We start from the raw sequence: 72,089 nt of genomic DNA on the forward strand, positions 1-72,089 counted from the left end.
TGAGCAAAGACGAAACGAGTAAATTTCTAATATAAATTGATCTTGTAAGTACTTGCGGGGGTGGGGGTAGTGTCTATCCAATGTATGCAAATGGAGTGGGACATGATTTAATATGAAATTCTGACTGACAGACTTTATACTTGGGATAAGACAAAGGTTATTCAGCTCGAAATAATATAATATTTTCTCAGTAGACGCAAACCTCAATAATATTTGTCATGAATGAGAGGGTCGTTTCTAATGTCTAGACGATAACTTTTCTAAGGCTTTTGATAAGGTTAAACACGTAACTTTCTTCCCAAAGCTAGCCATTGAAGGCGTACATGAGAAATTTTAACATTGTAAGGCAATGTAAACTAAGCTGTAATCGTGTGTACGAACAGGGAAGGGATTGGCCGATGGGTATAGGAGTCACAGTACTCATTCAGCTCTCATAATAAACTCATGGAAGCACCATGAAGTTAAAAATCCACTACCTTTAAACTTTGCATGCTTAAAATCAAATCTATATTTCTCAATATAAACGCACCATTGATGCAAGTTTCCGTGTAGAGTAAAACATGAGTCAATGTATGTTAAATCTCATCCTGTCACACACCTGAAGAACTTATGGGATGGTCTGTCTTCATCTCGTCCTTTAGGACCAGTCTATTATATTTACTACTCTAAAGTTACTTGGAGGTTTGTTATTCAACTTTACACGCATATTTATCTCATGGTCTATTTGGTCCTTAGTCAAACTAACTAGGGCTAATCGGACATCCAATATGGCCAGCACATCGACCATCTTCTCATCAATGGACGGTCATGTCAGCATGAGAGTTTCATTGAAACATTTCTTATTGTGTCTAGTTGGTCCTAAATGAACCTTGTGCCGATATAATCTCAATATGTCCGCCAAAGCAGCCATCCTGAAAATCTTGTCATCGCTACTTCTTCTGAATGGATGATCATGTCAGCATGTGGTTTTCATTCAAAGACTTTTATTATGTTTGGTCGGTCCTAAATGAAATGGTGCCAATGTGAGGTCCAATATGTCCGTCAGAGCAACCATGTTAAAAGAAAGAAATATTCGTAAATATTCGGAGGTTACTTTCCGCCCAGGAAAGCATACGTTCCTTTGCGGGACTCTTGTTTTGATCTACACGTTTATCAAACAAGTTTTTAAATCCGCACATAAAAAATTAAATGCAAATATACGGCGCTACTGTTCCTAAGTTAATCCTGCAAAAGGACTTAAATTCCATCAATAATATTAATATTGATCGTTTCTGCGTGGATTGAACTTAGGCCGTTCTATATAATTCGGGGGAGGGGGTGCGTCAAGCGTACGTCTGCAGGTGTGTGTGTGTGTGTGTGTGTAAAAAGTACGCATTTATACGGGGGGGGGGGGACGGATAAAGCTTTGCCAGATTTTGCGTACGTACTAAATCGATGACCCGTACCCGAGAAAATATTTTGCTGAATGCTTTCTCTTTAATTCGTTATTTCATGAAACATGTTAGAAGTGTTGGCAAATATTCACGTGATTTGAAGAAAAGGTCGAATAATTTTTATGTGATTAATGTATTTTTAATTTTATGGGCACATATGAGATTAGGCAAGAATTTAAGAGATTTTCATAGTAATACTAAGGAGTTAATGTATCTGCCAAATGTAAATTTAGACTGCGCGTGTGATCACATAATAAGTATTCACTTTCTAATGTCTTGCACTAACAATAAATGGTACTAGCAGCCACCTCGCTTGGCGCTCAACATTAAGAGGTTAGTGTTAGGACTGGTCGGCGTAGTGTCAGGATAATGTGACTGGGTGGGACATTATGCTACATGTCTACGGCATGATGCCCCGCTGCTAGACAGCAATATAAACTGCCACACTAAAGACATCGTAGCGAGATGACTGAAAAATTGTTGAAAGCTACGTTAAAAATCCAAATCACAGAGAGAGAGAGAGAGAGAGAGACGTGCACACAAATGTTTTGCATGACTTAACTAAGCATATAAAGGGATTTGTACATAATTTATAAGGCTTGAAACACACAGTAACCACGAAATAATTATCGGTTAGTCATTTTAATCCAATTTATCTCACTATGTTACCAACAGGATATTATAGCATTATTAAATATGTGACTGCTTTTTTATGAGATAATCATAGTTACTGCTTTCACTGGTTATTTATAATGCTTTGTTTAAATACAAGTCAAATTTCTCTATTGAAATGTTCTCCGTGTTTTCAGTTACTGTGTTTGGCTATTAGACATATGGTTCCTGCAATCGGAAGACATCGTAGCTTTCCCCGTGTTCATATTGGTTCTGGGAGGTGAAAGGTTCTGTGTGAGACCTGGTTCTCAGTCTCATCAAGACAGCGGCTCACTGGGCCTGCTCGAAATTTATGATATATTGAGAAAGGGGACTAGTACAGTATCAATCTTTCAAATCCCTGTGTTTTTCAAAACCGGTCATTTCCCTTTAGGCATTATTGTACTGTGGTCTTCTTTTAAGATTTACTAACCTCCGAAATTAAAGAGCATAACGTCCAAAAATACACCCCTCCGAAACTGAAGATGTTACGCTTTGGAAAATTACATTAACACATTTAATTTTTACGAAGAAATGTGCTTAGTTTAAATTACAATCAAAAGATATATTTGACTGACCAGGCTAGTTTCGAAAATTAGCAAAGTAATGTTGATACGGGTTTGGAACTAAATGTGTTACTCTAAACATTCGGTCTTGACAGCTTAACCTCCGAGTTTGTCGGCGTAGGGATATTATCTAAATATGGGCATTCAATTGCATATGTGGCGCCCTATAGTTTCGGTTATGGAATTTACTGCTTGGCCTTCAGATGTTCATCTCTCAAAAATCTGCTAGCTCCATTTGGTCATTTTTATTTCCTGGGCTTCAGAGGTAAATTGTAAAAAATGAAAGAACCGGTAACTGTTTTTAAAATATTTTACTTATTTGGTAATTCATTAAATTCATGAAAGCAACATAAAGGCATGTTGCATATGTAAACAACTTCACATTACTCCCATCACTGTCTCAGAAGTTCATAATATCTGCAGAGTGCCCACGTAAAGAACGCATAGTTATTACTGTATGATTTAATTTTGGTTTTATGCCTGAAATATTTCAGTTGCAAGCATCAGAACAGTCCTTTTGAATAATTCTCCTGTATTCACACCACCACCACCACCACCACGGAATATTGTTTATTAGTGTCAGAGTCCTAAATAAGGGACAGCATGAATGAATTAGAATAGAATGAATTGCAATAAAAAAATTAATGTAAATGAAAATGAACTGAAGCAATCAATTAGAAGTTTAATGAGGTATAAGTCAATAATAGGTTTATTCTTAAAAGAATTGGGTCAGTCAGTTAAAAATACATTTGTTGCTATAATAATTTCTCAGTTTACCAAATGTGAACCCCATATGATGAAAATTAGGTTGTTTGTAAAAATGCACATTACATTTTGTCAACATCGCTGCCAATGTTATACTGGAAGACAGACACATGAAACTTGCCATTATTGTTCCTCATATGTCGCCGATACGTATATACGTATGTCTGCTACGAAGGTAAATATCTAATAATCGAAATGGTTGAGGGGTGATGAAAAGTATGATAATTTATTATAGTACTAGTGAACTTTATTCATGCATAAGGCTCGTACTGACTTTTAGCTGCCTTCTCACAGGAAAATATTCAAAATAGCTCTTTGCTGTCAAAAATGAATGTATAAAAGAGGGGTTGGTGGCAGTGCTGGTTCAGTATAAAAGCCACCAGTTGTATTAGGAATTAACCTGGTTGCCGCAGTCAAAATCATACATGCACACTTTCTACAAAAAATCATTAGTTTTTTATTTGTATCTTCAGTGTAAAGTTATTATCATTTTTCTGAAATGTGTCATTGTCGGATGAAACTTCACCAGAGAAACTTTCCAGTGAGACCTCCTGCTTTCTACGGTGTCAAAATACGAAACTATCTGGTGTAACTTTACAGTGCCGATAACATTGGAGACATAATTTGACTTGAAGAAATAGCCGAAAGGCTCCGATTATTCTGTTTTGAAAATGGCCGCCTTGGCGAGACCGTTGGGGGAAGAAAAGATATATCATTTTAATGTTATATACAATCATGCTCGATCGAGGTATTCAGCAACACCTGATACGGAATTATCCCTTAGATTTGTGGAGTTTTTGGTCGGCAAACTTAATGAGTGGGGATACACTAAATTTTATTATTATGACGAACATGCTCTTCCTGGCAGAAATGTTTTCGAAGAATTGTTTCGCGTAGTGAATGGATCCGAATGGTCATTTGTCATACTAACCAAAGAATTCAGCAGCAACTGCTGGGTGAAATATTGTCAGATGGCAGCATTCAAGAATCTAATAGACAAAACAAAAAGAGATAAACTGATTCCCATAACCGTTGGTGATGTGAAACTACCTGTCGAATTGGAGGTCAATGATGTGCTTTCTTTCGACGATGATCGAACTACGTGGAATCAAGGCCATACAAGGCAGTTAAACCGATTATACAAGGTAATATATCTAATAGTTTTATAGATAGCAAACTTAACAAATTCAGCTAAAACTGGCAGTTGAAGCCATGATAAATATCTGCATTTTATATCACCTCTTCACCCTCTCACCTCCACTCAATTATTTACGACCTTCCAGTGTTGATGTGGTTTTTTTTTTAGACGGTTTTGTGGTTCCACATTAAGCTACTTTGAACAGTTAAAAAATAAATTATTTCTCAAATGTTTATCATTTTTTTAAAATCTATTTTCACTGGCAGAAAATGCATCTGTATACTTGTCGCTTTTGTCTTGCATCATATGAGATCAAAATTGGATTTTGATTGCTGCTGTGACTTGTTTGTGTGAGATTTTCATCAGTCTGAATCTGGTCCATTATGATACCCAAGGATCCATCCAAATTAATTCGGTGTGAATTTTAAACAAATGCTTTTTAATTTGATAAAAACAGTCATAATTAAGTATCCTTTAAAATGTTAAGCGAACCAAGGCCCAGCTAACCATGATGTACAAGATTGCGAACAACCTAGTGGACATACCACTGAACAAATACCTGACCTTGGCATATAGCCAAACTAGGGCAAACCACAGGAAAAAGTTCCAACTAAAGTCAGCATCGACAAATTGTTTCAAGTTCAGCTTCTTCCCATGTACAATAGGGACTTGGAACAAATTACCATCAATAATTGCAGAAGCTACTGACTTGGTATCTCAGAAGCAGGAGCTTTCCAAAATCACATTCTAATGAACTAGTCAGCTACAAGTAAGACCTAGTGATTCTCAGGGCTATGCTGGTTGAGGTTCCATATCTCATTGCCGCTACGGTAGCCTGATTGATCTGAGTATGAAGGGACGAAAACGTACACTGACACACTTTTACTTATTTCTGCCTTTCCTATCATTACTCTTCTGACTGTCCTATCACTTTCATCTTTAGTTTATCTTTGACCACGTACCACCCATTGCTTAATAGTCAAGTGTGACTGCGTCAACATATTTATAGATAGATTGATAACGGTTAGTGTTGATAACAATTATCATTGTTTTAAAATTAAGAAATTAATCAGATTTTAAAATAAAGACATAATTTTAAGAATAATAATTTATGTGTATCAGACATTGACATTTATCATATATTTAGTAATTATTTTGTATTGTTTTTAAGCATGGTGCTAGCTTAAAAAAGCTGTTACCAAAGAAATCGCCAACCTCAATATTTTGTTGCCAATTAAAAACAAAATGTAACCATTTTCATAATACAGTACAACCTGTTAATCTCAGCATACTCAGGACCAAGGTAATATTGTCCACTTAATAAAATCTTGAGATAAGTTTGAAGGGTGGATCTAAAAATATTCAGATTTCGTAGTGAGTAGGATTTACATGAGAGAAAAATAACAGTGGAAGAAGAAACAATAATGTCATAAGTACTGTACTTCATGTATATGACAAATCCATGAATCTGAGTATAGATCATGTTAGAAAATTTATATATCATTCACATCCTGTTAGAAAACACAAACAACACTCAGACAAGTTAGTCCTTGTTTGATCTGTATCCCTATGTCAACAAATACCTATCACTAAACAATTTACTTTGATATTATTATTGCAAGTGGCATGTGGCTGTACAGATAATACCTTGAACATTTGCGAGGTTAGGTTCCAGAACCAGTCGCGGATCAGGAGGAATCGCGAATGTTTGGTACGAGTCACTAAAAATACTAATAAATGCTTATTTCTAGGGTTTAAACCCTAAATATGACCCAAATCTTGCTCCCAAAGCACTTTAATTTCATTTAAAAGTTAGCTTAATACATTACCCTTAAAAAGAGAAATAAATGGTTGAAATAAAAATAGAGTACAGTATTGCCTAATGGGTATTTGCCACACTAGCGCATTTACAGTACGGTACATTTATACTAATATTACCCCTATACTAATTCATTGGCTGCCGTTTTCTTTTGCACTCACAGTAAGGTAAAACCAAGTAACGAATGGGACTGTAAACTTAATGACTGACGTTTTCTTTGTCATTGTCAGGAAGGTAAACTAGGTAAACTTCATATGTCACAGAAGTCATATAACGAAGGTACAATTGAATAAAATAAAGAAAACATGTACGTAGAGGGTACCAATAAAAATTTCGCGAATCCGTGAATTCACGAATCCAGAAACGCGAATGCATGAGGTATTACTATATAGTGGTTTAAATGCTACATGTACATGTACTTATATTGGCCTAGAATTTGGTCAGCTGGAGACAGCTATCATCTGGCTGAGGCTACGATGGAGATGAGACTATTCATAGCAAAATGAAAACATGAAAAAATTAAACAATTAACAAATATCATTGTGTGATGTCCCACTGTCAGTTAACCTGAAAACCAGATATCAATGGTTGAAACTTAATTTGTGTGTTATGTCACAATTGATAATGATCATAAACACAAACAATTTTCCTGCAGAAACAAAACTTTCAAAATGGTGTTCCTATTACATTGGAAAATGCAACAATTGATCTTTCCATTGCTTTTATTTAAATTTGGTACTGACATCCTTTGATGACAGGTGCTTTGTTTTAATTGAAGATTGTAGTCGGCTTGCTTTGATCAAAGGTATATTTGTTATTAAAGTCACAGCTAAATGCCAACCTTGGAGGTCCAAACAAATGCCAGTTTGTTATTGTGTCAGTAACATCAAATAATTGTAGAACATTGATTGAGATCAACATTTTTTTTCTTCATTTGCTTAGTATTTATACAGATCAATTGGTGCTTCAAAAGTGTTAAGTTTTCATGAAATTTCACTAAAATGTTTATCTGGGTACATTTGGTGTAAAGTAAAGCGTCCTTTGGTCAATTGTAGCCATTCCTGTTTGATCCCTGGCCGAGTCATACCAAAGACTTACAAAAATGATACTAACAGCTGCCTCGCTTGGCACTCAGCATTAAGAAGTTAGTGTTAGGACTGGTTGGCCTGGTGTGAGGATAATGTGACTGGTTGGGACATCATGCTACGTGTCTGTGGCATGATGCCCCAGTGTTAGACATCACTATAAACTGCCACACTGCAGACATTGTAGCGATATGACTGAAAAATTGTTAAAGCTATGTTAAAAATCCAAATCACACACACATACATTTGTCAGTCACTCAGTTGATGTTTAACTAGTACTGCACTTCATCTGCAAATAAAGATTCAAAAGGGGTGGATAATGAGAAAGTTGAGACATGTCAAGGGGATGTACAGATAATAATAATTGTGTGTCCCCTGAAATTTTCTACTTATTTGATGGGACACCTGGGGTCTTTGAAAAACCTGACAGAATCTTCTTTCCCACTCTACCATTGACCTAGCCTAGTACTTTTGAAGTTGATACTGCTACTTCAAAAAAATTAAAATATTGGATGGAGCTAGTTATTTTTGTAACATGAATGTATTGTTCCTAAAATTAAACATTTAATTTACCCAGCCTTATACATTCCTGTCTTCACCTCTAACTGTAATAGGTTATGAGAAAACGTAGGATCATTACAACTTTGGTCGAATCAGTGACCTGTTTATGATGTTTTTTGTCTGATATTTTGCAGGTTCTAGACGAAAAAATATCAGTTGCTGCTACAGCTGAAGTTGTGCCAGTACAAGGTGAATTCATTTCAAATTTTTACAAAAATACCTTTACATCGACATATTGATACAAGTCAAAATGTTTGCTTGATAATCTATGTATTTCTTATTTCCATGAACCATTTTTTAATCATCTATGTAATGTTTCTCATTTTCCTGATTTTTAAAAAAAAAATCCGTATTGTTTCTCATTTCATGAAGTGTTTTTTCGTAATTTGTAATATTTCTCATTTTCATGAATTTTTATAAAAAAATGTGTATTGTTCAGGGATGGTGCTGTGCTTTGCCAATGCTGCAATTTGTGATTTTTTTATACGTATTGGCGACAAAATTCCATCTGGTGATTTTTTGGGCAACAACATTTTTGGGCTGTTTAAACATGTATATATAATTTGGGTTTGGGGTGGAGATATTCAAAGGCACCATGAAAGGAAGTGGCAGACTTTGATACAAAATGCACTAGGAGCTGTCTGTTGTTGAAAAATGGCAATAATCTAAAGGCAAAAAAAAGTCACATAAAATGACACAATTACCTCATATTACCCTCATGACCCAGAATGGTACCCTGTCTATCATACTGTAAAACATACAAGGTAAGTAACTTTCAAAAACTTTGTTCCACACTTTTCCCTTGATTTCCTTATGCTATTTAAGTCTTTGAAGGCACATGACCATAATCTATGGATTGTTTTACTACTGAGATATTTTTCTGTTGATCTCTTTTATAATATGACAGACAGAATGTCTAACACAGATCGTAAGCCTAAATAGTTTGCCTGCAAAGCAGAAACTTTCACAGCACAATAAAAGTGTTCCAATCAGTTTGGAAAATGCTACAATCAGTCAGCTTCCACTGCTTTTATTTAAGTTTGGAGCTAACTTCCTTTGAGGAAAGGTGCATTGTTTTAATTGAAGAATGTGGTTGGCTTGCTTTGATGAAGGGTGTGTGTGCTATTGAAGTCACAGGTGCTCGATGAAAGCCTGATGTTGAAATAAAAGCAATCATCTGATGGAAAAACTGATACTGAAAAAAATTACCTCAGATTACCCCCTATGACCAGTTCTCACATAGTACCCTGTCTATCATACTATACAACAGACAAGGTAAGTAACTTTCAAAAACTTTGTTCCACACTTGACCCTTGATTTCCTTATGCTATTTAATTCTTTGAAGGCACATACCATAATCTGTGGCTTGTTTTACTCCTGAGATATTTTTCTATTTGTCTATCATACTATAAAAGAGATAAATAGAAAAATATCTCAGGAGTAAAACAAGCCATAGATTATGGTCATGTGCCTTCAATAAGATCTTGCAAAATAATGCGTTATACCCATATTTATTAATGAGTTTATCTTGCATCTGACTGGCCACTAAGATCATGGAAAGTTCCAGCTGCAAAGAGCTCTTTGAGATTACTAACAAGCTAATGTCAATGAACAGATCAACACCGCTTCCAGCTACTTTCTGTCCAGGCGTCCTTCCGGACATGTTTGCGAATTTATTCCGTGACAAAGTACAAACCATTAGAGATAAGCTTGACACCACAATTTCAATTGACTCATCGTCACCATACAGTTGGGATACAGAATTTGAGCGGCAACCATTAGCAGCATTTGAACCTGTTTCTATGGATTTTGTACGTACAATCGTGATGAAGAGTGCACCAAAGTCATGTGAACTTGATCCAATTCCAACATCACTGCTGCTTGAGTGCTTAGATACAGTATTGCCTTCACTAACTGATGTTATTAATACCTCTCTCTCATCAGGGTAATTGCCATCATTTTTCAAAACTGCCACTGTAAAGCCTCTGCTGAAGAAACCAACACTAGACCATAATGATTTAAAGAACTACCGCCCAGTTTCTAATCTCCCATTCATATCAAAAATCTTATAAAAGGTTGTTCTATCCCAGCTTGTATCTCATCTAAATTCAAACAGTCTTTTTAGCAATGTACAATCTGCATATCGCCCTTGCCACAGTACTGAAACTACTCTTCTAAAAGTAGTTAATGACATTCTCTCTGCGTTGGATAGCAAAAAGATTACAGTCCTCACCCTCCTTGATTTGTCTGCAGCATTTGACACAATAGACCATGATATATTACTTCACCGTCTCCAGCGTGTATTTGGCATTCATGGTACAGCCTTACTGTGGTTCAAGTCCTACTTGGTCAACAGGACAAATATTGTATCTGCAAACGGAATACACTCCAGCCCAGTTGATCTATGTTGTGGTGTGCCACAGGGCTCTGTTCTTGGACCTGTTCTCTTCATTCTGTACACTCAGCCGCTCTCAAGTGTCATAGATCATCATCCAGTGTCTCACCAATTGCACGCTGATGAGCTGATAGCACCCAAATATACAAATCTAGCCACCCAACTGAAGTTGGTGCTACCATCCAAGGTGTAGAGAGGTGCATTTCTGATGTGAAATTATGGATGACATGTAACAAGCTACAGATGAATGATGATAAAACTGAGGCCATTCTGATCACAACACAAAGACTTTCACATTCACATCCTTTACCTCAAACAATAAATATCAGCAACGCCAACATTAAATTCACACAATCAGTACGAAACCTAGGTGTTACTCTGGACAGTACTCTCACATTACACCAACATGTCATGAACATATGCAAGGCTGCATATCTTGAGCTGAGATGCATCAGCTCAGTTCACAAATATCTTTCAGTTGATGCCACTAAAACACTTGTGTGTTCATTAGTACTTTCAAGACTGAACTATTGTAACTCAGTTCTGTCTGGTTCATCTCAATATCTGCTCCAGAAACTTCAAAAAGTTCAAAACACAGCTGCTCGGATCATACTTAGAGTACCACGATCTGAGCACACCTCCCTGCTGCTCTGTACCCTACACTGGCTATCCATTCGATCCAGAGTCAAACACAAAATTTGTTCTCTGTGCTTCATGTCACTGTCGGACTCTAGTCCAACATACCTATCTGATCTCACCCATGTGTACACACCAGCAATATACTTAATGCTCCTCTTCTGACAATCGTATACTCATTATTCCCACTATGAAAACAAAGTCATATGGACAGCGTTCTTTTGCATACCAGGGCCCAAAAACGTGGAATGAATTGCCCACTGAACTTAGACACAAAGACACAGTGATCACATTCAAGAGGGCTCTCAAAACTCACTTATTTCGACTGCAAGAACAAACTTAAAGACTTGGTAATGTTTCCTACCTGAAATATTCTCAGCATGTTTTTTATTTTTTAATGTTTTTCTAATTTCATGGTGTTTGTTTTTGTAATAATATTATTATATGTTTTTTTTATCTTATCGGTGTTGTCTAATGTTGTAAATTGCTTAGAGCTTCTAAAGATTAGGTGCTATACAAAGTCCTCATTATTATTATTATTATTATTATTACCACTCTAGAGGCAATTATTCTGATCCAGATTCAGTCAAAACTGGAATAGTGTTTATATGATCAAGATTTTTGGACAATATCAAAAGTGAATTGAGATCCCTGTGTATGAATAAGATGATCTTGTGTCTGATGGGATGTGCTTCTTGCCACTCTTGCAACAAGATCTTTTTCATTTGATTTTTATCAGACTTCACATATGCAGCAGGCTATATTAATCAGTTTACATGTATTTAAAACTTGGTAAATGGGTTTATATCGTCAAGATTTTGTATGACTTCAGTTTTGAGTAAGAGACTTCATTTTAATTCTGCCATTATCTTGAGTCTTGTCAAGATATATAATAAAATAGATAAAATAAACATGATATATGTAAAGTGCAGGAGATAGTTTACCAAGGTTGTGTTTTTACTGTCCCATAAAAGCCTACTTAGCGATGTGGTCAGCTGTTGAGTTACTTGAGCCAGGTGAAAAATATGAGTCACATCAATACTACATCTATACTATCTGCAAATATGTGGTAGTGTCATTCTTTCTTAATGGTCACCTTTATTCATCGGTCACCTGTTCTTAATGGCAGTTCTCCTTTCATTGTATAAATGACATGTAGTATAGTTGCCCACATTCCATTGTTAATGTCAAAGTGTTCTGAACCAAATAATGGTGGTGTACTGTTTTAAGCTGTCACTTGAGTTTATTGAGAGTAACCAATTAATAAATGCAAACAAAGTGTTTGATTTACAAGAAGGACATTGGTTTTAAAAGAAGATATGTCATGTGAATGGATATATGTCAACATTGCTGAACTAGCTTCAAGTGATTGTACTCAGGTTACTTGGTTAGTGTGAATGGATATATGTCAACATTGCTCAACTAGCTTCAAGTGATTGTACTCAGGTTGCTTGGTTAGCATAACATGAAGTAGACTTAATTTGTAGATTGGAGGTGAGGTGGTAAAAGCTGAATGTGAATTATCCATCTTATAGCCAACCACCACCATTTTTGCAGTGTTGTTACCATGCTATATGCAGTCATCAACATTTTTTTAAAAGAGAATTAATCTTCTCTCGATTTCCTTTCTTTTATCAACAGTTTCCTATTATGTGTATTGCATGATAATAGAAGGTCAAGGCTGTGTTATTCAGCAGTTTCCTATTATGTGTATTGCATGAGAATAGATAGCAGATCAAGGCTGTGTTATTCAACAGTTTCCTATTGTTTATTGCATGATGATAGATAGCATATCAAGGCTGTGTTATTCAACAATTTCCTATTACATGTATTGCATGATAATAGATATCAGATCAAGACTGCGTTATTCAACAGTTCTATTATGTGTATTGCATGATAATAGATAGCAGATCAAGGCTGTGTTATTCAGCAGTTTCCTATTAGGTGTATTGCATCATAATAGCAGATCAAGGCTGTTATTCAACAGTTTCCTATTACATGTATTGCATGATAATAGATAGCAGATCAAGGCTGTGCTAGGGTTTTCCTACATATTGTTCATTATGCAGAAAAATAACATCCTGCTTTCAAACATTTCATATTCCCATCTGTTAGTGCCATTATAATTATTATATGCAAGGTCTGCACTAGAACATCTCTTTCCTGCTCCATTAAAAAAGGATCTGTTAGAGAACTTCTCCTTTCCACTCCACTAGAAACATCTCCTTTCCACTCCAGGGTTTATGTTAGAAGTGTGCACTTTCATCATTGCTTGGTTGTGTGTAATGCATGTGTAGTAGCGCCTTTCTGATGTCACTGCGCTATGGGGAATTAGTCCCAAGCAAGAGGGTTTCTTCTTTTTCTACCTTTAATGATGTATGTTGCCCCTAGTTCTTCATGCTGACTCCCTGCACTATGTTTGACCTGGTTATTTAAACAATCCTAGCGGACTTCAGAGAAAACATTCCCTGAAGACCTATTCTAAACTAATATTCTGGTCTGATTGTGTTAGGTGCAGACCCTTTATCTAACTCTAATCTACATATCAAAATGCACAGAATCTAAATTTTGTAATCCAAAATAAAGCCATATATGTACTCTCCATACACACTCTTTTCCCACTGATGCTGTGTGTTAGAATTTACAAAAATATTATTTTGAATATGAAATTACTTGTAAACTTTATCCTTTTGAGCAAATTACTTCAGAATTAAACTATAACTACTCAACTCTATTTTAAGCACTTTATACCTACTAAAAGAGATTCAAATTTCCCTTCAAATGGTCACTAATTTTAATGTTTAAGCATTATGGCAAACTTGCTATAATTGATTTTAATTAGCTTTACAAACACATCTTCCAACTGTTCTACTGACTCCTTTGTTTCAATTTCTCTGGACTGTAACTTGACACCATAGCATTTGAATAGCTGCTGGTAACCTAGTATTGACCCCAAATCTCTGCCTCTAAATCTAACAGTGACTGTAGAGTTACTCTATCATAGACATACTGTTATTAAATTTATGTAGAGAATTTAGAAAATTTATACACAAATATATCTTTCCTTCTAAAACTAATATAAATACCATAGCACCTGAAATAACTAAATTTAGCCCTATAATACATGTCTGGTAAACAAAAGTAACCTTTAAAACAATTAGAAATGCCATTGTTGCTTGTGATGATTTCCATTTTGTAATTTTGATATTTTTTTCAACCAGTTATTTGAATTGCTGGAAAAATATATAGCTAAGTAAATAACAAAAGTGAGTTTCAGAAAAAGTTGACCATTTTTCACATTTATTTTCATCTGGGGTTGAGCAAAGAAAATAATTACTTTTAACAAATATATTTTGGTAAAACACCTTAGGTACAATATTTTGGAATGTTTGTTTTACAATTTTCCAATAAGGCTTAAGATCCCTTTTCCTCTATACATTTAGGGGCCCCGAGTGGTCTAAAGCGCTCACCGTTACGGATCACTGCCATCTCATCTCTGTCTGTGTGGGTACGAGTCTCGGGTTTGGCCAATGTGGGTATGTGAGAAAGCTTGCCAGTAGCTTCTCGTGGGTCGGTGGTTCTTTCCGAGGTTTTTCCCAGTTCTTCCTCCACCATTAATACTGGCCACCATGTATAGCCTATCTTGTGCTGAAAAATGGCGATACACCCCACAACAACAACAAAAATCCAGTATACATTTTTATGTAATCATCATTATGTCCTACATGTCCACCATTAATTATAATATTAGTCAGCTGAAGATGTTTATCATCTTGCCAAGGTTACCTAGGGGATGGGGCTGTTCATAGCGAAATTGAAACATGTACGCAAATTAAAAAGTTTAACAAACATTTTTGCGATCTTCATTTAACTTGATGGCCAGATACCATTGGTTTCAAAAGGTCAGAAATTTAATTGCATTTATGCCACCAAATGGTCTGTGAACTTAAGCATAAACTTTTTTCCTGCAAAAAGGAAACTTCCACAGCACAGTAAATGTGTTCCAGTCATTTTGGAAAACGCAACAATTCAACAGATTCCATTGCTTTTATTTAAATTTGGTGCTGACTTCCTTTGATGAAAGGTTGTAAAATTAGGTCTGCAAAAAAGATGAAGAAATTTTAACTGGAACGCAGACTTTGTTCACTTTTAAGAGTGGTAACCAGAATCAATTCAGAGTTATTTCTTTTTACTTGGTTTGTCTATTATGTCTCTTATTATAATAAAATATCCAGTGTTATTATAAATTTACTTGTTATACCTAAAAAAAATATAAATAAAAAGGCTTGTTTGATATATTTGGATTAGAACACATTGATTCCTGGGATTCAGTTACTCATATTGTTTATTTGTAGCTTTATGTCTAAAGAGAAATGTTTCCTTTTTTGACCAGTCATTTTTCAGCCATTTTCACAACCAGCATGCAAAATTCCTGCCAGTCCGATGCCAGCTAATTTCTTGGTGGACTGTAGCAAGAAAGAAGTCCATCTGATCAGTTGGCTATTTTAGGTATATTAATCTGCAGAACGTTTATTTTATTATATTAAAAGAAGTAATAGAAGCCAAGTGACAAATAATGGGAATTGTTTCTGAGGAGCGCTCACAAAATGAGAAGATAAATAAGTTGTGTTGTCCGCATTCAGTAGATGCTTGTAAGTTGTGTGTTGTCCACATTCAGTAGATGCTTGTAAGTTGTGTGTTGTCCGCATTCAATAGATGCTTGTATTTTCATGTGTTGTCTGCATTCAGTAGATGTTTGAATTTTCATGTGTTGTCTGCATTCAGTAGATGCTTGTATTTTCATGTGTTGTCCGCATTCAGTAGATGCTTGTATTTTCAGTTAAAAACCCTACTACATCAATATTATCTCTGATGACAAATGCTACTTCTGATTCCCACAATGAACATAGAGGTATTGAAGTGCCACAAAGCAACCAGAGACTGAAAACCTAACTCAGCCAAGGAAAATCGAATTATTAAAACAGAAGATGCCATTATGAAAGGAAAACATTGTTTTGAAAATAGATTACGGAATTTTGCTCAGAATATTTGAACAGGATCCGTGTTAAAGCCATTACATTATTGTTAACTGTTCAGCTTCAGTCTGCTGATGAATATGTAGTTGTACTAGTTCCAACAATACTAAAAATCATATTTTTACAGACCTAATTTCATGGGCAGCTGCACTTTGGATACCCGAGTCACATCTTTGGAAGCTGAATCTAGTTCTGATACTGTCAGTAAGACAAGTCATTGGATGAGAATCCCGATTCTTAGTCTGACTATGATTCAGACTGGTTATAAATGACAGCAACAGATGTTCATGCCCATCTGCATTTACCACTGAGTCATTGACTACATTTTGTCTTGTATGATGAAAGGTAGAACCAGGTGACTATGGACAGGACTGATATCATTTCCAGGTTACTGTGGGTTTGTGGGATTTTTTGGTTAATTTCTCACACTGCTTATATCAAGGTCTGTGTTTTATTAGGAGTAAGTGTTACATGGGAAAAGGTTTGAGTTTCTGATTGTTTTGATTAAATAGTATTATTTCAGTTACCAGTACTTTTAAGTTGATAACCTTTTTAAAGATTTTAGTGTTGCAGCCTTAAAAATGGAATGTCTGTAAGCCTAAAAATGGAATGTTTGTAAGCCTAAATATGGAATGTCTGTAAGCCTAAAAATGCTCAAAACTTTAAACAACTTCTCAGAAACTGCTTTTAGAAATTGACAAAAAATATGACAGCCAAACGTTCTGGCAATAGAAACATTTCAAAAAATATTTACTAATTATGCCAATTTATGATATTCTTTAAATGGCAGCTTTAAAAAATTAAGCTTAATTTGACCTAATTTACAGAAAGCATTCTTGCATGAGGGATATAAATAAATTTTACATAAGCTATGCCAGTCTGCCATGAGATGTGGATGGTGTTACTAAAATGGAAACACCTTTACCAATCTAAAATACCACGCAACCGACTTGGATAAAATTTGACAGAATGTGTCCTAGTTTGAATGCCTCTTAGTTTTATAAAAAATGATGATCTTCCGCCATCAAAACTGGTTGCCATTAGTAAAAGTAAAAAAAACAACAAACATTTACATAACTTTATCTCAGAAACTTGCTGAAAAAATTTGACAAACTAAGACTAAGCATCTTTGGCATATGGGCATTTCAGTATTGGGCATATGGGCATTTCAGTATTGGGCATATGGGCCTTTCTGTATTGTACATTTGGGCCTTTCTGTATTGGGCACATGTGCCTTTTCAGTATTTGGCATATGGGCCTTTCAGTATTGGACAAATGATGCTAAAGTATGATCAAATTTATATGAAGATATAATGTTCACACTGAAGCTAGATTGACTGTGACACAATTATTTTCATAACACCCAACAGCATTGGAAGAAATTTCAAGAGAAAGCATCTTAACCAGATTTTTTCTTTCATAAAAGCCGTGGTAAAGACTATTTAACATCACAAGTTCTGGGTTTTTTTTAGTTGAAACTAATCATGACCCATGCTTTATTATAATTTTGCAAATGTAGATGTTTTTACTAAAAAGGAAAACTGAAGGAATTTACTAATAATGCGGTGTAGCCTTGCTTGTGATTAAAGAAATACAAGCATCTCTGCAATCAGTGCATATGAGTATCAGAATTTCTTTACATGCATTGTGTTTATTAATAGCCAAGAAAAGAGTTCGCTGAAAGAACAACATTTGTTTGAAACACATGAATGGCCATTTATTTATCTGTGCAAATCTACAATCTTCTTTTTATGCCTTAGAGGCAGGATGAGAACAGATCCAGGAATACATGCTTGACCATTCATATTAGTGTCTCTTGTAATGCCAAATGAGTGTATGTCCAATACATGATCGTAAACTAAGTAACAGAAAAGAATGAAAACCAACAAGTTCAGTACATTTCATCAGTCAGCTAGTGTGGGTACGCGGGAAAGCTTGCCAGTAGCTTCTCGTGGGTCGGTGGTTCTTCCCTGGGTTTTCCAGGGTTCTTCCTCCACCAGTTATACTGGCCGCCATGTATAGCCTATCTTGTGCTGAAAAATGGCATTAAACACCAGAACAACAACAACAACAACAACAACAACATTTCATCAGATAATTTACTTCCCTTGAATACAAAGTGAAAATTTAAAAAGAACTACAATAATGTAAAATAACTCCCAGATAGTTGTAAAAGTTCTATAACAAGTCCAAACATCATGCTTCATGTCTGCTGCATGATGCCCCAGTACTAGACATCACTATAAACTGTCACACTGCAGACATCATAGCGATATGACTGAAAAATTGTTGAAGCTAAGTTAAAAATCCAAATCATGCACACACACACACATAACAAGTCCAAAACTATAGAATATTTTGAATGAATTCCATGTGTTCTTAATGAAATCCAATCCTGAAAGTGCTCATGTACCAATAGCCTGGAACAGTGTTTATGTGCTAACAGTCTATATATCTCAGTGATATAATCCAAAGTGTCTCATATGAATTTGCAATAATCACAAAATAGTGATTTAGTCCAGAAGTATTATTGAGCACTTTGCAATTCAGTAAATAATTTAAATAAATGAATCCTCAAATATAAACTGAAAGAAAACTAAAATTGATTCTTCTGTGTTAAGATATGAATTAGTAATTCTGATGTAAATAAATTTATATACTGGTACCTCTCCACCTGACCTATATTGCAGTCATTTTCTGGATATGCTATTTGATCCTATTGGAATTTTTCATCAGTTTTGTAAAAATGTCAGGTCTGTTTATATAAACTTTAGCAAGCTACCTGAGAAATGGCAAGTAGACCAAGTTTTTCCCAGGGGAATACCAATGTCATGAATTCATATCCAAGTAAACATGTTTCCCTCCAAGTATTACTAATCTTAATATATAGTCAATAATCAGAGACAAGTATTTGCAAAAATTAGCTGTGTAATATGTTGTTTATAAAAATAAACATTAGTCAGGTAGACCCAAACTCATACCCTCAATTATGGATAAAGGTCAATCATACAGTACAAATGAAATGTACCCATAACATAATGCACACTCGTTTCTATAAAGTATAGCCTAAAATCTCTTTATTCTGTAATTCAGGCAGTACATGGCTCATTCTGCTAATGATTGGATGGTTTGCTGATACATTTTGATGGCAGTCATTTGACATTTTTACCTGTTTAAGATTTCATGTAGTTAATTTAGTTAATGTAGTTAATTGGACCTTTATGCACACATCTGTCATTTGTAAGCTTATATCTATCCCAATAATCATCCTGTTTGTATTGGGTATAACCTAACTGCAATAGATGTCATAAACGAGTGACACTACAGATGCGAGATGGGTTGAACTAGAAGCAAAACTTTCTTTTCACTCACCTTACCGTAAAAATATCGGCATGTGGCTGGATCTCAACAAAAGTAACTTTTCCATACCAAACCAAGGTCAGTGTGACATATTTTTCATACATTGGTGACCTTTTTCTTTTACCTTTCTCTTAATTTTACTTCTACTAACCCAACATGTATACTTCCAGCAGTCATGAAAATTGATGTCATGATATCTCAAGAAAGGGTTCTCAGTCATACTAAAACTTGATCAACATGACCTAATTTTCACTCACTTTTATTTTTCATTACACCCCCCAAAATCTTTGACCATATTGCACCTACACATGAAAATTGGTATGTGGAAAGATCTCAAGGGGAATCACTCAACCATACAAAAATTAGACCTTTGTGGCCTGATTTTAATGCTTGTTTGACTTTTTGAATAAATTCAGCTAATTTTTGGACCATATTTTGCCTGCCTTAGCAAAAAAAAATAATCTGTACGATCACATTTAAAGAAAGTAACTCAGTCAAGGCAGAGCCAGGCCAGTGTGATCCATTTTACATCCTTGAGGTGCTTTTGATTTTGCAGCTATTCACTGTGTTAAAGTCTATTTTAGCTTAACGTGAAATTAGTGAAATTTAATAAGGTTCACCTTAAAGAGAGTAACTCAGCCATACCAAAAACAATGCATGACCTAATTTTCATGATTTTTTTTTTTTTTTTTGCAGCTGTTTGTTACACCCTCATTGTCTTCGAATACATCTCAAGCGGTTTAACTTTATCATACCAACCTACTTTTTCAGGCTTAAGTGATTCTTATGTTTTCCTCCCTAGCTGTCTCTTTTTGTTGTCAATATTGACCATTACTCCATATGTGCTTCTGTTGACTTTTGGATTTATGATGCAAGTAAGCATCTTGTTTAATTTATAAACTCAAATTTTCCCATGGCATTGAAAACTCCAACGAAATAGGATGTGCTCATGTATAAATCTTAAGTACATCAGGTATGTGCAACTTATGGCCTGCATGCCAGATCTGACCCTCAACCTGGTTTTATCCTTTTATTTATCACAGGGTATGGCTTGCTTATATGGCCTGCACATGCCTAAGTACATTCTTCCAGAAAATATGTTTAAAATTTTATTATTTTAACTGTACAACTTAACTGAAACAATTTGTTTCCTCTGATTTCTTTAGAGCATGGAGATGGAAGAGTCAGGTCAGAAAGAGATCACATCATTACTCAACCTCAGCCTTCCATTCAAGAAAGTCATTCAGACTATAACGCAAATAGTCATATAGAAGTTGATGGTTCCACAGGTTTTGATAATACTGATGGTCCTACACATCATCCTAATGCAGATGATGGAATTGGAGAGATGGGACAAAATGCAGACATAAATCCTGCAAGAACATCAAATCACCATTATCTACAGAGCATCTCAGCACACTCACCCACCACTGATACTGCAACAAATGTACAGGGAGAACAAAAGCAGACAGGTTCAGGTGTAAAACCGTCAGTTACAAAGTCAAATAGAGACCAGTCAGAAAGTACACATAATAGAGCTTTACTTGCTTCCACCTCAACTCTAGCATCAAATTCAACTTTACATTATGAACAGGCAAGTGTTACCCCATCTGAATTAAAGCAACCACATAACCTGCCCATTTCTTCAGCTTCAAGACCAGTTGTAACAATGTCTACAAATGCTTCTCCAAACTCTGAGAGGGTGTCACCTCAGGATTCTGCTTCCCAAGGTAGGACTACTCTGTTATGCCAACTGGACCAGACAGAATACAAGGCAAATACACAACCAAGCTCTGAATCCAGCATACAGGTTTCTTCACTTACAAGAGAAGCTGCATCTGGAATTGCCGTGGTGGAATCAGGACCAACTGTAAAAATGCACCAGATTGATAATTCATACAGATCAGGAGAGCCATTAAATTCTTCTGAAGGGCAATCCAGTCTTCAGTCAAGGGAATCTGATACTGATGTCATGACTAGGCAGGATTCAGTAGATGGGCTTAGAGAAGAAATAGTAAACAGACAGTGTGGTGTTACTACATTTATGACAGCTGATTGCAGTCCTAGGCCAGAATTATCTCATGTCAAGACAGAACAAAACAAAGATGTAAACAGATTACCTTATGAAGTGGAATATCCAGAACAGAGAATGAAGGAATTGATATTTGACCATGGAGGACAGCATATTGACTGTTCGAGTTTGTCAGAGGATCAGGATTTAACACTAGATCAAGAACAATCAAACCTGCAACGTGAGACTATTAAAGTAACTTTAAGATCTAATATTACAAATGAACAAACGAGACCAGAAGATCTATTAAATGATTTTAGCCAAAGAATATCTGAACTGGAGGCTCCAGCACTTCACATTGATTCGCTCATGAATACTGGTAGCGATGAACCAGGAGAGTTAACAGAGCCAAAGTACATAACATCAAGCTCAGATGCAGGGTACACTTCAGCAGATAACGTATCAAATAATAGCATTTCTTCTTCCCATCCTGGAAAAAATCTTTGGGAGGTACACACTGACAATAGTGATGGAATGGAGGTTAATCTAAGCAGCATGGAATCCGACCCTAAGACCTACTTGGGAAATTTCAAATACAGTGGAGATGTAAAATCTGGAAATAACCAAATGGATGTAGTGGATCTAAGGAACAAGGAAAGTAAACCAGAAAAAATAACTGATAACAAGAACAAAGATGAGGATGTACCTGTAAGAGGAGAAGGGCCAAGACCAGTAGGCTCTGAAGCTGGTAAGTACTTGAAGGGCCAAGACCAGTAGGCTCTGAAGCCGGTAAGTACTTGAAGGGCCAAGAACAGTAGGCTCTGAAACCAGTAAGTACTTGAAGGGCCAAGACCAGTAGGCTCTAAATCCGTTAAGTACTTGAAGGGCCAAGACCAGTAGGCTCAAAAGCCAGTAAGTACTTGAAGGGCCAAGACCAGTAGGCTCAAAAGCCGGTAAATACTTGAAGGGCCAAGACCAGTAGGCTCTGAAGCCAGTAAGTACTTGAAGGGCCAAGATCAGTAGGCTCTGAAGCCGGTAAGTACTTGAAGGGCCAAGACCAGTAGGTTCAAAAGCCGGTAAATACTTGAAGGGCCAAGACCAGTAGGCTCTGAAGCCGTAAGTACTTGTAGGGCCATGACCAGTAGGCTTTGAAACCAGTAAGTACTTGAAGGGCCAAGACCAGTAGGCTCAAAAGCCAGTAAGTACTTGAAGGGCCAAGACCAGTATGCTCTGAAACCGGTAAGTATTTGAAGGGCCAAGACCAGTAGGCTCAAAAGCCGGTAAATACTTGAAGGGCCAAGACCAGTAGGCTATGAAGCCAGTAAGTACTAGAAACTTTGTACATGTAATTTGTAGTCCCACTGAGGTTCACATTTGTGTCTGGGTCTAGGATACTATTTTGGGGTTTGTCAGATTTTGAGATGATTTCAGTTATTACACAGGAGGTGATAATTCCAAGATAATGCATGGAACCCATCTCAGATTTGGTTTTATTTCTCTAAAGTTATTCTACTTGTTACATTAAAGATTTCTAAGACATCAATGATTTTACTTGCCTCTTTCCTGTAATTATTATATTCTTACCACTTAACAGCTGGACAGTCTGAAGCTGGTCCTGTCCATCCATTAGTCATTAGAAGCTCATTAGTGTGATTGTGTAAAAAGTTTTGACGTAGACAAATTAAATATGGTAGCCATGTTTGAATGCATATGTGGATCATCTGATTTGAAAAGCAGTTTTTGATGCATTTTTGAATATTTATAACTTAAACCTTCTTTGGTCAAAACCTTGTGTTCATAATTGCATAGAGAACATTTAAAATAGATAAATGAAATTTTATTGGCATTAGATTTTAATGCCATAAAATCAGCTTTGCCTTTTTTTTGTTCTTATTTTCAAAAATGTTTTGGAATTAATTTGGGGGGTGCAGTGAAATCTTACAAATATAGTTGTGCAAAATCCACGCCATATCGACAAATGACTTTTGATTGGCATGTGTTTTTTTAATGACTTAATAATACTTTGAGATCACCAGAACATTTTGTTATGTTTACTTAAAATTTTATAACTTGATTGGACTTATTTTGCAGCAGGGTGGGCATAGGTATTTTAGAAACACAGATCTTGTTCAATATGAAGTTTATGACATTACAAAATATTTAAAGATGAGATTGGCATATACAAGTACAATTTACTAAAGGATCTGGTATCTTGTGGAAAACCTGGGACTCCAGGTGTGAAAATAAAGGGTTGGCATGCATTCATAGGGATCTATTGACAGATCATTATTACTGACATTTGTTTTGATTTTAATATTCACTTGGTTGTCTTTTCTAACAAGTGGTACCAGACCTGTCAACAATGGACTTAACGAATAAAAGTAAAAACTACAGAAATATGATTGTTGCTGTAAAATTTGGATAATTGGCTCGTCCGTATTTGATTTGGATCCGTGTTTCACTTTAGGTTTAGTGGAATTAGAGATCCAGACTAACTTTATAGTAGTACCTCAGATGCTTTAAACTGCACATATTTTTTCCATGTGAAACATCTACATGATGAAATTGTTGATTATATACATTTTTTTAAAATGGCAGTGTTTCCCTTTACCTTCATTTGTGCTTCAGAGACCCCCTAATTTTTAATTTTAACCCTGGTTTTGATACCAAAGCTTTTTTTTTTTAATACTTAGTCTGACCCCCAGTTCTGACACTGAGGGAATTTTTTACTTCCAATCTTGCATCCCTGGTTGATAACACGGAATGGTGTCCTGCTGCAGATAAATATTCAGGGTGCAAGGGATATATTATTTTATGTACCTAATTGATGTTACATACACCTGCCTTATATAAAAATTCATTAAAAAAAATAATATATGATTGAGGTAAAACAAAAAATCCATATCTTTAGATTGGTGTAATAAAGAAAAACATAAGAATATCATTAACTTGATCTGACAAGTCAGTGGAAACTCATAGAAATAAAAGTCGATGCACTCCACCCCCAAATTTATACATTATATGCATTTTTCATGTCAGAAGGACATTTTTGAGAACATGTGATGCTCACAGTGCAAACACAAGTCATTTCTCTGGGTGATAATTTTGAAAAACATTGTGTACTTTATTGCTTGATTCAATTCAAAATAGTTGTCGTCCAGGCAGTTTTTGAGATATTCTATCTGCCTTGAACCAACATGGTTACTGCAACAAGTGGCTAGCTCTGAACGTTCATGGCATCAGCTTGTTTAGAAATAATTTGCTAATCCTTGGTTCTTTTATATTTCAGATGCATCATTTAGCATGATATCCACATCAAGAGGGTTCTCAAGAGACATCACTGGATATAGAGAAGTCCTTGTCAGGTCTTTTTTCCATAGCATTACCAAGACAGATATGTTATCTAGTTGGTCCTAAATGAAAATGGTGTCAGTCTTATATCCAATATGGCCACCACAGGGGCAATCATTAAAATCATGTTATCACTATTTCTCTTGAATAGATGGTCATATCAGTATGGTGTTTGTGATGTGCTGTTGGTCCATTATAAAACAATGTGTCAGTCTTACAGCCAGTGTAGCCACCATGGTAGCCATCCTGAAAATCTTATCACTTAAAATTTTTAGATATGATTTCAACCCTTAGTAGTTAAAAAAAGAGTAATGTACTTATCCTGGACTCCTGGAAATTCATTTTGGCCAGTAGAGCTCCATTTCAAAGGATTTTGTTATCGTTATCAACATTATTAAATTATACGTGAATACTGTAGATACCATTAAACCTACATTACGTGTATTTTAAATTTTAACGGTCATAACAAGACCAGAAACTAGGCCCGAAATAGACATTGTTATCAGTTATAGTTAAGATGATTGTTCAAAATTGTCACAGATTCAGAATGAGCAGTGTTAAGTAATGCTTTTGTGTTCATACTCCTACTCTGCAGGCTCAAGGATATAGAATAATAGGTAACAAACAGAGGCAACCTTTTCAAAAAAAGGTTGTAGTTTATATTTAAAAAATTTTTTTAACCAATATATACACCTGATAATAAGATGTAGTGGATAATGCTATATTGTCTGTGTGTACCTATCTATCTATATAAAAATATGCCTGTACTTTTGTTTCCTATTCTGTTTCTAAAGAATAAGACATTCTCATCCATCTGCCATTACCAGACTTTGTAAGGAGCATGTATTTGGAGACTAAGAAGGCTTAAAAAGTGAAAGGTTGGTATGTGGTGGACAAGTATTTACTCAGTAAATCTGTCTAGTCTCTTAATTAACAGGTATCACACACCTGTTTTGGTTAGGTACTATTATGCATTATTCTCTGGTCAGCTCCTTTTGATGACCCACCTACAATTAAAGAACACTGTGTTATGTAGTATTCTACTGCAACTAATGAGCCACAGTGGCTCAGTGATTCAAATTTCAAATTCAAATGTTAAAGGTCTCCATTTGAATCCAGCTCGGATCAACTATGGTTAACTGCTGTGGCATGTAACTGGGCAAGGCACTTTCACTCTTGTTACCATATTGCTTTATAGCCTGTCTTGTTCTGAAGTGCCATTAAACACAAACTACTGCTACTCCTACTGCTATTGCTGCTGCTACTGCTTATTTGTTACCTCCACTGGATGGAGACCAGAAGAGCATAAGGAATGGTCTGTTTATTGTCTCTCCATCCCATAGCACAGCTTTTCAATTCTTCTCCTAAACTGCATAAAGATTTTCATGGAATTTTAAATACACAGATTCATTTCATTGTTTAGTTATGCCTAAGTGAAATCAGTGTCAGACAGCCATCTAATATGGCTTCCACTTTGGCTATCTTGAAAATCTTGTTACTATTAATTCTCTTAAATGAATGTGCTTTCAGCATTTAATTTTCACTGAAAGACTTCTTTTGAATGTCTAGTTGGTCCAAATTGAAAATGTTGCCAATTTGAAATGCAGTATGGCCACTATGACAAACATCTTAAAAATCTTGTATTTACTCCCCATTTGGTCTCTGAACAAAGTCTTATTGGCATGTGGTTTTCACCAGAATACTTCTTGTGTTGTTAGTCTGAATGAAATTGGTGCTGATCTGACATTCATTATGGCTCCCATATCAGCCATCTTGAATCTTGTTACTGCTGTTCCTCCTGACGGTTTCTTACGATGACTAGTTCAACCATAACAAATTGGTGTTAATGTGATGTACAATATGGCCACCTAACAGAACTGTTGAAGAAAAAAACTATACTGATATCAGCAATATGTTTTCACTAAAAGATTTTTGATGATGTTGGTCCAAAATTAAAATGGTGCTGATCTGATGCTCAGCATGGCCAACATAGTGGCCATCTTGAAAATCGTATTACTGTACTCCTTCTGAATTGATGATTCTACTATATCAGCATGGAGTTTTTACTTCAGGACATATGATGTCTAATTGGTACTAAATGAAAAAGGTGCCGTTGAGACTGTTGTAGTCTTAGAGTGGCCATTTTGAAAATCTAGTTATCTTACTCATTGAATGATCACATCAGTATGGGGTTATCACTGAAAGACATTTTATAATGTCTAGATGATTGCAGATTAAGAAAAAAGTGCAAATCTAACTTCCAGTATGGCCAGCTTGAAACTTTTTGTTATGGCTACTTTTCTAGCTGGCTTGTTACATAAAAAGTATTTTGCTTTCACCAAAAGAAAGTCTTACAACGTCTAGTTGGTCTTGCATGGAAATGGTGCCACTCTGACATCCATTATTATATGTGCATGATATTATTACCTGTATCCTTATATACCATGGTATTTTTTTTGCAGTGGTATGTACCATAGTACTTTTTCAATGCACCAGTACTACATTTACCGTAGTTACAATTAGGAAGGCATGTACGTAAATTCCAGAGTAATTTTGTTACAGATTTAATTATATTAAAAGCATGTTTTCATTTTTTAGACAAATTAATTTAAATAATGTTTTATTAATAATTAGTTTACAAATCTTAATTTAGACAAATAATTTCATTAATTTTTAGTCTTCATTGAAAAAATGTTTTACACAAATTCATATGAAATCAGGTTAACATAAAAAATATCACAAAAGTTGAAATTCTTGATATACATGTTCATCATAATTAGAAGGTGTGTTGCTTATGCCATTGAGATACTGTCATTAAGGCCAAGGTCACTGCTAAATAAATTTTATGTTTCCATCACCTTTCTTCTTCTGCTAGAAAAACTTTAAAGCAAATTAAGATTATGGGATGAAACATGGCCTAAATGTACATCATCAATAAAAGAGATGAAACTTGGTATAACTAAAGGTTTGTGCCTTATACTGGGGGGGGGGGCAGGGCAGAAACTGTCTTCAGGGTCATTATTTACAGTTTATTTGCCCTTCTTCTTAGTAGTCATTTAAGATAATTGAAGCTTGGTATTATTCTTTGTTTTCACCATGTGATGTGCTGCATTAGGTGGTTTCAGGGGTTGTCAGTGTCAAGGTCATCTGTTAGTATTTTAAGTTTTTTTCTCTGCTTTTTTAATAAGAAAAGTCATTTGAGTAACAAGGGGAGGATGGTAGACAGCAAACCCAAACATAGGCATAGTTGTATTCCTAAGAATGATCACCTAACCCACATCACAAACATCTATCACTGTGATCCATATTTAATGCTTCACTAACAAGTTCAATTTTATGTTTTAAGTTTATTTCTGAAGCAAAGCTCATGTTAGAATCGTCAGATTAGATGACTCTCTGTTAACATCAGGACCTTCAGCAGAAGGTCACATTTCACATTTAATTGCCTGTACTTAAAGTATCATATTTAGCTCATTATAACAGTGTTATTTTGCATCCTGCATCCAGGTACTGTTACACCTGGAATAATAACTTGGTGAGTAGATGCATCTTGAAGAATAAAATGCCGTCATCCTGAAATTAGGTCCATGTTTATGCCATCATCTTGAATATAGGTCCATATTTATGCCGCCATCTCGAAAATAATTCCATATTTCGTAAATCTCTGACATTGGTTAAATGCTAAAATCATTTAATTAGATGACTATATACATCTCTCTTGGTTCCACATTGGTACAAGTAAAGGTCACAGTGCCCTACATTTCACATTTTCTGGCTTGTGTTAAGCTTTATTTAGTTGTTTGCTTGCTATGTAGACACTGCCTATCTAGAGTTATGAAACTTGGCGAGGGGATGCATCTTGATGAGCACTACTCCCTCATTTAAGTAAGTTATTATGACCCATGGTTTACACTTCACTGACTGCTTTACATTTTGCATTTAATGCTCATTTTTCAGGCACTATTCAAGGTAGAATCATGAAATTTAAGATAATATGCATCTCTTCTCTGTTAGTACCATACACTTACAAGAAAAGAATCACATTGTCACCTATTAGCTTTGGTTAAGCTTTTGCATTTACTCATGACCACAATAGCTTTAGGCATGTATTTGAAGACATATTGTTGAAATGGCATTTTTAAAGTTTGTTTAGTAAGCACTGCTTATGTTAGAATCATGAGGATTGATAATTGAATGCATCTATTCCTTACAACCAAAGAAGTTTGTTGTTGCCTACATGTTTTGCTTTAATAACATAGGTTAAGTATAGGCCTTTTATGGAATATGCATGCAGTTGGAGAGAGGAATAATTACGTTTATTCAGTAGTGATATGTCTCTACTTAGATATTGTCAAAAATAATGTTCTTTTTTGTTGTGTTTTTTCTTTTCCTTAGTAATGACTTTGAATTGTACTGTGAGTTTAGGGATTAGATGTGTGGAATGCGTACTTTTCATGAGGTCTTGGCAGTGAGTTTAGGGTTTAGATGTGTGGATTGCGTACTTTTCTTGAGGTCTTGGCAGTGAGTTTAGGGAGTAGATGTGTGGAATGCGTACTTTTTATGAGGTCTTGGCAGTGAGCTTAGGGATTAGATGTGTGGAATGCATACTTTTCATGAGGTCTTGGCAGTGAGCTTAGGGATTAGATGTGTGGAATGCGTACTTTTCATGAGGTCTTGGCAGTGAGCTTAGGGATTAGATGCGTGGAATGCGTGCTTTTCATGAGGTCTTGGCAGTAGTGGCTATTGTACTGTGAGTTTAGGGATTAGATGTGTGGAATACGTACTTTTCATGAGGTCTTGGGAGTAAGTTTAGGGATTAGATGTGTGGATTGTGTACTTTTCTTGAGGTCTTGGCAGTGAGTTTAGGGAGTAGATGTGTGGAATGCGTACTTTTTATGAGGTCTTGGCAGTGAGTTTAGGGATTAGATGTGTGGAATGCATACTTTTCATGAGGTCTTGGCAGTGAGCTTAGGGATTAGATGTGTGGAATGCATACTTTTCATGAGGTCTTGGCAGTGAGCTTAGGGATTAGATGTGTGGAATGCGTACTTTTCATGAGGTCTTGGCAGTAGTGGCTATTGTACTGTGAGTTTAGGGATTAGATGTGTGGAATACGTACTTTTCATGAGGTCTTGGGAGTAAGTTTAGGGATTAGATGTGTGGATTGCGTACTTTTCTTGAGGTCTTGGCAGTGAGTTTAGGGAGTAGATGTGTGGAATGCGTACTTTTTATGAGGTCTTGGCAGTGAGTTTAGGGATTAGATGTGTGGAATGCGTACTTTTCATGAGGTCTTGGCAGTGAGCTTAGGGATTAGATCTGTGGAATGCGTACTTTTCATGAGGTCTTGGCAGTGAGCTTATAGATTAGATGTGTGGAATGCGTACTTTTCATGAGGTCTTGGCAGTGAACTTAGGGATTAGATGTGTGGAAAGTGTGCTTTTCATGAGGTCTTGGCAGTGAACTTAGGGATTAGATCTGTGGAAAGCGTACTTTTCATGAGGTCTTGGCAGTAGTGGCTAATCAAAGTAATTCCGAATGCATTAACTCGGCCTCTAGTACTGGCTGTCACACCAGAATTACTCAAAGCCTTGGTCTTTTACCCACTATCTGGCTTCAGTGTATAGTCAGTGATAATAGTTTCTGGAGCAGATTTTAAAAGCAACAGTTGGAGAGAAAAAGAATGTTCTTTATGCCCAGCTACAGTGTGTGGTCTGTGTGTGTGTGTGTGTGTGTGTGTGTGTGTGTGTATATATATATATATATATATATATATATATATATATATATGGTTTAATGACTTGGCTGTGTAGTTCTGATTAAAAGTACACTTCTAAAGTTGTAAAGAGAAATTGCATAATAGAAAACAACATTACTTAGAAAAAGAACCAATGTTTCATTGTTAAGATCACTTCAGGGTGAATTTCTGTTCAGTATGATAGTTTAAACTTACAGTGGCTACTGGAGGTTTCGTAGAGATGAGTTATGTAATCATTGATTATATTCAGGTTTCCATATTTGGTGAGGTCTCTGTTAATCATTAATTACTATGATTTCCTTATTTGGTAAGGTGTATGTAATTATTGATTCCTTATGTAATGTGTATGTAATATAAAACCTTTAGTATAAAATAATGGATATAAATGTTAAGAATGAAGGTACTTTACTGTAACTTAGCATAAAATCATGAAACAAGAATTGTCAGCAATATGTATAGTCATGCCTTCTCATCAAGTAAAATAATAATATGAACTTTATCTTTCGTTGTAGCACTTTTTACTTATGTAACAATAGATCTTTAGAATGTTGTCAGAAGTATTCATGTTAGAAACCCGTAATCCTTTGTATAATATATTTACTTACAAGATAGACTATGCTGTGATAATCAGTTTTTTTCTACATATATATATCATGAGTCCAATAATATACGCTGTCATATTAATTTTAATGATTTGTTTGCTTTTTATCACCAATTTTAACATTATATTTGACTGCACTGATGGCCTAATGGTTAGAGCATTCCACTTGGATGTGGGAGGTTGCAGGTTCGAACCCCAACCAACTCATACCAAAGACTTATAAAAATGATACTAGCAGATGCCTCACTAGATGCACAGCATTAAGAGGTTAGTGTTAGGACTGGTCAGCCTGGTGTCCGGATAATGTGACTAGACGGGACATCATGCTACATATCTGCAGCTTGATGCCCCATTGATAGACATCACTATAAACTGCCACACTGCAGACATAGCAATATGACTGAAAAATTGTTAAAGCTGTGTTCAAAATCTAAATCACACATACACACACACAACATTATTGGATGAGGAAAGTAGAGCTACCATATTTATTGCATATATTTGGACAACGTATATGTTGGGGCACCATAAATTTTTTAAGTAATTTTTTTGTGCACTGTGTTTTTGGAGACATCATTTTTTTACAGTCGTAAGTTGTGGGATACCTTTTCAATCAGTTGAAAATTACGTCAGAAAATGCACTCTTAACTGAAATTTCATTTAAAATAAAAATATAAAACTGTACTTGAGATAAAACTTTTTAATGCACTGCAGCAGCATCTTCATCATCACAGCCCTAAGCTTCTTCTGCACACCTATAATCAATTCTTTTGGTGCATGAATATTTGTTTTAGCTTTGCCATACTGTGAAAAATTGTTAGAGACAACACATCAACTGAAACTGCAATTACTAAAAGTCAGATCTTTTAAAATCTGCACCATTCTAATTCTTCTGACCCCCATCTTATCGTCAATCTTTCCAGGAATGCGATCAAAGTACATTAGCATTTCATCGATGTTAATGATCATATTGTTGGCGAAATCATCTGCTTCTCTCTGGCCTTCAGGAATTCATCACATATATTCTACCACCATATCTTCTGGGTGACACTGGGTCATTGATGTCCATGCACAAAGCACTATATTGTGTCACTTTAAAAATTGTTCCATTGTTTCAATTTATTTTCTAAATTCCAGTGAATACCGGTGAAAAGGAACCAAAGTTAGCTTCTATATTTCGGCCGTCTTTTTATATCCCCCCCCAAAAAAAAAAATAGCGACATACTTATAAGAATCCATAGTCGGTTTCTGAGGTCAGCTTGCTTTACAATAAAATAACTTTTGTATTTATCTCCTTTAAAAAAAAAAAAAACACTTCGCAGTATCTAGAGTAAGTTTTCGAGGTCAGTTTGCTTTGTAATAAAAATAACCTTTGTCTTTGATGTCCTGTTGGTAAGTTCAAAGAAGGAGTTTACTGCTCGCTTCCAGCGTGTTGATTCACCACCCAGGCTTCTATGTGCATGGCATCTGTAGTTATAATTAATACACAGGAGCATTGATGTCTGTGGGTCAATAGTAATGATACTTTTGTAACCTGTGCTGACAAAAAAATTGTCACTTACACTCAAGTTAACGTGTTTTCAAATAACAATTTTTAATTGTGAGATACTTTCATACATGAGACCTGGATATAATTCAGTCTTGGTTATTTTGCACCCAACACCATGTCTTGTATGAATGGCAGTCGTATTCAATATATCAGTTGATTATTTCCCATTCGTTTGTGAAATCATCTGCTTCTCTTCTGGCCTGCATGAATTCATCACATTTTATTTTCTCCAAATATTCTGGGTGATGCTGGGTCATGGACATCTGTGCACAAAGCACTATATTGTGTCACTTTATAGTTATGTTCCATTGTTTCAATTCCCATGAATACCAGTGAAAAGGAACCAAAGTTTGTTTCCAAACTCTACTGTCTTTGCATATTTTCCCCCCCACCCCCAATTTTTTAAAAACAAATCTGCACACTTAAAAATCCCATATTTGGCTTCTGATGTGTGCTTGCTTTGCAATAAAATAACTTTTGTATTTATATCCTTTTTTTTATATAAAAAAGTCACCAAAGTAACCTTCTGAGGTCAGCTTGCTTTGTAATAAAAATAACCTTTGTCTTTGATGTCCTGTTGGTAAATTCAGAGAAGGAGTTTATTTCTTACTGCCAGTGTGTTTATTCACTACCCGGGCTTCTATGTGCTTGACATCTGTAGTAATAATTAATACAAAGGAGCATTGTTGTCTGTGGGTCAGTAGTAGTGATACTTTTGTAACCCATGCTGGCGAAAAGGTTAACTTACACTCAAGTGAACATGTTTTCAAATAATGACTTTTATTTGCAAGATACTGTCTTACAGTAGACCTGGATATAATTAATTCTTGATTATTTTGCACTTAACACCATGTCATGCATGAATGTCAATTTCTTCAAGATATCAGTTGATTATTTTACCTCTTGTTTGTGATTTTGTTGGATCCAGTTTTCAGTCACATAACATTCAAACTTTGAGCGCAACCAAACACAGTTTGTTTCTCAGTGTTCTTGTCAATGAATAATGTGGTGTGTGTGTTATTGGACATAAGTGATACATGCAACAGTATGGAAGCCAATGCTTCATATAGGGATTTAGTGGATATATTTTATTCTTTAGTGCTCATGTTGAAAAAAGGAGTAAATGATAACAATACAGGGTTAGTTTCTTTTTATTATCCAATAATGTTTTCTTTATCTATTCTATTGCAACGTGCAAGGGGGGGGGGTGGCAACACAAATGCTACAAATTTATTTTGTTTCTTACGTCTTGGGAATGTATGACCTATGTGAAAAAAAATTTCAGCATAAGTTCTGGGATAGGAAAATTTTTTTATTTTATTGTGTCCCAATATATACGGTAAATATGGTAAGTGTCTTTCCCAAGGACACAGAGACAGCAGATCCAGGCTGGCCTGTGCAGCATTCAAACTATTGACCATTGTATCATGTAGCCAACACTCCACCAGCTGTGCTACTTTGGGTCACTTTATTGTGAAACAGATTTTATGGATGAAATCCAAACATTCTATATGGTAATTTTAATTTAAGACAAAATAAGGATAGATTAAACACTTCAAATTTCCCTGGTATGTAATACTAGTGGATTGGGACAGAGCTATTGCTATGCACATCAGTTCTTCTGGAAATATGTCAGTTATAGCATAGGTCTCAAATTTTTTTTATGTATCTCAACCAAACAGGTTACACATGTCTAGCAATTTTTTTCAAAAGTTCTTTTTTGTGCATAGCATTTGCTGATTCATAAATGAGAACAAAGTATGGACTAAGTAGTATAAATATGGAGGGTAATGGATCATAGGGTACTTTCAGAGGTGTCCTTACACCATCAGGTGCATATGGACCAGAGGGTACTTTCAGAGGAATCTTTGCATAATCAGGGGCATGTATATGATAGGGTGCTTTCAGAGGAGTCAGGGGCATTTGGAGATATGTCGTCTCTTGTTAAAGCTTGTCATCTTCCATCCATATTATAGCCTTTATCGCTATTATTTGCATGATTTCATCGAATATTACCAATGATAAATCTTGATGAAAATATGTTTCCAAATAAAGAAGCACAAGTTGCTTGTTAATTAGTTGTTGGAGGTAACATTGTATAAGCTAGTCTGTATCAATTACAATAGGATCTGAGTGTTGACAGCTCATTGTATATGCAAGACTTTAAAAAGTTCTGTTGGAATGAGTTGGAATGAAAGCATATGGAGATGAGAACTGATAATGGACATGTAACTTATGCATATAAGTAAAGTATCAAGACATACAATAAATATTTATCCATAATTTTCCCAAGGTAAGCCTATTTCCTGTTCTTAAATAATTTGGACCATTTTTTGTTGTACAGGTCTTAGACCAGAATAATATATGGGGTAGCCTGTTATCTGTCAACTGTCCAGCCATTAGCAACGTTTGCTGCTACTCCTTCTAAACATATTGGAGGCTTGTTGTGAAACTTTACCCTCATTTATCCTATTGTCAGGTAGGGCCAAAATGTAAATGGGGCTTATCAGACTTAAATATGGGTACCAAATTGGCCATCTTGAAATATTTTGTTATATCTAGTGTTTCTGAATCGATAGCAATATCAGCATGGAGTTTTTTTGGCTGAAAGACATTTTATTTAATGCTGGTCATCAGCGAAAATGGGGCCAATCTGATAGCCAATAAGGCCATCATGGCAGCCATCTTGAAAAGCTTGTTATCACCACTCTTGTATAAAATGTCAAATCAGCATGGAATTTTAACAAGACAACTTTGGCCTAAGCAGAAATGGTGCTCAGATATCTAGTATATTAGCCAGCAGAGTGGCCATCTTGAAAATCTTATTATTGCTTCTTCTCCTGAATAAATGGTCATGTCAACATGGCTTTTCACTCTTATCAAGTTGATCCTTAATGAAAATGCTGCTAATCTGGTAGCCATTATGGCCACTGTGGCAGCCATCTTGAAAATCTTTTTACTGTTACTCCTAAATGGAAAATCATATGACATTGGATGTTTGATATCTACTTTGCAAAGTCACCTTCTCAGACATTTGCACTTAAATACTAGTAGCAAGGAAAGATTTATTTTTCATGTATGGGTATCACTAACTGTCTTGATACAAATTCAGTTCTAACTAAATTACAAAACTAATATATAACACAAGAAAATGGATAAGTTAAAAAAGCGAGATGAGCTTTATGATAAAGATCAACAAGTTTGAGCAGACAAGTGTTTCAAGTTAATAGCTAAATATGTATTCTGCTTATAAATTCACATGGAAATTTTTGTGCAGCCTTGAAAAAAATCCGTGACATCGAGGGATTGCCTTGAAATCTTGCATTTTGGTAAAGGTGGTTTTCTTCTTAAAAAATCACGTATATTTTGTATTAAATTATGTTTAAGGTATTAAATGATGAGATATGACTGAATTTCTTTTAATTTAGTACAATTATTCTTGTAGAAAGCAGATTATTGTACATAAGTACAGTCTTTCTTGTGTAGAATTAAATGTGTGCACAGATATATTTATCATTGTATTCACACATAAATCTGTCCCACATATTACACAACTCAGTCGATGTATTTCTAGTTGTTAGAGGGAGTTTTGCAATTGGATACTGTGATCAGCATTGATATTGGTTCGATAGATGAAACTACTTTACTTAGTATAAGGTATTCGGTTTGAACCTAAACATTATTGTTATATGTGACAATCAGTCTGACCAACTACATATTAATAATGAGTCCATACATGAAAATCATCATATATTGTATACATTGATTATATGTATATGTTGATAAATTCAGAGAATTGACATACAACTTCTTTTGTAAGTTTTTGTTAAAAATCCATGCTTTGATAGTGTCCATTCAGAAATGATGTCATTGTGTTATATCTGTTCTTGTACTTTGCATGCTTGGGTAAGATGTTAGATACATTCATCATTCATTTGCTTTATGAATAAACTTCTCATTCACTTTATTGTATTGATTGTTTTTCATGATCCAACTCAGCCTGGTTTCATACTGTTTTATTATTTTCCTGTTTTTCCACATAAAGTGATGATACTGAACAGAGATAAATATGGCATGAAATTTTGTGCAGCATATTCTACTCTAATATCCATTCAAGTTCAGAGAAGATTTATAAGCAGTATTAATATTAATACCAGTATAACCAATTCAAATATGGCTGGCAATAAGATCTCACCTAAAATAGATTTCTATGAAAGAGTCGAATATATTGAATGTAACATTAGTGTGCAAATATCTTGTATTGAAGGTTTTGGTTATAGCTTAAATTTGCTATGAATATGAAGTATGAAATATTTATCATACAAGACAATTGTTTTAATTGTTTTAGAATATAACTTGAGACTATTTTTATGACTCTGGTCTTAAACCAAGAAATAAAAAAGAGGGAAAACAAACAAGTTTTGTAAAATTCAATAAATAATTTATTTCCAAGAATGCAAAGTGAAAATTTAAAAAGAACTTTCAGTATTGTGAATTAAATCCCAAATAGTCAACAGTCCAAATTACAGTGGTGTTCCAAATAAATTCCAATATTAAATGTAGTGATATTTCTGTACTCTCAAATGTGCTAATGTACCATTGGCCTGGAATGTGGAGATGTGTTAACAGCCTATTGATGGATCATAATATAATCTAAAATGTCACTGAATTCACAATAATTCTAAATGAATGATTTAGTCCAAGAAGTATTAATGAGCACTTTGTAATCTCAGTGAATAATTTAAATAAATCCACCCAAAAATAAAAACTGAACACAATACAACTGATTCCACTTTGGATGTTAAGGCAAGACTGATTGTTTCACGAAAACAACATTGATATAAAAAGCTAAGACAATTAATCCAGAATGGAGGTCAGTTTCCTATCTAAAACCTTTAACATTTTAAACAAGTTTAGGAATTTCCAAGTGGAAAGCTGATGTTGTAGAAACATATTCAAATAAGCATGTTTACATCCAATAATAAGGATCTGAATATTGAATCTATAATCATACAAACCTAGTAGCTATGCATTATGTTGTTTGCAAAATAAATGTCACCAGTGACGTAGACCATTAACTTAATTTTGGACAAAGGTCAGGTTCAAAATAAAGATATACAATACATATAATCATGGAGAAAAACCATCAAAAAATAAAAATCGAATAGAGATAACACTATGCATATGCCATATCTTAAATTGGACTTAATAGAACGTGTGGATAATGTTATCTCTTAATATGCTGTGATCATTCTCGCCAATAATTTCGTTCATCTCTGGCCCATTCATATCTTGAGGCTGATCATCTCAATTGGCACTGTCTGATGACGTACTTTTGGTCTATACCCAAGATGTGCAGAAAACACATGTGACTGTTACCTGAGAAGTCATGAAAGAAGAAATCTTCAAACTAAACTCCATGCACATGACCCACATCTTCCAAATAATATAGGTACAGTTAAAACTCTGGTTCTTTGATGGACCTTGTTGTAATTCTCTGCAACGGGTTAATGGGGATTGAGGTATGGTATCACCATAAAACTTTGGCAAAGGTATACTGAGTCCCCAAATAGTTTCCAATAGTACAGTCCTGCGATTTCACATGTTAAAGATTGAATTAATTCTTTATATTTGACTAAGTAATTATTCATATTGTATTTGTAAGCTCAATTTGTTGCACATTTTGTGGCAGTTTCTCCAAACACTGTATCTAATTAATAACTACTGTTCTGACACTGTAATTTACTTCATTTTATATCAATATAGTTGCCGATTTTATATTTAAAAAAAACCAAAAACATTTGATGCTTGATAGCTTTTAAGTAGTGAAGGATACTTTCATCTTTTAAGAAGTTGATTGAGGTTCTTGTATGAAAACTAATGCAGTCTTAACCTGTTTGCAGGCACGATGTGAAAATAATTATTGAACACAAATTAATGTTCATTGGTACTTTGGACGTATATAGCCTCTACGATGTTCTAGAAATTTTGGAACTACAATTTGATAGTTCACTGACCGCTCGTCACCATCAGGTATCTCGGGAGGTCTCCATTTTCTCATAAGAATTCCATTTTTAATGAAATAACAAAAGAAACGTCAGTTGCTTCAGGTTCTATAATGGCAATTTCAAACAAGCAGGAGATCTTATGATCTTTTTCTTGTTCGACGACAAGTGATTGTCTTTATCATCCCTGATTAGAATAAATAGAATGATTAGTTAAAAGAGGATCACTGTGCTCAGTACCTTCTGATTGATCCAAACAAGGAGTGAAAGTAACCTCATCAAAAGCTTGACCAATACATTTGTCAGCTAAAGAAATACTTTCCTGATCAACATTATTCTCAAAGCTTTCTTTGCCAAAGCTGTAGTAAGTGCACAGGCTGGGAATAAAACGGGGAATTATTTTCCAATCGGATCGACTTTCTGATCCTAAGAAGGCTTGTCAGTCACAAGTAGATTAACCACAAACTTGTCTTCAGCTAGGTCGTTGCCTGGTAATAAACGAATGCCCTCAACGGGTAAAGCACGTACTGTTCCGACTGTCAATGGTCCTGAGACTGTCTGATGACAAATTTACACAATGGAGAGTAACATTAACAAAATCGCACTCTACTGCCTGAGTAAGAACACTTTCATTAGAAGAAGACTTCTCATAAAAAGGCTAAGTACCTGACAGTAAAATACTCTGGGAAGCTTTTGTGTCGCTTAAACTTTTAAAAGGGATATGATTGGGTGAATTACACAAGAGTGATACAGAACCCTTCGATATGAACTTTTCTTAATTCTCCATAATAAAATCAGACTGTGGGTTATTTATACCCGACGAACGTATTGCTTTCAATATATGACCATGACCTTGACCTCTTAGAAATAAGAGCATTTGGAATAGGTCTGTCTTGATTCTGATGCCTATATTTCAATTTGTAGCAATCAGAAATGACCTGTCCTTTTTCTTCCAATAGGTACACGTAGGAAGAGACATGGATCTTTTATCAAGCTTATCTGAAGCTTCATTTTTAAAGGTTGTGCCAGACTGAGGTGTAGAAGGGCTTGTATTAGACTGAACTACCTTTCTGCCAGAAGACTGCTGTGTCGAAAACTTGTCTACACAAGGAACTTTATGAGGTAAAGAATGCTCGTCAGCAGCACGAGCAGCACTATCCAAGGTTTCGACCCTATGTTCATTCTAGTAAGTACATAAAATTATTTTTGTTTCTATAATTTGTTAATGATTTTTTTTTTTGCACTTGCAAATCATGCTAATTTTCTGTATTTTTAGGCTTTAGATAAACGAATATCAGTGGCTGCAACAGCTGAGATTAAACCCACATAAGGTATACAAGTACTTCTGTATTTGTTTTCAGTAGCTTTACATAAACGATATTAGATAATATTGTATCACTATGCTTTTAAAACGGTTTATAATGATAATCGAATAAATAGAAATGGACGTATGTTAGTCTTTAGAGATTACATTTACTATATCATCACTAATCTGAGATCTAGAAATTTGAATTTCTAACCTGAAACTTTTAATCACTATCTTCAGACCCAGAAATTTAAATCACTAGCCTCTACTCTAGAACATTGAATTAAATGCACTTGCCTGTGATCTAGAGCTTTGAATAACCAGCTTCTGATATTGATCTTTGAGTTACTATCCTCTGACCTAGAACTTTGAATTACTAGCCCCTGATCTAGAACTTTTAATCACTAGTCTCTGATCTAGAAGTTTGAATTACTAGTCCATGATCTAGAAGTTTGAATTACTAGCCTCCGATCTAGAACTTTGAATTACTAGCCTCTGATCTAGAACTTTGAATCACTAGTCTCTGATCTAGACGTTTGAATTACTATCCTCTGATCTAGAAATTTGAATCACTAGCCGCTGATCTATAATTCTGAATCACTAGTCTCTGATCTAGACGTTTGAATTACTAGCCGCTGATCTAGAAGTTTGAATGACTAACCTCTGATATACAACTTTGAAAAACATGTACTTGATGTACAACTTTGAATCACTAGCCTCTGATCTAGAACTTTGAATCACTAACCTCTGATCTAGAACTTTGAAATACATGTGCTTTTATGGTGTCTTCGAAGATTGAATAACAAGCCTCTGATATAGAATATTGAATTGCTGGCCTCTGATATTGAATTTTGAATTAAATGCCTCTGATCGAGATTTTTGAATCACTAGCCTCTGATCTAGAACTTTGAATAACTAGATTATGATATTGAACAATGAATTACATGTACTTACCTGTGATATAGAATTACAAAAATCACTAGTCTCTGAACAAGAACTTTGAATCTTTAATCTCTGATCTAGAAGTTTGAATTACTAGCTACTGATCTAGACGTTTGAGTTACTAGCCTCTGATCTATACGTTTGAAATACTAGCCTCTGATCTAAAACTTTGAAAGACTATCTTCTGATATAGAACTTTGAATCACTAGCCATATACTTCTGAATCACTAGCCTCTAATAAATAATTTGGAATTACTAGCATCTGATAATGAACTTTGAATCACTAGCCTCTGCTAAAGTACTTTCAATTATCAGCCTTTGATGATATATAACTTTGAATCACTTGCCACTGATCAAGAACTTTAAATAACTAGCCTCTGATGTAGGAATTTCAATCATTAGCTCTTGTTCTAGAACTTTGAATCACTTGTATCAGATTTAGAACTTCGAATAACGAGCCTCTGATCTAGAATTTTATATTACTAGCCGTTGATATAGAACTTTGAATCAATAGCCTCTGATCTAGAACTTTGATTTACAAGCATCTGCTCTAGAACTTTGAATTACAATCCTCTGATAGAGAACTTTGAATCACTAGCCTCTGATCTAGACCTTTTAATTACTATCCTCTGATAGAATACTTTGAATCACTAGCCTATATTCTAGAACTTTGAATTACTATCCTCTGATGTAGAACTTTGAATCACTCGCCTCTAATCTAGAACTTTGAATTACTATCCTCTGGTATAGAACTTTGAATCACTAGCCTTTGATCTAGAATTTTGAATTACTATCCTCTGATAGAGAACTTTGAATCACTAGCCTTTGATTTTAAGCTTTGAATAACTAGCCTCTGTGCCACAACTTTGAATAACTAGATTCTGAACTAAAACTTTGAATAACGTGCCTTTCATCTAGAACTTTGAATTAATAGGCACGGATGTAGTGCTTCGAACAACTAGCCTCTGATCTAGAACTTTGAATTAATAACCTCTCATCGTGAACAGTAAATCACTACATTCTTATCTAGTAATTAGAATTACTAACTGCTAATCTTGAACATTGGGTACGTTACCTTTGGATCTACAACTTTGAATTTCCAGCCTCTGAAATAAAACATTTAATTTCTACCCACTGCTCTAGAGCTTTGATCACTAGTCTCTTATCTAGAACATTGAGTTACTAGCCTCAGATCTAGAATTTTGAATTATTAGTCTCTGATAAAGAATTTTGAATCACTAACCTATGATCTAGAACTTTGAAACACTAGAATCTGATCCATAAATTTGAATAAGTAGCCTCTGATATAGATCTTTGAATTACTACCATCTCATCAAGAACTTTGAATTACTAGCATCTGATCTAGAAATTTGAATTACTAGCCTCTGATCTAGAACTTTGAATCACTAACTTCTGATATAGATCTTTGAATAACTAGCCTTTCATCGAGAACTTTGAATTACTAGCCACTGATATATAACTTTGAATCACCAGACTTTGTTCTAGGACGTTGGAATACACATAGTTGCCTCTGATCTAAAACTTGGAATCACTTGCCTCTGATCTAGGACTTTGAATCACTAGCCTCTGATTTAGACTTTTGAATAACTAGCTTCTAATATAGAACTTTGAATCACTAGCCTCTGATATAGATCTTTGAATTGCATGTACTTGCCTGTGATCTAGAACGTTGACAAACTATCCTCTGTCATAGAACTTTGAATTACTATTCTCCATTATAGAACTTTGAACTATTAACCTCTGATACTTTGAATCAGTAGCCACTGATCTAGGACTTTGAATTACTAGTGTCTAATCTAGAACATTGAATAAACGTCCTTTAGTTTAGAACTTTGACTCACTAGCCTCTGATTCACAACTTTGATTTACTAGCCTCTGATCTGGAATTTCGACTCACTAGCCTATGCTCTAGAATATTCATTTACTAGCCTCAGAACTAGAACTTTGAATTACTAGCTTCTGATAGTGAACTTTGAATTACTAGCCTCTAATCCATAACATTTCGTTTAAAACAAAATTCTTATAATTATTTCTCTTTTATATATTCAATCTAACCACTCCTTTTCCCCTTTCTCTAAACAATACTTGACAAACCTAGCATGCACGTAACACCACTAATACCTCTGAGAATACTCTAGCCGAAGGTGACTATACCACGAGAAATTATAGGCCCCCCAAAATTAAAGCATATAAGATGGTCCAACACCCAAGACCATCAGGGCCCGCTGCTCAAAGTAGCAAAACTATAAACAACTTTAGGAAAGAAGGACCCCAAATTAGCATCTATAAGGTGGTCTAAATACCAACGACCATCAAGCCCAGCAGCACAAGGCTGCACATAAAGCAACGATAATTTAGACAAGACCCTAAAAACAGAAACCTTTGTATAAGGTGGTCTCAAAAGTCCAAAACCAACATGACCAGCCACACAAGGTGGCAAACTTTAATACAAACTGTCATCTAAGATACCTCTCCTAAGCTAAATTCTAAAATCAGAATAGCACAGGGTTTTCAAAATTGTGTAGGACGACAATTTAGACCAGATACCCTGAAGTCGAGGAACACCGACCTGTGATCTTGGAGCCACCTTTCCACCCTCTCCTCCCTTGTCACGGCCATACATCAAAACAGACAGCGTGCAGTGCACGCCCTTAATACTACTGAAAATCCAGTACCAAACATGAGTGTGTGATGGATACATTCCCACTCATACATATCTAAATGCAGCTTATTAGTGATGACTGAATAGGTTGTGTGTGTGTGTGTGTGTGTGTGTGTGTGTGTGCCTATTCCCACTCGCCTTCAAGCCCTCCATTCAGACAGTTAGGACCTCTTTTAAGGTCCACTGCCTGACGGCTTTAATTAAAAAGTACTCCTTGAGCAAATAACTGCCTATGGGTAAGTGTCTCCAATTGCTTCCTCTAGGAGCAATTAAATAGCCTACCGCGTAGGCATAAAGCAGGCGTACATGCTCGAAAGAGCGCAAACCTCTTTAATCCAACATATATAGATAGATCATTCGCGCCATTCTTCACAGAATAAAAGAGGATGACAATAGAGTTGTTGAACAAGTTAAAGGACAGTTGGTACTGGATGGTGGATGCCGCCTATGTGGTGGAAAGGCTACAACATGAATGGAGGTATCCAGTTACAAAGACTATGTGACAAGTCATTTGACCAGTCTGAAAGTAGACATGGATATGGTACAAGGCATGATCGAAGAGGAAGTTAAAAAGTTACGAGGCTTCATTCAGCTTCCGTATGTGAGAATGGGCAGCTTGAAGGAGGCCCTTGATAATGTAATGAAAGCCAGGTGTTTGTTTGGAAGACATACTGCATTGGACAGAGTGGTCTTTTCTGAAGTGGGGGATGAAACAGCTACAGAAAGCAGAACTAATGAGAAAAATGTTGGAAGAAGAAGTGAAGAAGATAAGAGAAAGGTGGTCTAAAGAAAGAAAGGACAAAGAAAACAGAAAGAAAAAAGATGAATTTGATAGACTACATGAAAAATGGATGAAGGTGCAGGAGAAATTTAGATTGATGGGCCATCCCAACTGGATACCAGAGAAAGAGAAAAATAAGAAGACATGAATGATTGATAAAGTGAGGAAATGGTGGAAGAACTGGAAACAAAAGAAGAAGAAGAACCCAAAGGCCCTTTTCAGGGTCACTCATATGCTTCGAAAATATTTGCTTTCGTGCGTAATTTTTTTATAGTTAGTAGTACAGTTGTTTAAAATATTTTATAAGCGAATTTATTTATGACTTTGATAATAAAATAACCCACAGTCTTCTTCTCTTACTGTGTTTTAGGTTTATATATAGTTTATTTGTGTTATTACGACTCTATGGTCTTAAAGTAGTAATAGAAAAGAGTGAAAACCAACAAGTGTTATCAAATTCAACAAATAATTTATTTCCCTAGAATATAAAGTGAAAGTTTAAATTTAAGAAGAACTTATAGTATTAAGAATTAAAGAGTCTAAAATACTTTATCACCAGTCCTAATGAATACAATTCTAATTACATCACAGCGGTGTTCGAAATCAGATCCAGCAACGACGGTGTTGAAGTGCCTTAGTGACCTGTGACGTGGTGATATGACAGAAGTCTTTTGATCACAATAATCAGTAGAGTCATTAAGGCGGTGCGGTAGCTGCGGACCGCATCGGGTGACACCATCAAAGAGTGTAACACCTAAATGGCTGTCCATAAACAAAAATATAAAAAAAATTTGGTGCAGGAGGGAGGTCCATAGTGGTAACACCATGAGTTACCGCACATGACTGTCGATAAATTTTTGGAATGTTTGTGCAGGAAGGAGGTCCATGGTGGGGGGGGGGGAGTGTAATATCATGAGTTACCACACTAGGTGACACCAACCCTAGTGACGCCACTGAAAAATAATATAAGCCAATACGTCCTTGCTTGATTTCACTATAATTCATACTTAATGTTTCTTTCTATGAATACTATTGATGAGCACATTGAATTTCCAGTGAATAAGTAATTTGAATTAAAAAATAACAGCCCAAATAAAATACTATCACAACAATAAGAATGATTCTGCCTAATGATATTAAAGGTAGAATGAATAATTTTAGATAAAGAAGATTAGAAAGCCCTCCACTTTAACTAGGCCACAATTATCATTTTCTGGGAATACTACGACTTAATGGAATTTTCCATTCTAGAACAATCTGTTACTAAAATTATAATATAGAATATGGTAAACACCAGGTAGGATTTGCATATGTATGGGGAAAATTCCAAAATAACCATGACACAGACCATAAAAGACATGTTTACTTCTATTGATAGTGGTCCTAATGTTTAACCCACACTCACAGAGAAATATTAGCTATGTATAATTTGTTTGCCAAAGCAAGAAAAGCATCATTGTCTGTAGTCAGGAACACAGTGAGCTTGAGTTTGGATATGGTCAAGTACAAACTACAATTATCCATAGCAATATAATGAATTTAAAAAAGAAAAACTAGCAAACAATGCAATATACTTTATTCATTGGAATTACAAGGTGCTCATTGACTTAAGGACTTTTTGGATTTATTGTGAATTCTTTCAAGGACATTCTTGATTACACAGTGCCGGATTAAGGCCTTTCAGGGCCCTAAGCGCTGCAAATATAATATTGCCACCACAACCCCACCCCTAAATGTGAAGAAAAAAAAATATTAAAAGCTAAAGAAGTGGGAGAATACCAGTGCTTTCATCATTCAAAAGGTCATATATAATTCATTCAATTTTATCAACAGCAACTAATTTGAATCGTTTCTGGTGCCCCTGTTGGGCTTGTATTCCAAGCACGTGCTTAGTGTGCTTGTGCTTGATGGGTATTCCGGCCCTGGGATTAATTTTGTTAAGTCAAGAGTTCGGGTCATAAAGGCGGGTCTTAAATAATTAGATTGTCAAGTTACAGACGTTTGCAGATGCGGTCACAATAGTGGGTTCTTTAAGCAGTGGTTAAAGCCTCTCTCCTTGTCAGCTTGAATGGAGAGAGAGAGAGAGAGAGAGAGAGAGAGAGAGAGAGAGAGAGAGCGAGTAGCAGTAGTAGTAGTAGTAAAAGTTTCATTCATGCACTCTTTTTTGGAAACTTTTCTCTCGCCCTGCGTCTTGTGTCCGATAAATCAGACACCACACCCCACTCTCCAAATTTGTATTGATACTGGCTTACTATTATCATCCATCAGTTTCAATGCAGATTTGTGGGTCTGATTGACCCATGGCCTGGAAACAGCTGTGAAATTTCAGCGCAAGAAGAACTAGCCTGGTTCTCGGATACTATGCAGCGGTAAAAGGAGATCCCGGCCCATAACAGAGTCGGTCTATAACGGAGTCGGCCCAGAACAAGGTTGGCCCATTACAGATTCGGCCCAAGCAAATTTAATTAGGAAATTTCCCCATAAAATAATGGTCCTTTTACGGAATCGGCAGACAACACAATCTTGATCTTGTACAGATTGGTAAAACTTGTTACTGAACAAGAAATGCTTAAATAAATTATCAAAGTTTGCCTTGACCTTTTATGGCTTCGTAACAGTTATTGTTATTGACCAATATCCATTAATGTCCCTTTAGAACCAAAGTTTGTACTTTTGATGATCTTGTACGGGTTTATAGCACTTGTTGTTAGCGTTCAAGAAATATTAAATCCAAACATGCTATTTGCTAACTACTTAGTTAAACATTAATGAGTATCTAGACTTTCGGGTTTGATTAACCGTGAGGACAGTCACATTTGTTTGTAAACGGTCAACCGATATATGTATGTATGTATGTATGTGTGTATGTATGTATGTAAAGACAAGGCCGTAGAGAGCGATCAAGGACCCTGGGTTAAGAAACATTTTGGCTTCTCCTAGTTTTTGTCCAAACCTATATTTTTCTTTTGTAAAAAAATAAAAAGTGTTCTTCAGCCTGGGTCCCGTTACGGGCCCGGGCCCGTGCTCCGGGGATATATATTCGGCTGCCCCCGCCCCCCTGTCGGCCCTGTATAAAGAATACAAATCGTATGAGGAATAGCAATCCTTTTAAGTGCACTGGATCCAGCAAGGGATCATGTGTCAGGGACCGATTAAGATAAATGCAATCAACTGACAATGAACTGTGCAAAACTAGTATCTAAACTAGCCTGAACGCTTTCGACTCTTAACGAGTCATTTTCAAAGGTAAATACAAAACATATACAAGACAAACAAATAAAAAAGAAAAACCGTTGTGTTTGCAAAACTTTACATGACTGTTTCTATAGGATCCGCAGCAAGTTGAAATAAACTAGTTGAAACATAGTAAATTTAAAGGTTTAATTCTTTCAGAAATAGAAACACACACACACACACACACACACACACACATATATATATATATATATATATATATATATATATATATATATATATATATATATATATATATATATATATGAAAGATATTTTGAATCTATTTCAGTCCACAGACCCAAATGACATACCAAGTTTTCGTGCATTGGATCTATCAAAGTTACCACCTGTGTCTTACAATTATGTGGACATGTCAATTTTATTGAAGGACATGGAAAATACGAAACATTCAGAGGACATACAGAAAGAACCGTTACTAGTCGCACACACGAAGATATGCAACGCACGGACAGCAACGAGACTCGGACTAGTGCCAACAAGATCTGCTCTGCTTTATGGGATGCAACAGCAGAAATCCTTGATAAGAATAAATCATATCTCGGTGAATTAAACCACAGTACAACTGCATTACAAAATGGTTGCATGTTCAGAAGACACCAGTGCCCAAGACGACGATTTGGAAAACAAAAAACTTTCTCTAAAGTCGCAAGTCCTTTTCGGAACAAGGACCTCTGCATGGCAGCATTTCCACATAAAACAACATGCACACATCTGCGTCAACGACGGCTTAATAAGTTTACAGAAGTCCAATCCACACACCAGTTCCCAAGAAGGCGTGGAAGTGTTATCGTAGGAAAGGCAGCGTCCTCAAATTTGCGTACAGTGCGTCCAATGCGACAGCAATGCATATTCGTGACAAGACTTGACCCCGAAATACAGGAATCCAACATTTCTTCGCATATTGAGCATTACTCTGGAGTTAAGCCCACCCAGTTGGAAAAACTACAAACGAAATTTAATACCTATGCCAGTTTCAAAATCACATGTGATAACCCTACGCACAAAGCGATGATGAACGTGGATGCTTGACCAAGAAACGCGTTAGTTAGAGACTACTATAAAAAAAAGTCGGAATTGAACTATCTATCTACAAATTGGACTCAAATATACATAATGGATACCTTACGCGTTTCTTTTTCATTAACAAGAAATATACAAAATGTAAGAACTTTATGTGACATTTCAGATATTTGTTGCTTTTTTTAACAAGAATTGTGGCTTCTCGACACTGAGTTAGACTGTCTCTCATCCGTACACGACGAGTTCTATAGATCAGGGGAATCGCCGATTGAATCTTCTAACGATATTCATACAGGCAGACCTTATGGAGGTGTCGGGGTACTATACAGTAGATCTCTCGCAAGTATTATAGAAGTACAACACCTCGATGATCCCAGATTAATAGGTATTAATATTCATACGGGGGATTCCTCCTTGTTTTTTGTCAATCTATATTTACCTTGTGATCTTGCGGAAATTTTTGGGGAATTTGTAGATTATTTGGGCAAAATTAATTCTGTTGTTGAAAATGCTAATACTCTAAATGCTTATGTAGTAGGAGATTGGAATGCTAATACGCTCAAATCCACTCCCTTTGGAGATGAACTTCGCCTATTTTGTGACGAATGTGGGTATATCATATGGGACTTTAAAACTAATAGTAGACCACACAACAAATTTACTTACGTCAGTGATTCACACAATACAGTGTCTTGGATGGATCATTGTGTCTCTACACAGTCTGCTCATTCCGCTATAAGTGATATGAGAATAATACCATACCCTAGTAGGGTCCAATCATCGTCCTGCATTAATGATTATCAAGACTGATATATTTCCCAGATTTGATTCTTGCCCCAAAGAACTCTTAAACCAGAAATACAACATCAATTGGTCAGACCTTACTTCTGACGAAAAACTGAATTATACTCAAACATCTGCATTCTTATTAAGCAAGATTGAGATCCCACATTGTGTTGCGATCTGTAATGACCACGGCTGCACTAATGAGATGCATATGAAATAGATGAGTGGATTATACGCTGATATACTAAAAGCTTTGTCGAACTCTGGTAATAGCTTGACTAGTAAATCCAAACGTGGTCACCGGGTTATACCAGGCTGGAATGACTGTGTCAAAGAACTACACGACTTTAAACGAGATGCTTACCTTATGTGGTGTGATAACAGTAAACCTCGTCATGGCCATCTCAGTAACCAAATGCGCCAAACAAGAGCTCAATTTAAGTATGCTCTTAGATTATACAAGAAGGAGGAAGTAAAACATGAGGCAGACTCGCTAGTACAAATTTTGAAAATGTCGACCAATGTGAATTGACCTATCGCCAGTTGTCAATCATTCTGCTCGATTGACCAATCAGCGAGCGCTATTATACACACCTCCAGGCACTGTTTACGTCCGCCATTTTCCTCCGATAAGCTGCTTCTGTAGATATCGACTCGGCTATTGTATATATTTACAAATTTCGCAACAGTTCGGAGAAGTTGCCCCACTTCACCTGGAGAAGTCGCCCCAAGGATCATATATAGTAATTCTGAGATGTTGCCACATGGTTAAGGCTTTATTTATTGTTGCTTTTCTTCAACTTAATAACTTATTTAATTTATAAAATGTGCAATTTTTCAACTTTTCCATTTGATCAACTCCGCTTCTGTACTTAACGAAAAATAAGTGTTATCTGTCCCTTTTGCTCTACTCTTCAAATCATTAGATGCATTTTAATAATATTTGTAGAGATAGTGTTATCAATATTTTTTTATTACATTTACATCTAAAAATGAAACATGCGTACTAGATGCAGTATAAGTAAATTTAATCGTCGGGTGAAAATGATTTTGGCGATCAATAATTTTTTTCAGTTCTTCAGTTGAAAGCTTCCAGATCATAAATATGTCATCAAAAAATCTGAACCAAAAAGATGGATTAAACTTTTCGTTTTGAATAAAATCCTTTTCTAATTCACACATGAAAGAGAAGAGTATATAGGAGCCATATTAATACCCATTATCTGTGTGTAATTCGTATTATTAAATATTTAAATTAATTATTTTCCAAGATAAGTTTTTATTATTTCACAAATATCTTCGCTAGATAGTGTGCTATTATTAGGATTGTTATCAAGAAAATATTTGTAGGCTTCAATATCATCTGCATGCGGAATGTTGGTATATAGTGATGTTACGTCTAACGATACCAGGATTGAAATTATCAGATAGATGTGGAATAGACTTCGACTTTTTAATGAAAGTAGTTGTATCTTTAATGTATGAAGGAAGTGATTTCATTAAAGGTTGTAAAACACTATCAATAAATTTGGATAGATTTTCAGTATATGAATTACAACCTGATATAATGGGTCGTCCTGGAAAATTTAAAGGTAAATTATGGTCAGGATTTGTATGAGTTTTGGGTAATATGTAGAATTGAGGTGTACGTATGTTAAGAGGGAAAGTATCAAATTCCTCACATACGGAATTATTATTTTTAGCGATCTCATTATTGCATGTTGAACATTTTTATTTAATTTCTAATTGACGTTCAACTTCTTTAACATAATCATCTTGATTCACAATAATAATAGTGTTTGACTTATCATCCTTTTTAATCACTATCCTGTCGTCATTCATTAGCTTATATGCAGACTTAATTTCGTCATTATAAATATTACTATGATATTGCTTTAATTTAGTTAATATCTCTTTTGTGATCGCGTATATATAAAAATATAAATATGAATCACGTGAAAGATGACTTAATTCTGTTATAAAAAGGTTATTTGGGTGACAAGTTTTGGGATGACTTCTCCAACCAATTGGGGCGACTTCTTCAACCACTCTGGGGCGACTTCTCCAGATACGTGGGGGCGAGTTCTCCATGGGGCGAGTTCTCCGCATACCGACGTAACTTAGAGAAGTGCAAACGATGGATAAATGCTCTCGCTTTCTGTCTCTGTCTCAATGTTGTTTCATATGGCAAATATTGCTCACCAATATCGTCTAGTATATCTTTTAATGTTATCACGCCCGCCATTTTCACAGAATGTTTGTCAGAGGTTAAGAGGTTGTCAAGTCACGTGTTCGGTAGGCGGCGCGATCTACCTTCTGGCGTAAGGTCAATTCTGGAAGCAAGTTAAACAAAATACTACGACAACTTCCAATAAAATACCGATCTGCATTGATGGGAACCATGGTCAGAATAATATATGCAACATGTGGAAAAATCATTTTGAAGACTTGCTCAATAGTGTTAAAAATGAATCGAATAAGAAACATGTGCTTTCAGCATTCAATACCCCTTCTGCTCGGATTGAGGTAATTACATTATCTGACATCCAAAGTGCAATAACAACAAGACAAAAAGTGGGTAAATGACCAGGATCAGATTTTTTTATATGTGGAACATTTAAAATTTTCAGATACTAGACTTCATGTGCTATTGCTGATCATATTTAATTGTATGTTTGTGCATAACTTTGTACCCGATAATTTCACAAAAGTTACAATTATACCGCTACCAGAAAGCAAAACTGGTAACCTGGCGGACTAAAATAACTACAGACCTATAGCTCTTACGACTATTATTTAAAAAATATTTGGATGCATCATACTGCAAAGATGTGAAGTCACAATCTCCGATAATCAGTTTGATTTTAAAAAGCAGCAATCAACAGATTTATGCCTATATGCCTTTAAAGAAACTGTCAGCTATTATGTAGAACATGGCAGCCCAGTGTTTGCATGCTTCTTACGCTAGTAAGGCATTTGATAGGGTCATTCATTGGACACTCTTTAAAACGTTGATTGATATTAAAATACCTGTATACATAGTTCATATTTTAGTTAACTGGTATGGCAAACAGTTGTATTATGTGCGATGGGGAAGTGTACTATAAAACAGTTTCCATCTAATCAATGGGGTGAGGTGAGGTAGTATTCTTTCCCTTTTGTTATTATATATATATATATATATATATATATATATATATATATATATATATATATATATATATATATACACACACACACACGAGTTAAATGGTAAGCTGTGTCAATGTTACGTGGGGTTACGTCTGCCACCAAATGTGTTGTTTCTTAACAATTTAAGTTTTGCTGATATGTCATTGATAAGTCCTTCTATCACGGGTTTAAGGAAATTATTACAAATATGTGAACAATACGCATTTGAGAATGATATCATCTATAATATAAAAAGTCAGTATGCATGGTCTTTCAGCCAAATTATTTCAAATTACCACCCCCATACATCTTAACGGCAGTGCTCTTACATAGGTCAACAGTTATACACATTTGGGTCATATTTTGAAATCCAGTCGGTCAGATAATGAAGATATGATGAGACATTACCGATATTTGTGTACTCGAACAAACATGCTTCTACGTAACGGAAAGAATTGTTCATTGAATATCAAAATTAGATTATTCAAATCTTATTGATTGCAGGGGCCCCGAGTGGCAGAGTGGTCTAAAGCGCTCACCGTTCCGGATCACTGCCATCTCACCTCTGTCTGCGTGGGTTCGAGTCCAAGGCTCGGCTAGCGTGGGTACGTGGGAAAGCCTGCCAGTAGCTTCTCGTGGGTCGGTGGTTCTTCCCTGGGTTTTCCAGGGTTCTTCCTCCACCAGTTATACTGGCCGCCATGTATAGCCTATCTTGTGCTGAAAAATGGCGTGAAACCCTAGAACAACAACAACAACAACAAATCTTATTGCTGCACTCTATGTTTGTGCTCCTCTGTGGACAAACTTTCATGAATGTATGAAAAGAAAACAATTTATTGGTTATAATAATAGTCTTCGTTTTCTATTAGATCTTCCTAGATGGAACAGTGCCTCCAAGATGCTTATAAATTATAATGTACTCAGTTTTGATGAAGTAATGAGAAAGCATGTATTTTCAATGATGACAAGAATATCTAGTAGTAAGAACTGTATATTGAAATCTCTTTGGAACTAGGACATTCATTTAAAATCTCGAATTATTAGCAGATAGAACAATTTATTCTTTAAATGTGCCACTTAATTTCATTCTTAACAATGCAGGACGCAGTAAATTGTATAGATGTATTTGTATACTTGTACGTATGATACATATTTTTTCTTATACTTACAATGTTTTTACTTATATCTATATTTTAACTATGTAGTCTGAAATAAAGAAAGCTTATCTTATCTTATCTTATATATAGAGACTTTCTTATTCACATCCTTTACCTCAGAACAGTAAATATCAGCAACACCAACATTAAATTCACACAATCAGTACGAAAAATAGGCGTTACTCTGGACAGCACTCTCACATTGCACCAACATGTCATGAACATATGCAAGGCTGCATATCTTGAGCTGAGACGCATCGGCTCCATTCGCAAATATCTTTCAGATGATGCCACAAAAACACTTGTGTGTTCATTAGTACTTTCAAGACTGGACTATTGTAACTCAATTCTGTCTGGTTAATCTCAATATCTACTCCAAAAAGTTAAAAACACAGCTGCTCTGATCATACTTAGAGTACCACGATCAGAGCACACCTCCCCGCTGCTCTGTACCCTACACTGGCTATCCATTCGATCCAGAATCAAATACAAAATTTGTTCTCTGTGCTACGTTTCACTGGCGGACTCTAGTCCAACATACCTATACGACCTCACCCATGTGTACACACCAGCAAGATACTTACGCTCCTCTTCTGACAATCATATATTCATTATTCCCACTATGAAAACAAAGTCATAGGGACAGCGTTCTTTTGCATACTAGGGCCCAGCCATGTGGAATGAATTGCCCACTGAACTTAGACACAAAGAGTAGTGAATAGGGTCACTTTAGCCTCAATGGGAATTAGCATTACAGAGACCCCTGGGTCGTTTTAGCCTCAATGGAAATTTAACATGGAGAAAAATCGTGGGTCGTTTTAGCCTCAAGGGGAATTTAACATGGGAAATAGTCTTGGGTCACTTTAGCCTCAAGGGGAATTGAACATGGGAAAAAGTCTTGGGTCACTTTAGCCTATAGGGGAATTGAACATGGGAAAAAGTCTTGGGCCACTCTAGCCTCAAGGGGAATTGAACATGGGGGAATAAAGTGTGGGTCTATCTAGGGACAAGGGAATTGAACATATGGAAATTGAACATGGTGGGTCTGTATAGCGTCAAGGGGAATTGAACATGGTGCGATTGTCTAGGGACAATGATGGTAGAGGGTCAAACACAACAGAGACAGAGACATACATACAGTAGTACAAGCGTGAGATTTTTATATAAAGCATTACCAAGACCTGAAATCTTGATGGGGTGTTCAAAAATTTGCATAATTGTAATGATGCTATAAATAGCTATAATCAAGGAAATGCTCAACGACAAAATGGATGTGACTAAAAGTAACGCTAAAATGACGAAATTGTCCCAGAATTTAAAGGAAAATAAACAAATCCCCGAAAATTAAGTTACAACGGTTTAGAATAAAATGGATAAAATTAGTAACTACTTACAAAATCAACTTGTGTGACGATCGTCGATAAACACCCATGTATCTATTTATAGCTATAATCAGCTAAAATTCCTATGAAATTCCACTATCTATTTATAGCTCCAACTTATGGGTTATTCCTTTGGAAAATCCCATTATCTTTTTATAGCCTCAGCTTGAGTGACGCTCCTGTTTATGAACTCTAGTACATATGTATAGCTACAACCTGTGGAAATCCCCAAGTCCATATTTATAGTCTCGAAATTTCCAGTGTCAGTGACGTCACTGTACTGAACACTAGGGGATAAGTGTCAACAGTGTTGCAAGTGGCTGACCTGAATACGCGCTACTGTAGGTAGGTAGGTAGAATGTATTTGATAGGGATAAAGGGAGTTTTATACGGACAAACAGAGACCAATAGACACACACACACACACACACACAAACACATACACACACACACACACACACACAAACACACAACGTACGCGCGCAGACATACTCACACACACACACAAACACACAACGTACGCGCGCAGACATACTCACACAAACACACACACACACAAACACACAACGTACGCGCGCAGACATACTCACACACACACACACACACAAACACACAACGTACGCGCGCAGACATACTCACACACACACACACACATACACACATACACACACAGAGGGAAGAGGAAAAAACACCAGCGTCAGTGACGTCACTGTACTGAACACTAGGGGATAAGTGTCAACAGTGTTGCAAGTGGCTGACCTGAATACGCGCTACTGTAGGTAGGTAGGTAGAATGTATTTGATAGGGATAAAGGGAGTTTTATACGGACAAACAGAGACCAATAGACACACACACACACACACACACACACAACGTACGCGCGCAGACATACGCACACACACACACACATACACACACAGAGGGAAGAGGAAAAAACAAACCCCAAATATACTATCAACACAGAAGGGAGATAATACAAACCCCAAATAAACTATCCACACAAACGTACGCGAACGCATACAAACCCCAAATATACTATCAACACAGAAGGGAGATGATACAAACCCCAAATAAACTATCCACACAAACGTACGCGAACGCATACAAACCCCAAATATACTATCAACACAGAGTGAAGAAGAAAAAGTTTTTTGAAAGCACCTAAGCCCTCACCTGCAATGACCAACTCTGCCAAACACCTACACCCCACCCCCCACTCCCAACATTACAAAACCCATTTAACCCGTTATTTTATGGCATCAGTGTGTGATTTAGGAAACATTAAGACACAAAATGATGGATGAATAGACTGACTATTGTTTACGGACTTGCATGCCTAAAGAGCGTGCGTGAAGGAAAACATCCTTCCATTTCAATTCTAACTAAAACGTGATCCAGAGGGATAGAGAGAGGTGAAAGAGCACAATTTCATAAAGTGTGAGTAAAAACAAAACACGCCATCCTTATTATACAATGTCAAGACCAAAGACACTTACGTTTTCTTTCTGGTCTATTCTCTTTTAGAAGGTAGTATGAAATTTCACATCAGGGCCAACGCATCGGCTCACATTGTCAATTTTTTCCATTTCCATGTCTTTACTGGCACAAGTTCTTCATCATCTTCAATTTCTTCTTCTTCTTCTGAATCCCTTTTCTCTGTTTCGTCTTGTTTCTGTTTCTTCTCTTTTCTCGTAGGGCACTCTGAATTCCAGTGTCCTTTCTCCTGACAACGATATTAGGTATCTTGACTTTTGTCTCTCTTTCTTAGACGAAGCAGGTATTCTGGAGACAAATACCCATTTACCTTTGCAGATATAGCAAACTTCATTAGCACACACTTTCGTATGACTCTCATCAAATCAACGACCAAAAGAGTAAGTTTTGTTGCCACTTTCGCCTGTGAATTATGCTTTCGTATGACTTTTAGCAAATATTTGACCAGCAGGTCGATCTGTGCTGACTCTTCCATCTTCTTGATCGTTTGAGAGTGGAATGAATACTCTGACGCTAAGACACTCTCCTTATATACAGGGACCTGCTGCGTATGAAACCTAGTCAAATGTAATTTTGCAATAAGATGAAACGATTTCATTGAGGAAGTAAAAGGCAATGATGTACCGTATCGCCTCACACAAAACCTGAAGTGTTAGCTCAGATCCGTGTCAGCGATTTCGAAGACGACATAACTGAGCTTTCACCAATGCTCTCCATTTATACCACGAGTCCTGATTCACGCCAAAAGAAATTTCGTTCGGTCCATAAAAAAATAGTATCTGAGAAACGCAAAAACGAACTTCCAGAAAACTGAGAACGACGGCTTACATCTACAACGTGAAATGTATGAGTTCAAGTAGTGCGTAAAACTTAGTCAAATTAAATTTTTATAGTCAAGACGAAACAATCTCTTTTCGAAGAAGAAAGCAGACACCAAGCGACAATGGCGATCCGTGTCACACAACACTTTTCAAAATGTATATGATCAGAGGTTTGTTCTAGCGATCTGCACGGTTAAATTAAATGTTGATGTATTTTGCAATAAGACGGACACAATTTCCATGGGATCGCCCATGGAACCCATTGTTCGTGCATTAGTTTAATTTTTTAAAATATTTTTTTTTTTATATAAATCGCCTATAGGATAGACCCAGTAAAGCATGGCCATTCTCGTCACTGTGTGAATAGCTACTCAAGTCAATTCGAAGTGAACGCGGTAAGAAAATAAGTATAGCCCATGAAATGGCTTACAACGGGTGATGCATTGTTTTGTTCTAGGACTGTGTGGCATAATAATCCCTATGTTCTTGCGTTGTTACCATTACAGTGGAGACAGACTGAAATGTGAACTTACAAGCCCTCTTTGTGTGTGTTGTACCATTTCTTCTTACCACATCAAAATACTGAGCGTCACAGTATTGGTTCGCGTTTTCAAACTGACCATTTTTTTTATATCTCACTTAAACATTTTAACATAAACACTCACACTCACATCGGTAGAGTCAGAACAGACGTGTTACAGTACTGAGGGGCATGTTATCTTTTTTTTTTTTCAAACTAATAAATTTGGGGTTTGTATGAAGTAAAGAACCGAAAGTACAGTGAACCTCAAGGATGATGACCCAGTCTGTCTGTCTATTGATGCGTGTATTTACTTAAGAAGAAATATGACCTCTAAAACACAAAGAGATACGGCAAGCATGATTAGAATGAACATAACGATGTTTTCCTTCACGCCCGTGTAATTTAGAGTTTCAATCCTCTTTGAAAACAAACTTGGTCTCCTTTTGTAGGGCTTGAAATAATAAAAAACCTGAAAAAATCTTAAGCACTTTGCTATAGATAATTTCATCAACAGACTAAACAACATAAATGCCGTTACAACAATAGAAAACCTTAAATCTTCTATCAAAAAGAAATGCATCAAAAAATTAAAGATTAACGATAACTAACCAATGAAACCGAATTTAACAAAGGCAGTGACATGTGAAGAAATGTCTCTCACTTTGGAAAGGTAGGCGAATGTATTCTGTCATGCACCATCAACTTGAAAAAAAATTATAAACAGAGAGAAACCTGAATTCAAAATTCAGTTGTTTTTTTCTTCAAAATTGTTTCGTTTCTTTTTTCTTTTTTTGGAACAAATCTAAGCACTAATATAGAGTGGAAAAGGGAAAATGCACATACAAGCTTTGATATTTCTGAAAAAATGAGGGGATATTCCTAACGTTCATAACCACCTATGGACTTGGACTTGTCTGTGACTTATCCACAAAACAAGATGTACATATTTCTGGTCAAGCTGCAAGTGTGTGCGTGTTTTTGAAAATGGTAAAAATGGGATATACAATTTTCTCGTGATACTTATAAAGTGAAGAGTCTGTGCAAGTGTCAAAAGCCATAGTCATATAAGTTTTGTATTTTGTACGGCTTGTAAAGATTTCCACTTTAGAAAATGTGAAGTATCACAAGTTATTATCACAAACAGAAGTGGAACATAGGGACTTGCAAGAAAGAAAATAACCCAGACAGTTGGTGTCATCAAGAGTGCTAGAGACGGTACCCGAACTTGCTTGCTTGCTTACTTGAATTAAAGTGATTTTCGCTCTAATGGAGCATATATCACTGGTTTAATAACGCACCGCGTGATTTTTAATTACTCCTAGGGAAGGAAAGAGAGCCTCATCTCCCAGGCTTTTATGTACTCACAGACTACTTTTAAATTTAGCCACTCAGGTGTAGGACTAACTAGTCCTTAACAACCTGACTGAAAGGCTTTAAACATGAGTGGGAATAGTCTCACCACACACTCATTTTTCTGTCCGAGCGTGGTAAAGGAGGAAAAAGGTGCTCAAAAAGACAGCCATGGGTGTTAAGTACTCAACAAAACGCTAGCCCGTACTTATTTCAAATCAAGTCCCGTTTTTGCTAATGGACAGTAAAAAGTACTAATAATGTGTTAACCACTTGTGCAATTAGTTCAAATCTAACGAGTCTGTTAAATTTCCTACTTCCTAACATATCTATCTAATATTAGTACTTAGTGTACATAAAAATAGTCATACTGATCTTATTTAAATTATTATGTCTAAGAGACATATACCAGTTTGGTCACTGTTAGGTTTAAAAAGTTAAGTTTGTTGCGGTGTTCCAATGGGTCAAGTTTGTTTCGAGAATAGTTTAGTCAAGGAGGGATACCAAGCCAAATATGGTTCCCTATTTGATAAAAAGCAATCTTTTGGAGCCCCTAAAAAAGGCTGTTTTTTTCTGTTAGAAGGTAACACGTCTCTCTTTTGCTTTCAAGTTCTTTCCCGCACTCCTAGTCTCATGATTCTTGATATCAGGAAATGCGTAGCCATGATGGGCGGCAATGTAAGCAGCGGCTTCTACCAGTTGACTGAGGGGGTATCCAGTGTAGGTTTGTCTGTAGAATTGGGGTAGAACTCTGACCCTAATCCCCATTGAGAAGGTTTTGGTTTAAAGGTGTCTAGAGATCTGTAGGCAACGTATTGTATGGCTCTAATAAACTGCCCTGCTTTGTTGACGTCATACAATGCTTGATCTAGCCCCATTTCGGTGTACTTCTCAACGAGGGTCAGCGTCCCCCTCCTCCTCCTCAACCGCCTCAATTTCCTCTTCTGGTTCTGATACTAATTCTTTAGTTGAGGTAGATAGTTTCAAATCCGCTGCTATGGTGTCTGTCGCTGTTATTGTTGTTGTGGTTGTTCTTTCAGCTGAGATTGCCTGTAGTATCCGAGTGAGAAAAGAACGTTGTTGTTGTAGGGTTTAACGCCATTTTTCAGCACGCGATAGGCTATACATGGCGGCCAGTATTAATGGTGGAGGAAGAACCCGGGAAAACCCCGGAAAGAACCACCGACCCACGAGAAGCTACTGGCAAGCTTTCTCACATACCCACATTAGCCGAATCCGAGACTCGAACCCACGCAGACAAAGATGAGATGACAGTGATCCATAACGGAAAGCACTTTAGACCACTCGTCCACTCGGGGCCCCAGAAAAGAACGTAGTGCCTCCGATAATTACATTTGAGTTTGCCATACCGTTTGTCTAACATAATTGGCCCTTTGTTTTGCCACCACTCTTTCCGGGGCAGGTTGTTTGTTAGGTATAGTCGGCTGTTGACTAGATGTTATTTGTGTTCTCGAGGTGGGTGGAGTGCTAACTGGCTAGGTCTGCATTTCTTGCTCCCGCTACTGTTGCGTATATTTCTTCCCTCCACACCGAGTTCTGGGCCTAATTCTTTTAATTTCGTTGTACCCGAACTTACATTATCCATATTATCACCAACAAAAAAAAAAAACCGCACAGACCTAAAAGAAACACTCACTCACTTTTTTACAGAACATTACTATTTTTAAAATTTTGATAAGCGACGGAAACGAAGGACGTAGAGTCGCACTTTCTAACCAAGATAAAGAAATCATGTGCTGATAGACTCACTTCTGTATTTTTTCTTCTAACTGACTAACAGGCAATGGAATGTTATTTCTTTTCGAGAGTATGGGGTAGCGCTGAAATTTTTTTTTTTGAACTTGAAGCTATGGCGATCGCTTGGTTATAAGATGGCGGCCTCCTCTGACGACAGGCTTTCTCACAGGATAAGGTCTGCTTCTTCGGAAAAGAGAAGAAGAACTCTTTGGTGTCGATACAACTGTTGACAAAGCCTCTGTCAGGTTCATGCTGCTGCTGTTGCTGCTCTCTCTGCTGTTTATGAAGTCTGTACTTCTCCATCCATTCTTCTTTCTCCTTCTTGAATTCCTCCTTGAAGAGCTCTTCTTTCAGGTCTTCAGTGACTTTCAACATTATGATATTGTCTATCTCTTCAGGTCTCGGTATCAGACTTGTCATGACCCTATGCAAATTCACATAGGCTTCGTTCAACTTGGCTAATCTTGAGCACATCTTCGTAGGAAGATAAGTTAACAATGGATGGGCAGACTGGAGACTACCGCGTTTTATGGTCAAAGCGCGGATGTGAAGGAAAACATTACTACACGGTTTTCTAGCCGGAACGTTCAAATAGTGTTATGGGAGGGATAGAGAGAAGTCAAAGACCATGAATCAAGATTCCTATAGCCAAACAAACCACAAACGCATTTGTTTTTCAAAACACAACATTTTTTTATTCATACTAACAAACAACTCTAACATTTTTTAAACAATAATCCAACACTATAACATCAAACATTTTTTTTCAAATACCAAACATTTTTTTCAACTAACACATTATTTTGGACAGGGCTGACAAAGGTTGTGAATGAATATGTGATTTCCACTGTTGGAAGTCGTTAGGCCATTGATGGACACTACGTTTCCTAGTTAGAGACAAAAGATAAGCATACTGGTCACAAAACCATCGATGTACTTTCACATCGTTTCTAGAAGAAAAACGAGGATCAAAATGAGTCACTAAATGTTCTAAAGAATAGCACAGGCTGCAATGATGCAGAAAATACACACAGTACTGTCCACACACCAAGGAATATGTGCCTTGTTATTTCACATTATTGAATCGTGTGGTCTGAGCATTTCTTCTCATAAAGTCAATGATATCGTTTTCCAAAGGAGGCAGTCCATAGGAATCGAAATATTCCACACATCCTTCTGGAGGAAAGTAGACGGCTACCCAGTGGGTTCCTGGGAGATGACTGTCGTCCGTGTTGATCACATAAGCTTGATGGTTTTGAGGTGTGCAATGAGGGAGTTCATCTTTAACACAGACGACAGGATTCCAAGAAGCAGTATACGAACTGTGGTTCAAAAGGTAATAAAGTTCTCAGGTATCCATTTTTTGTCTTTTTCTTCTTCACAGGTAATGATAAGTGATCAATTCGATCCTGACTTTTTGCTTGAAAATGTCTGACAAATAACCGTTTCTTCGCCTTGTCTCCCAACTCTAATCCAACAGAGCTTCGATGCGATGGATCTCTTGAGCTGTTAATGGAGGACAATAATGTTCAAGCAAGCCTTTATACCACTGTTGTAACACGTCTTCTTCCGAGATGAGACTCCAAGCTTGGTCCAGATATTCGTCCAATTTTTCTTCTTGACTCAGCATCAGGCATTTATCGTGTTGAATTTGACTGGGATGATCGTTATGACATCCATAGCAATCTTTCTTGATCAATTCCTTAATTTTTTTCTGTCAAGACTATAGCATAACAGGAAACTAAATGTGATTCTTGTTCTGGCCATCTAGACTTCATCATGATGACTTCTTCGTCTTTGTCTTGGGATTCTCCTTCCTCAGGGATCTTCACATTCCATGTCCAAAGAATCCCTACTATACAAACATTGATAAAAATCTTCCATGACTTCTAATAGTCTAGAATGACTTGTCTCAAACTGTTGGTTTATATCGTATTGTCCAATTCAGCATACAGGATGACGTTCACCGTATTATCTGCGCGTAGATTTTCTGCAAACTGAAATTCCACACGCATCTGGCCGGATTTTATAGGGTGAAAATGTCCCTCCTCGCTGTCTTGACTTACAATTCGTTAGAGAACCGTTTTCGAAAATGGAGTTTCACCGTGACTTTTCCTTTGGTGAATGGAATATTTTGTCCCAGATCTCCTTTTATAGCAATGTTGACCGTGTCCAAATACGACTTGCTGACAGGCAAATAATGAGGATGTACAAATTCCCGGTGGACGTGATAGGTGTTTCCACCTTCCTGGTCACTGGTTGTGGTACTATCCACTTTGAAAGGAATGACACGCAGTAAAGGCACGGAGGTGTGTCCCACCACGTTGTACTCCACCACATCGGAGTACACAAAGATCAAATTAAGTCCTTGGTTCAGTTCTACCGGGTTTCCAAAAGCTCTGTAAAAATCCATATTACTTTTGATCTTGGGGCTCATATTGTTTGCGACCATTTCTGCATGTCCACCCAAAATTTCAAACAAACTACCATTGAACCTGAGGGACAATGTGTCCGTATCTTGAAATTTGATCACGAGACGATGAGCCACTTTATTGTACTCAATCTTCACACTTTTTTTGGCTCTGTTCAGTGCTTTGCCAAAGGCTAAGTTGAACCTGTCCGCAATAGTGTCCACCAAATTTTCACCACTAAAATAATAACCTGAAGGAATTTTCAAGGTGTAGATAATGAAGGCTGGATTGCTGGCTGGTCTAGTGTCCCCTAAAAACCCTATTTTGTTGATTTCTTCCTCCAATTGGGCATTCGGGATTTCCACCTCGAAAGTGTTTTGCTTTTCGGTGATGTTTTTGATTTGTGTTGGGTGAATGATTTCCACTAAAGCCACTTCCCAATGGGCTTCGTGATCTAACTGGATGGTCTGAGGTAATTTGACCGTGTAACAGCATAACGTGTTCTTGGGAAACACCTCCATGGAGCTGTCACTGGGTAAGGTTAAGTAAAATTGGTTGTTATTGCTCATAATTCCAGAGGTTTTTGGCTCTCCGAGGCGATACTGGAAGTTAGAAGAGTGTCCCCGCCCAAAATGGGGTTGTTGTTGGAGTGGTGACTGGCACTGACACTGGACACAAGGTTCCCGTTGTTCCCGTTCGAGGAGAATTTCAGGGAGGGATTAGGAAGCAGGTAACCGATGTAACTGCTCAATACAATGGTCCACAAGTGTTTGTCTCCTTGTTGCAAACTCAAATTGGCAATGGCTGCACCGATGACACAATACACCACGAAGGTTTGGCAGAAAAAGACGATTTGCGTTTTAGGCACACGTTTTCCATACCACACCCACAAGGGTTGTGTTTGTAAATCTTGCAGAGAAGAATTGGGTGAAGGAGTGATCGCAGTAGCTGAATCTGTGTGAAAGGGCATGATGGTCACTTCTTTTTATAGTGCGAAGCGTCGATGCAAGAATGAAAACTGGGTGGATATCCTTTCCAACGTACTTTGACTTCTTTGACACGTCGTTTGCCCACTTTACGGTTTCTGCGTTTGACAATGCCTTTGATGTCGTACACGTCGTCTTTTTTGGTGACACGACTTGATTTGAAATAAGTACGGGCTAGCGTTTTGTTGAGTACTTAACACCCATGGCTGTCTTTTTGAGCACCTTTTTCCTCCTTTACCACGCTCGGACAGAAAAATGAGTGTGTGGTGAGACTATTCCCACTCATGTTTAAAGCCTTTCAGTCAGGTTGTTAAGGACTAGTTAGTCCTACACCTGAGTGGCTAAATTTAAAAGTAGTCTGTGAGTACATAAAAGCCTGGGAGATGAGGCTCTCTTTCCTTCCCTAGGAGTAATTAAAAATCACGCGGTGCGTTATTAAACCAGTGATATATGCTCCATTAGAGCGAAAATCACTTTAATTCAAGTAAGCAAGCAAGCAAGTTCGGGTACCGTCTCTAGCACTCTTGATGACACCAACTGTCTGGGTTATTTTCTTTCTTGCAAGTCCCTATGTTCCACTTCTGTTTGTGATAATAACTTGTGATACTTCACATTTTCTAAAGTGGAAATCTTTACAAGCCGTACAAAATACAAAACTTATATGACTATGGCTTTTGACACTTGCACAGACTCTTCACTTTATAAGTATCACGAGAAAATTGTATATCCCATTTTTACCATTTTCAAAAACACGCACACACTTGCAGCTTGACCAGAAATATGTACATCTTGTTTTGTGGATAAGTCACAGACAAGTCCAAGTCCATAGGTGGTTATGAACGTTAGGAATATCCCCTCATTTTTTCAGAAATATCAAAGCTTGTATGTGCATTTTCCCTTTTCCACTCTATATTAGTGCTTAGATTTGTTCCAAAAAAAGAAAAAAGAAACGAAACAATTTTGAAGAAAAAAACAACTGAATTTTGAATTCAGGTTTCTCTCTGTTTATAATTTTTTTTCAAGTTGATGGTGCATGACAGAATACATTCGCCTACCTTTCCAAAGTGAGAGACATTTCTTCACATGTCACTGCCTTTGTTAAATTCGGTTTCATTGGTTAGTTATCGTTAATCTTTAATTTTTTGATGCATTTCTTTTTGATAGAAGATTTAAGGTTTTCTATTGTTGTAACGGCATTTATGTTGTTTAGTCTGTTGATGAAATTATCTATAGCAAAGTGCTTAAGATTTTTTCAGGTTTTTTATTATTTCAAGCCCTACAAAAGGAGACCAAGTTTGTTTTCAAAGAGGATTGAAACTCTAAATTACACGGGCGTGAAGGAAAACATCGTTATGTTCATTCTAATCATGCTTGCCGTATCTCTTTGTGTTTTAGAGGTCATATTTCTTCTTAAGTAAATACACGCATCAATAGACAGACAGACTGGGTCATCATCCTTGAGGTTCACTGTACTTTCGGTTCTTTACTTCATACAAACCCCAAATTTATTAGTTTGAAAAAAAAAAGATAACATGCCCCTCAGTACTGTAACACGTCTGTTCTGACTCTACCGATGTGAGTGTGAGTGTTTATGTTAAAATGTTTAAGTGAGATATAAAAAAAATGGTCAGTTTGAAAACGCGAACCAATACTGTGACGCTCAGTATTTTGATGTGGTAAGAAGAAATGGTACAACACACACAAAGAGGGCTTGTAAGTTCACATTTCAGTCTGTCTCCACTGTAATGGTAACAACGCAAGAACATAGGGATTATTATGCCACACAGTCCTAGAACAAAACAATGCATCACCCGTTGTAAGCCATTTCATGGGCTATACTTATTTTCTTACCGCGTTCACTTCGAATTGACTTGAGTAGCTATTCACACAGTGACGAGAATGGCCATGCTTTACTGGGTCTATCCTATAGGCGATTTATATAAAAAAAAATATTTTAAAAAATTAAACTAATGCACGAACAATGGGTTCCATGGGCGATCCCATGGAAATTGTGTCCGTCTTATTGCAAAATACATCAACATTTAATTTAACCGTGCAGATCGCTAGAACAAACCTCTGATCATATACATTTTGAAAAGTGTTGTGTGACACGGATCGCCATTGTCGCTTGGTGTCTGCTTTCTTCTTCGAAAAGAGATCGTTTCGTCTTGACTATAAAAATTTAATTTGACTAAGTTTTACGCACTACTTGAACTCATACATTTCACGTTGTAGATGTAAGCCGTCGTTCTCAGTTTTCTGGAAGTTCGTTTTTGCGTTTCTCAGATACTATTTTTTTATGGACCGAACGAAATTTCTTTTGGCGTGAATCAGGACTCGTGGTATAAATGGAGAGCATTGGTGAAAGCTCAGTTATGTCGTCTTCGAAATCGCTGACACGGATCTGAGCTAACACTTCAGGTTTTGTGTGAGGCGATACGGTACAAGTAGTAAGGTGGGCCACCCTAGGAACAATGGGAATTACAATTAAAACACCCCTGGGCCACTCTAGGGACAATGGAAATTTAACATGGAGAAAAATGCTGGGCCACTCTAGGGACCATGGGAATTTAACATAGAGTTTGGGCTTGTCTAGGGACAAGGGGAATTGAACATGGGATTTTTTTAAAAAAAAAAATTTAAAAAAAGGGGTAGGCAATTGAAAGGCTATCTCTTTTCGAGAAATATGGCTGGCCCTGAAAAGGGCCTTTGGGTTTATGTTAATATTAATATTAACATAGATGGCATCTGTCACATCTTCTTCTTCTTCTTCTTAAACTCCTTCTAACTGCCGGTCCATACACAAGTACCCTCTTGAGACATCCTTGTCTTTCTATGTAAACTCTCCTCATCCATTGACTAGTATCTGTCCTATCAACAACAGTCCACTTGGACCTGACATACATGAGCATGTCCGTCCTAAACATCATGGAAGACACAAGGGTGGATGACTCAACTGTGGTCCACATCTTGAAGCGACGAGAACAGGTGAATCAATGCAGTGAACTGCGCTTATTTATAGGTAGAGGTAGGATTGAAACGGATTGAGTTCATTCACCAATCCAAACACACGTTACAAAATTCAGTCAGCTCGCATCCAATCCGAAGAGAACAGTTTGTGACGTCACGTGGTCTATATAGATTCGTTAGCGCTTGTGTGCAGTCAATCTATGCGACAGTGATTCAACATGACGGAAACTCAGAAAACGATCCACTGGGGTGCACCAACAGGGGAGACTGCCCAAGGGAACCCGGACTTACTTTCAGAAGAGGTGAATTGGGATTTTGTGGATTTTCTCTCCTCGCAAGAATTTGTTCCGGAACCTTCGTTACCTTCTTCATTACCGCAAGTGGAGAATTTTAGAAACAGACAGAAAGAAGAATTGGAGAAATTTATACAACGACAAAAGGAAGCGGAACAAGCTTTTCTCCTACAGCAACAGCAGCAAGAAGAAGGGGAAAGAAAAAAACAACAGCAACAACAGCAAGAAGAAGTAGCAGCAAAGAAACAAGAGGGTGAAAATCAAACGGTCACGGTACTGTTGGACATTTTAGCGGAGTTAAGAAGACTGAAACAAATGTATCAGACTTCTTTATTACGACCGAAGAGAATACGACCTTCCCGAGCTAAACACGTCAACCCTGTGACTAAGCCTACCGTACCGCCCTTAGTGATTTCAACCCAATCATCATCATCATCATCATCAACATTACGCAGTCCAGAAGTAGGTCTTGGCCGTGGCAAAGGCTTAAGGCAGTTAAAGTTGATTGCTTAAACTCACCCCTACACCAAAATAAAAAGGCCCTTTTCAGGGCCACCCACATTTCTCGAAAAGAAATACAATTTCAATTTGCCAATCACTCAAAAAAAAAAAACGCACCCATTTTACCCTTATAGTACGTGTCTGTGTATGAGTGCGTGAGTGTACGTTCTTATTTTAAAATCAAAACTCAAAGACACGTACCTTATATCATTAATTTATTCTTTTTTCCATTTTTTTACAATCCAATTCACAATTCACAACAAAACACTTTAATTAAAAGTTCATTGACTTCCTCTGTCTCCTTGTTTAGTCTCTCTGTTTTTTGAATTTTTTCACCGTCACCTTCTTTTCCTCTTCTTCCTTCTCACTTTCTTCCCTTCTTCTTTTCTTCTCCTGTTTCTTTGCCTCTTGTAAATAGAATTGTCTTCTTTCTTCCTCTTCTTCCTCTGAAGAATCCCTCTCTTCCTCTGAAGAATCCCTCTCTTCCTCTGAAGAATCTCTCTCTTCTTCTGAAGAATTCCTCTTTTCTTCTGATTCCTCTTGTTTCTTTTTTGGGCAATCTGGAGACCAATGTCCTTTTTCTTTACAATAATAACAGGTATCTTTACTTTTGTCTTTTTTAGCCCCTGTTTTTGTTCTTTTTTGACGGTCTGGACACTCTGAAGACCAATGCCCTTTCTTCTTACAGATATAGCAAGTATCTTGACTTTTATCTCGAAAGGAAGGAGAGTAGTCCGTCGGCTGGTCTGAAGAGAATTTTCTAATGACCCCTCGCAAAGCTCTGACGAAACGTTCGATTTGGTTAGTCTCTTCCATCGTTGTGCTCGGCTTGAGAGTGAAATGAATAGTGAAAGGACAAGACACACACCGTTTCTATATACGCTGCTCTGCCATGACTATAAATTAGTCTATGGTGTTTAAACTTGAGTCATTTGACGTTTTGCACTCAAGATGAAACGATCCTATTCATTTGAGAAGAAAGAAGAAGAAGAAAGTAAGAGGCAGAAACGTGATCTATCGCCTCGAACCAGGGCTGAAATCTTGGCACAAATTCATGCCAGTGATTTTGAAGAGGACATGAGTGAACCAGAATTTGAAACCTCTAAACTAAGTTCACCACCCTTAGTCAACCCTGAAAAATACTATTCGATTCGAGAGACGGAAAAGCGCTCCTCTAGAAAATTTAGAGCCACGGCTTACACCTACACAGTGAAGCTTAAAGATTTCAAAGCCGACGTACCATTGGAGAAAGCAGAAGGGTTTATCACCGAGATGTGGGATTCTTTGCTCACCGCACTCAAGCGACAATGTCAACCCAAAGAAGACGATCGCTTGACACTATCCATAGATCACGACGGTTTGAAATCCCCTGTTTGGATCGAGTTTAGCAGACCCGCAGAACTAACCCCTTCCAAAGTCATGGACAAGATTCAACACGTACAACAATCTAATGACCAGTTTGACATCACCGATGGTAAAGCCACACTGAAAATGGCCCACGTCTCTCCTCCTCAAGGGACTGGACGCAAAAAGGTCTTATTGGTGGACGACCTTCGCAACACCAAAACAAGTCTCGTCCGAATTAACAACTCTCAAGACCAGATATGTTTAGCCCGTGCCATCGTGGTGGGACGAACCTATGCCAACAAGAACGACACGGTAGAATGGAAAAGAACCTGGGAGAACATTCGAAAATCGAACCGAACTAAACAACGAAACGAAGCAGAACTCCTGTTGCAACAAGCTGGCCTGTCCAAAGACACACCCTGTGGCATTCCTGAGATGCAAAAATTGCAAGATGCCCTAGCTCCACGCTACACCTTGAAAGTTCACCCTCAAGAAGTGCGTGGGCCTCTGTTGTTTCGAGGCCAAGATTTTAAGGATGGAAAATACATTCATGTTTATTATCACGATGACCATTTCGATACCATTACCAGTATCACCGGATTCCTGGGATACAGATATTACTGTGAGAAATGTGACTATGGTTATAATAATCGAGAGCAACACAAACATTGTGGATGGAAATGCCCAGGATGTTTGGCCTCTCCACCCTGTCTGAGCGAAGAACCAGTGCCTTGTTCAACTTGTCTGCGCACGTTTGTCAGCCCTACCTGTTACCAACAGCATTTGAAAACACAAGGTTCACAGAAGAAATGTGCTTGTCAACTCCTGAGATTGTGCCGTACGTGTGGACAAGGCATACTTACCAATAATGCCAAGGCACACGTATGTCGAGGAAAGAAAAAATGTCACATTTGTCACCACATCGTGGACTTGGAACACGAATGCTACGTGCAAAAATACCAACCCCCACCAGAGAAAGAGGACGGTCACAAGAAGAAAGGCAATTTCATCTTTTTCGATTTCGAATGCATGCAAGAGACTGGCATTCACATTCCTAATTTCTGCGTGGCTCATCGAGCGTGCGAGAAGTGTATTCAAGAACCTATCTTCAGTTATTGCCCTCACTGCAGCAAAATTCCTGGAGGGCGTGAAAAAATCTTTCGAGGACCAAAGACGCTAGACGATTTTGCCAAATGGGTCTTAGACCCCATCGACAAGACATGGAGCCAAGAGGACATCGAACGTTACGGAGATTGTCATCGTCATGCCACGGTGATGGCTCACAATTTCTCCGGATACGATGGACAGTTTCTTCTCAGATACTATAAGGAACAAGGCACCGAACGTCCTAAAGTGACTTTGAACGGAGCCAAAATCATTTTCATGCAAGTGGGACAAGCGCAGTTTAAAGATTCGATGAGCTATTTGGCCATGCCTTTGAGTCGAACGCCTAAAACGTTTGGAATGACAGAAATGGCTAAAGGGTACTTTCCACACTTTTTCAATACGGAAGCCAATCAACACGCCGTTCTACCCCATTTACCTGAGGCTCACTATTACGACCCCGACAACATGCGTACCGAACAACGAGAAGATTTCTACGCTTGGTACCAGGCTCACGCCTCGGACCCTTTCGACTTTCAGGAAGAAATGCTAAAGTATTGTCGTTCCGACGTGGCCATTTTACGGCGCTGCTGTGGAAAATTTCGAGAACTGTTCATGGAACACGGAGGGGTCGATCCTTTGAAAGAAGCTTGTACCATTGCCAAAGCGTGTTCCTTAGTGTACCGACAACGATTCATGCCTGAAAACACCGTGGCTGTCATCAGTCCTCAAACGACCCACTTTGTCAAGCGTCAATACTCGGTCAAAGCCCTACGTTGGTTACATTACTTGTGCGACAAGGAAGACAAGTGGATTCAGCATGCCCGCAACGGAGGGGGGTGAAAAGACCATCGGAACGTATTCGGTCGATGGCTGGGACTTAGAAAACCCCAAGATTGTGTACGAGTTTAACGGTTGCTTATTTCACGGATGTCCCGTCTGCTACCCTGACCGTGACACTAAAAATCAGTTTTTACAACGGACCATGGAAGATTTGTACCAGGACACTTGTCAGCGGCGCCTAAAGTTAGAACAGGAAGGATACCAAGTGGTGGAAATGTGGGAACACGAATACGATCACCGTTTGAAAACCGATCCCGAGTTTAAACGCCTCGTGGAAAGTTACCAGTTCATGGATCCGCTGAACCCGAGGGATAGTTTGTACGGAGGAAGGACCAATGCCACCTGTTTGCTGTACCAAGCCGACGAGGAGAAAGGAGAAGAAATCAAATACTTGGACGTGTGTTCGCTGTATCCCTACGTGTGCAAATATTGTCGCTTTCCTGTAGGGCACCCGCAATTGCTGACGGAACACATCGACCTGAAAA

At 36.8% G+C, this 72,089-nt stretch overlaps 1 protein-coding gene across 1 annotated transcript; it reads left to right on the plus strand.

Annotated features, from left to right (window-relative positions):
• The first annotated feature begins 4,090 nt into the window (after nucleotides 1–4,090).
• On the plus strand, nucleotides 4,091–36,677 carry LOC149774566 (uncharacterized). Its single transcript, XM_089945097.1, has 4 exons — nucleotides 4,091–4,560; nucleotides 8,153–8,207; nucleotides 20,612–22,204; nucleotides 24,746–36,677. The coding sequence occupies exons 1-4, from the start codon at nucleotides 4,387–4,389 to the stop codon at nucleotides 24,871–24,873; spliced, it is 1,950 nt and encodes a 649-aa protein (XP_089801223.1). The 5' UTR covers nucleotides 4,091–4,386; the 3' UTR covers nucleotides 24,874–36,677.
• Nucleotides 36,678–72,089: the final 35,412 nt, after the last annotated feature.

Source organism: Sinohyriopsis cumingii, unplaced genomic scaffold (assembly GCF_028554795.1).
Source record: "Sinohyriopsis cumingii isolate HCF-2022 unplaced genomic scaffold, ASM2855479v2 utg000198l, whole genome shotgun sequence".
Taxonomy (NCBI): domain Eukaryota; kingdom Metazoa; phylum Mollusca; class Bivalvia; order Unionida; family Unionidae; genus Sinohyriopsis; species Sinohyriopsis cumingii.

Bases quoted from the DNA above. Each gene is read 5' to 3' on its own strand.
- LOC149774566 (XM_089945097.1), top strand. From the start codon at position 4,387: ATGGCAGCATTCAAGAATCTAATAGACAAAACAAAAAGAGATAAACTG. The intron at 4,561-8,152 runs GTAATATATCTA...GATATTTTGCAG, and splicing joins AGTTAAACCGATTATACAAG to GTTCTAGACGAAAAAATATC. The intron at 8,208-20,611 runs GTGAATTCATTT...TGATTTCTTTAG, and splicing joins TGAAGTTGTGCCAGTACAAG to AGCATGGAGATGGAAGAGTC.